The following is a 71,169-nucleotide window of genomic DNA, read 5'->3' on the forward strand; positions in this document are numbered from 1 at the left end:
ACTTGTGAGGCAGAGGCAAGTAGATTTCTTGAATTGCAGGACTGCGTAAGACCCTATATTTAAAAAGAAAAATCTCAGCCGGGTGGTGGTGGCACACGCCTTTAATCCCAGTATTCAGAGGCAGAGACAGGTGGACCTCTATAAATTCGACGTCAGCCTGGTCTATAAAGCGAGTTTCAGGCCAGTCAAGGCTGCACAGAGATACCCTGTGCAGAGTTGTTTTTTTTTTATTAACCTAAATATGCTAGTTTATCAGAGAAATAGTTCAGTCTTAAACATTATAATCACTCTTTAAATCATTTTTAAAAACCAGGAAAAGTGGAACCTAAGGCCAGAGGGGCGAGTCTTTTTTTCCCCCTTGGTTTTTCGAGACAGGGTTTCTCAGTAGCTATGGAGCCAGTTCTGGAACTCACTCTGTAGATCAGGCTGGCCTCGCACTCAGAGATCCGCTTGCCTCTGCCTCCCGAGTGCTGCTGGGCTTAAAGGCGTGCACCTCCACCGCTTGGCTAGAGGGGCGGGTCTTAACCCAGAACGGAAGTTCCTGAGCCTACAGACTCGTGGGGACACAAGTCAGGAACGGACCAAGATGGCGGCTCCCAGTGAGGGGCAGCTGTTTGCCGCTGGTATTGAAAAGACTTGGGGTGCAGTTGTTCGTTCCCCTGAAGGGACACCCCAGAAAGTTCGGCAGCTGATAGATGAGGGAATCGTCCCGGAAGATGGAAGCACAGAAGCGTGAGTTCCCCAAGCTGTGGTTTGGGCGCTTAATTTTCGAGGGGCTTTGGGAACGGGGGCCTGGAGCAGGGGCGGGAGCGCGGCGTACGGTAACTTCTATCGGTGACTTGGTGGCTGGGGTTGAATTCTTTATAGGATCTGAAAGCGCCCCTGATTGCTTGGCTTCAGTAGCTTCTGGATGTACCTGACGCCGCATCACTAGCGAAATTTTGTTACAATCCATTTTTGAGGGAGAAGAATGTTAGCTGAATAAGATGAATACTAACCAAGGTTCATGCGGTGGATTCTCATAGTCTGGGGAAGTTTAGGAACCCCTTTTCCGAAGAACACTCTTAAATGCATAAAGCAGATGTACACAGGATCATAAATGAAACCAATTACACGGTTACAGTAGTTATCAAGATAGTAAAGGGAAGTTGTGTGGTGACTTTTCTCCCCCCCCCCCGTCCTTTTTTCCTTAATTAAACAGTTAATGTTGGGACGGGAATATAGCTAGCCTAGTGTGCACTAAGCCAAGGATTTGATCCTAGTACTACATTAAACCAGTAGTGGTGGCACACAACTCTAAGCGCTTGGGGGAGGTGGAGGCAGAGGTTCTGAAGTTTCAGGCCAACCTGAGGCCCCATCAGAGAAAGAGGTATGGGGAGGAGGAAGTGAGAAAAGAGAGAGTTAAAGTGAGTAAATTTAAATTTTTTTCTATTGGAGACAAATTCACAGATACTACTTAGACTACAATGAGTTTGGCTTTTTTTTTTGTTTTTTGTTTTTTTTTTTTTTTGGTTTTTCGAGACAGGGTTTCTCTGTGGCTTTGGAGCCTGTCCTGGAACTAGCTCTGTAGACCAGGCTGGTCTCGAACTCACAGAGATCCGCCTGCCTCTGCCTCCCAAGTGCTGGGATTAAAGGCGTGCGCCACCACCGCCCGGCTGTTTTGTTTTTTGAAACAGGGTTTCTCTGTAACTTTGGAGCCTGTCCTGGAACTCATTCTGTAGACCAGGTGGCCTCGAACTCACAGACATCTGCCTGTCTCTGCCTTCTGAGTGCTGGGTATTAAAGGCGTGTGCCACCACCACTGGCTGGAATAATTTTTTTTCTTTCAAGTCATAGTTATTGGTGTTTTCTTATTTCTAAAGAGGATTTTAGCTGAGCATAGTGGCTTACACTTGTAATACCAGTGACTGAAAGTCTGAAGCAAGAGTATTGATGTAAATTCTGGGTCAGCGCCGGGCGGTGGTGGCGCACGCCTTTCATCCCAGCACTTGGGAGGCAGAGGCAGGCGGATCTCTGTGAGTTCGAGGCCAGCCTGGTCTACAAGAGCTAGTTCCAGGACAGGCTCCAAAACCACAGAGAAACCCTGTCTCGAAAAACCAAAAAAAAAAAAAAAAAAAAAAATTCTGGGTCAGCTTGTTAGGTAGTGAGTTCCAGGACCAGCATATATTACAAAATGAGACCCTGTTTCTTTAAAAACAAACAAACAAACAAAAAACCAAGCCAGGTGGTGGTGGCTTACACCTTTAATCCCAGCCCTCAGGAGACGGAGGCCAGCAATCTCTGAGTTTGAGGCCAGTCTGGTCTACAGAGCGAGTTCCAGAACAGCTAGGGCTGATACATAGAGAAACCCTATCTTGAAAAACCAAGCCCTATCTCCCCAAAAACCAAACAAACAAAAACAGAGACAGTCAAGATGTCTCAGTAGATAAAGCACTTGACCTCCATACATGTGCTCAGCAACATTCACTCACATATATCACACACACAGACACACACACGTGTGTCTGTGTGTGTGTATATACACAGTAGTAATATCAACACTTGAGAGGCTGAAGCAGGGGGATTGCTGTGAATTCCAGGCCAGCCTGGGTTATAGAGTGAGACTCTGTCTCCAAACAAGAAAAAGAAATTCCTTTTAAGTTTTATTATTTAATACCTGAATCCTTGAAGGCCTTATTTTGTATTTACTAAAATTATTCAGAATATTATTGGAGAACTGTGAATGACCTAGGAGCGTGATTGAACTATAAAGAGTTGTGACTGTCAGATGGAAGACTTTAGAGTCCATTTCATAAGTATGAGGAAGGTAAAGGATTTATGAAGCAGAGGAATAGCTTGACTGGAACAGTGACTGTTGAAATGAGTTTCAGAGACTTAAAATCTCATTTGGGTTGGATACATGTAGAGTAGCTAGGCTTGGAAGATTTCAGCAGAGCAATACAGAGAAAAGATCACTAACTCTCCTGCTCCTTGTTTCAGTAAGGACACATCCGCCACATTGCAGCCAGTCAGTGGATCGCCTCAGGCAGAGCAGTCCCCACTGGAATCTACAAGCAAAGAAGCCTTTTTCCACAGAGTGGAGACCTTTTCTATATCCTTTTTCAGTTCACGTAAGGGGTAGCCTGCTGCAGAATTGTCACTCTAGAGTCCTATACCGCGTACTCTGATCTTCAGCTTTTACTTTATGTGTGTGAGTGTGTTGCCTGTATGTGAACCACATGTGTGCAGTGTCCACAGAATCCAAAAGAGGGCTTCACATCCCCTGGAATGGAGTTGCAGATGGTTGTCACCCTCGATATGGGTGCTAGGAATTGAGCTGGAGTCCTCTGGAAGAGCTGCCAGTGCTCTTACCTCCTGAGCCATCCATCCAGCCTGTTATTCTGATCTTTTAAACCAAAGAATCAGTGTTGGTAAGAACTTTTCAAGGGAAATTAGACCTTAGTATGTTATCCCTAAGGATCAATTGAGGGACAGATCAGATCTTTTGGTTTGTTTGTTTTGAGCAGGGTCTGTAACCTGTATCTCAAGATCAGCTTCATAGTTCTTCTGCCTTGGTCCCAATGCTGGGATGGTAAATGGGAGCCACCATACCCAGCTAAGCTTTTGTCTTTACAGAAAATAAACCAAAACGAGTCGTGAGAGAAGGAATAGTTACTGGTGCTTCTGTGTAGTAGATTTTCACATGCGTTCTCACCTTTGATCTTTAACTCATTCCTGTGAAAATAAGTTACCTTTACTGCCATCCTGGTTTTTGTTTGTTTTTTGGTGGAAGGCAGTGCTGGGAATCAGACTAGTCCTCATGTATGCCAGGCAAACACTTTCCCACTGAGCTGTATTCCCAGTCCTGTTATACTCATTTTACAGATGACAGCAAAAGAACAAACAGCAACAACAAAAGCCAGAAGAACACGGATTTTAATCCCAGCACTCGGTAGACAGAGGCACTTACACTGAGAAATGCTGTCTCGAAAAACCGGGAAAAAAAAAGCCAGAAGAGTAGTCGTGAGAGTAGGTGGTTACCTGACTAACAAGACATCCTGCTAGCAAGTAGAAGAGCCAGGACTGGGATCTCATTGAAAGTGCACTGCTGTCTTAACAGTTTCTAGTTCCCTTTTGTATGAGTCACTGTTGCATGACAAACTCTCCAATGCTTATTATCCCAACAGCTATTCCACAAACTCTGTGGACTGTGAATTCAGACATAGAGTTGTTTTAGTTTTATTTGTTTTTCTTTGTTTGCTTGTTTTTAAATTTATGTATCTGCTCATGTATGCAAGTGTGTGTGTGTGTGTGTGTGTGTGTGTGTGTGTGTGTGTGTGTGTGTGAAGGAGGGGGGATGTTTCAGATCTCGAGCAGGAGTTGCAGACAGTCGTGAACACCTGATATATGTGCTGAGATATAACTTGCGTCTCCTGGCAGAACAGCTGCAGGTGTTCTTAGCCACTGAGTCAGCTCTCTAGCCCAGTTTGCTTTTTTCTAGGCAGGGTCTTAACTATATGGCCCAGGTGGACAGGGAACTAGTTACATAGCCCTGGCTGGCTTTGAACACATGATCTTCCTGGTGTGGGGGTTACAAATGTGTGCCACTATACTCAGTAGTGTAGCAGAGGTTCAGGTTCCCTTAGAGGGAGTCATGAAGGGCATCCAGTGCATAGACAGGAGGCTCCTGCTCCAAACTCTCTTGTATGATTATTTGTTCCCAGCCACCCAGACTCACTCAGAAACTATACTAATTAAAACTAATTAAAATGTTTGGCCAATAGCTTAAGCGTATTGCTAGCTAGCTCTTACATCTAGAATTAACCCATTTCCATTAATTTATATTTTACCATGAGGTTTGTGGCCTACCAGCAAGGTTCCAACTGATGGCTTGCGTCTTTCTCTGGCGGCTCCATAGTGTCTCTGGCGCCGCCTACTCTCTGTATGTATCTTTTCAAGCCTGGCTATATTCTGTTTAGCCATTGGCCGAAAGCAGCTTCTTTATTCATTAACCAATAAAAGCAACACATATACAGAAGGACTTTGCACATTAATTATTAGCAGCAAGTTCACTTTTTTCTTTTCTTTTTTAAAGATTTATTTAAATACAGTGTTCTGCCTGCATACATGTCTGCAGGCCAGAAGAGGGCCACTATGTGGTTGCTGGGAATTGAACTCAAGATCTTTGGAAGAGCAGACAGTGCTCTTAGCCACTGAACCATCTCTCTAGCCTGTGGGTTCATTTTCTTGTTACTATCCCACTGAGGGCTTCAGGTCTGTGATATCGAATGGTCAGAACCTCCCTTGGTTCCTTGTTACATGGGAACATACTTGTCACTATGTAGCTCCAGCTGTCCTGGAACTCACTTTGTAGACCAGGCTGACCTTGAACTCATGGAGATCACTTGCCTCCTGAGTGCTGGGATTAAAAGCATGAGACACCATCACCTGGCTAAACGTTCTTTTTAAAATTAACTTTTGACTATGTGTACTTATTTAGTGTGTGTAGGCATGTCTGTATGTATGTGAGTGTATATGTGCATGGTGTACATGTGGAGGTCAGGAGACAGCTGTGGGAGTCTCTTCTCTCCTTCCATCACGTGGATCCCGGAGACAAGGCTTAGCACTTTTATCCACTGAGCCATCTCTCTGGTCCCAGACTCATTCTTGTAACCTAATCTCAGAAGACATTTCATCACTTACTTTTACCATGTTCTGATTATTATGACAAGTTACCAGGCCAGCTGAGACTCAGGACAGGATCACCCAAGGGGTGAGTACCAGAAAGCAGGGACTAGAGCTGCCTTAAAGTTGCCTACTCTGCTCTTGCAGAAGTCTTTAGTAACTCTAGCTTGCTTTTTGTTGTTGTTTTCGTTTTTTGTATTTTTGAGACAGGGTTTCTCCGTAGCTTTGGAGCCTGTCCTGGAACTAGCTCTTGTAGACCAGGCTGGCCTTGAACTCACAGAGATCCGCCTGCCTCTGCCTCCCGAGTGCTGGGATTAAAGGTGTGCGCCACCAGTGCCTAGGTTTTTTTGTTGGTGGTGGTTTTTGTTGTTGTTGTTTTAAATTTTGCATATCTCTGTGTGTGTTTGGGTATGTACACATGAGTGTGAGTGTCTGGAGCTGGAGTTACAGTCTGTTGTGAGCTGCCATGTGGTTGTTGGGAATCAGACTCTAGACCTCTGTAAGAGGAGCACACTCTTAACTGCTGAGTTCTCTCTTCAACCCCTAAAATAAAGCCCCCCTTTCTTTTTGTGGTTTTTCAAGACAGGGTTTCTCCATGTAGCTCTGACTGTCCTGGAACCTGTTTTGTAGGTCAGGCTGGCCTCATACTTAGAAATTCACCCACCTCTGCCTTCAGAGAGGTGGTGTGCACCACCACGCCCAGAAAAATAAAATATCTTTTTTTAAAATATTTATTTATTTATTTATTTATTTATTTATTTATTTATTTATTACGTATACAGTATTCTGTCTGTGTGTATGCCTGTAGGCCAGAAGAGGACACCAGACCCCATTACAGATGGTTGTGAGCCACCATGTGGTTGCTGGGAATTGAACTCAGAACCTTTGGAAAAGCAGGCAGTGCTCTTAATCACTGAGCCATCTCTCCAGCCCCCAAAATAAAATCTCTTGGGGTAAAATACAAGCAATGAGATTTTTACTATTCAGAATCAATAAATGCTTCAGGACACTTTCCCAGATACATAATTAAAGATGCTGTCTGCTGCCAGGTGGTGGTGGGACATTAGGATAATACAGGCAAATGATGGCAGAACTATTCCGGCCTTCCTGACCTTTAGGATCCCTTCTGCTTAGGTCCATCGTTGCTAGGGCTTTTGGCAGCACTCGCAGGCCCCAGGGCTTCAGATAAAATGAAGCAGTCAGTATCTGTATTCTGCCCCCAGGCAGTAAGAAAGACAGTTTTGTGTTGTGTATTTTAAAGATGGATTCTCAGAGGCTGAACAGATACAGCGAGATGGAGAATTGGCTCTCAGTGGTTGAATACTTGCCACTCGTGCAGCTCAGCTGCCTGTAACTCCAACGCCAGGGATTCACCCCAATTCGTCTGACCTCCAAGGCACTAGCACTCTTGTATATACAAACCCATATAGTAACCCACACAAACACATAATTAAAAAAACTAAATAAATATTTTGTTTGTTTATTTGAAATAGGGTCTCTATTATGTAGCCCCAATTATCCTGGATCTTCTTTTATAGATCAGGCTGACCTCAAACTCAGAGATCTTCCTGCCTCTGCCTTCCAGGGGAGGGATTAAGGGTGTGCACCACCATGCTCAGCTTTAAAACACACATACACTCTATTGTTTTCTTTATTTTTTCTTTCTCATTTCAGACAGGGTTTCTCTGTAGCCCTGGTTGTCCTGGAACTCCTTCTGTATACCAGGCTAGTCTTGAGCTCAGATATACCTGCTTCTGCCTCCCCAGTGCTGGGAATTGTATAGGCCATTTTCTTTACTGTCTACTTTTTTGTTTGTTTTTCAAGGCAGGGTTTCTCTGTGTAGCTTTGGAGCCTGTCCTGGAACTCCCTCTGTAGACCAGGCTGGCCTCGAACTCACAGAGATCCACCTGCCTCTGCCTCCCAAGTGCTAGGCTTAAAAAGGTCTGTGCCACCATCACCCAGCTTTTACTGTCTACTTTTAATGAGTGTATACATTTAAAGTAAATTTATTAAAAATGTGTTCAAGTTTAATTGTGCGTGGTTTTCATATACATGGTTTTTCTTAACGCGAGTACTCTTTGAAGTGGGCAGGGAAGCCCCCTGAGCTGTCCCCACTCATCTGCGCCAGATATGGCTGGGTCACAGTGGAATGCGATATGCTCAAGTGCTCCAGCTGCCAGGCCTTCCTCTGTGCCAGCCTACAGCCAGCCTTTGACTTCAGCCGATGTAAGTGCAATGTTCAGATCTTTCTCTCCACATTCTGACACACGCTGGTGGTAGGGCACTAACTTAGCGTGTACGAGGTGCTGGACCGGCATCTATCTGAGTGAAGAATGTGCCATATCGCAAATGACAAGGTGAAGCTGCCATGGCCTTCACCCTGTTAGCCTCAGTTGTTCTACTGTGGAGTAGCCTTGTTTTTGTGCTTTCTGGACAAACAGCAGTTTGTTTACCTTTTAATCCCAGTTTAGCCTTTCAGAGCAAGGAGCCTTCCCTACCAAGTTACGCAACATACATTCTTTGTACCAACAAAGGAACTTTTTTTGTGATAAGTTTTAAGAGGATATACTTGCCTTTTTTAAAAATAACTTTAAAGGTATCGTAAGTTATTTAAATGTATGTGTTGTTAGGTTTTTTTTCTAAAAGACTCTTGGCTCTTCAGATTTTGATCTGTATAGTGTATAATAATTGCTACCTCTTGTGACTTTCAGACAAGGAACGATGTGCTGAACTCAGGAAATCCTTGTGCAGTGCCCATGAGAAGTTCTGCTTTTGGCCAGATAGCCCCTGCCCAGGTACACATTTAAAGGAGCCCCGTTACCATTTCTCCTAGGTCGTCAGTCTCTAACAGTGCCCAGTTTCTTGTGCAAACCTGCTCTTGGAAGTTGCTTTTTTTCTTCTGTTTATGCTTTTCAAGACCTTGCATTTATTTATTTTTTTAAAATATTTATTTATTTATTTATTTATTTATTTATTTATTTATTATACAATATTCTGTCTGTGTGTATGTCTGAAGGCCAGAAGAGGGCACCAGACCTCATTACAAAGGTGGTTGCTGAGAATTGAACTCAGGACCTTTGGAAGAACAGGCAATGCTCTTAACCTCTGAGCCATCTCTCCAGCCCCAAGACCTTGCATTTATTTATCACTTAACCTTCCCAGATTATCCTACCAGCCGTGTGTGTGTGTGTGTGTGTGTGTGTGTGTGTGTGTGTGTGTGTATGTGTAGCCTTTTGAATCTTCACAAGGGGTCCTTCAAGGTAGGTAATAAGAACTCAATTGGGCTGGAGAGATGGCTCAGTGGTTAAGAGTATTGCCTGCTCTTCCAAAGGTCCTGAGTTCAATTCCCAGCAACCACATGGTGGCTCACAACCATCTATAATGAAGTCTGGTGCCCTCTTCTGGCCTGCAGGCATACATGCAGACAGAATATTGTATACATATTTAAAAAATACATATTTAAAAAAATAAGAACTCAATTGTTTTAGGCAAGAGATTTAAGAATTAGATCAGGAGGCAGAGGCAGGTAGATTTCTGTAAGTTGGAGTCCAGCCTGGTCTACATACATAGTGAGTTCCAGAGGTCATAACATGAATTAGACTATGATTAACTATTAACTATGATTTACCTGATTCCAAACTCTGCTTTTCCACTGTATTAAGCAGCCCCATGTTCTGCCTTGGCTTCCATTGGAAGGTGTTGTAGGTGGAGTTTTCTGTGTCCCGGTAGTTGCTCCCAAGTAACCGCACAGAGGCTCATTACAAGCTATAAATGCTTATAAATGTTTGGCTGATAGCTTGTTTTTAGCTAGCTCTTATAACTTTTTGTTCTGTTTTGTTTTTCGAGACAGGGTTTCTCTGTGTAGTCCTGACTGCCCTGGAACTCCAGCTCCACTCACAACTGGACTCTCATTGAAGAACTCCTAATTCCTATCTAGAGCTCTTTGATCTTGACTCATTTTCAGCCTCCTCATTAACGTTTCTGCTTAATAGTATAGGTACCTGGCACTCGGCGGTGCAAAGCTGGAAGAGTCCAGTTCCTAAAAGTTTGCCCCGACCTTCCCATCCAGTTTTTGTGCCAGAAATCTGAAAGTCCATTTTATTATATGCTTTTAAAAAAAAAAATACTTATTTGCACATATGGTTGTTTTGTTTACATGTTTGTCTATACATTCTCTACTCAGAGGCCAGAGGAGGGTGTTGGATCTTCTGGGACTAGAGTTACAGACAATTGTTCAATGCCTTATGAATGCTAAGATTCAAACCCGGGGCCTCTGGAAGAGCAGCCATTGCTCTTAACCAGTAAGCCATCTCTCCAGCCCCTCTTTTTGTATGTTTGTTTTGTTTCAGACAGGGTCTCACTGTGTCCCCCTACATGGGCTGAAACTTAATGTGTAGACCAAGCTGGCCTTGAACTCAGTGATCTATCTTGATCTGCCTCTCCCTCTGCCTCCCAAGACCTGTAATCAAAAGTGTGTGCCAGGGCTGGAGAGATGGCTCAGTGGTTAAGAGCACTTGATGCTCTTACAGAGGACCTGAGTTCGACTCCTGGCACCCACGTGGTGGCTCACAACCATCTGTAACTCCAATTCCAGGAGGTCTTTCATTCTCTTCTGGCGCCAGTCATGAACATGGAGAACATAACAGACTTGTGGGCAAAACACCCATATACATAAAAATAAAACACATCAAACTAAAAAAATGCTTTTTTGTTTTGTTTTTTTCAAGACAGGGTTTCTCTGTAGCTTTGGAGCCTGTCCTGGAAATAGCTCTTTTTTTTTGTTTTGTTTTTGTTTTTTAGGTTTTTTTTTTTTTTTTAAAATATTTATTTATTTATTTATTTATTATGTGTACAATATTCTGTCTGTGTGTATGTCTGCAGGCCAGAAGAGGGCACCAGACCTCATTCCAGATGGTTGTGAGCCACCATGTGGTTGCTGGGAATTGAACTCAGGACCTTTGGAAGAGCAGGCAATGCTCTTAACCGCTGAGCCATCTCTCCAGCCCTGTTTTTTTAGTTTTTTGTTTTGTTTTGTTTTGTTTTTGTTTTTTAGGTTTTTTTTTTTTGTTTTGTTTTGTTTTTGTTTTTGTTTTTGTTTTTGTTTTTCGAGACAGGGTTTCTCTGTGGCTTTGGAGCCTGTCCTGGAACTTGCTCTGTAGACCAGGCTGGTCTCGAACTCACAGAGATCCACCTGCCTCTGCCTCCGAGTGCTGGGATTAAAGGCGTGCGCCACCATCACCCGGCTGTTTTTTAGTTTTTTAAGACACAGTTATTCTATGTCGTTTGGAGCCCGTCCTCCAACTCACAGAGATCCACTTTCTCTGCCTCCCCAGTGCCTGCTGCACCCTGCTTTTTAATTAACCTGCTTAGGCCCGTTTCTTTCTTCATCTCTCCTATGTAATCTCTCACTTTCTAAGATTTTCCCAGCACTTGGAAGCACAAGAGAATTGTTGTACGTTTGGGGCCACTCTGAGCTCTACAGTATGAAAACCTACTTCAAAACAATACTACATATGTTTTTCTGTGTTTTGTTTTTGTTTTGAAGAATAACTTATTGAATTCCCTATAAGGGAACAGGGCTCTGGGAAGTAACTAAAATGCTTCCTGCTCATTTTGGGTTTTTTTTTTTTTTTTTGGTTTTTCGAGACAGGGTTTCTCTGTGGTTTTGGAGCCTGTCCTGGAACTAGCTCTTGTAGACCAGGCTGGTCTCGAACTCACAGAGATCCGCCTGCCTCTGCCTCCCAAGTGCTGGGATTAAAGGCGTGCGCCACCACCGCCCGGCTCATTTTGGGTTTTTTAGAGACAGTCTTGACAGGTAGTTCTAGATGGTTGGCCTAGACCTTACTGTGTGGACCAGGCTGTCTTCTTGAACTTGCCACAGTGCAAGTTTGGGGATTGCAGGTATGCATCCCTCTGCCCTGCTGTATTTTCATTCTTTTTGTTTTTAAGAAAGTCTTATGTAGCTCAGACTGTCTTTAAACTTGAGCAGTCCTCCTGCCTCAGCCTAAGCACAAAAAGTACAAGTGCACCACCCTGCCAGGCTTGTACTGTTCTTTTCTTTCTTAATTTTTTTTAATTAATTAAGTTTTGAAATTTTATGTGTGTGGGTGTTTCGTCTGCATGCATGTCTGTGTATCATGTGTTTGCCTGGTGCCTGAAGAGGCCAAAAGAGGGCATTGGCTCCTCTGGAACTGGAGTTAGAGACAGTTATGAGCCTCCATGTGGCTCCTGTAAGTACAGGTGCTCTTTACTCTCAAGCCATCTCTCCAGCCCCCATGCCCGGATACCAGACATCCAAGTTCAGGCCCTCATGCTGTCACAGCAGGCCTCTTACTAGCTGAGGTGTCTTCGTAGTCCACAGTGTTGTGACATTTGCTCCTTTCCCACGTACCCGTCTTGCCACCTCTCAATAAGAATTTACCTTCTACTTCAACTCATGGTGAAATATCTGCAATTTGATAATTGTTATAAAATATTGTTTCTTTAATTTCTGTCTGGTGAATCCTACCTTCTACCTCAGTAACTGTTTTGATTCTTCCTTGACTTCCTAAAGGTAACAATTTCATGCATACACAGGAATACAGAGAATACTTCATAATTAAATGCTTTTCTCCTGCCACCAACTTCATCAATTATCAATTTTTAGCCCATTTTTTTTTTTCTGGTAGTGCTTGAAATGGAACCCAGATCCTTGCCCATAGGTGGCTCCGAGGCCAGTGCTCTGCCACTGAGCCGCACGCTGAACTCTACTTCTAGACAATCTTGATTCTTTGGTGTTCCTCACAGCCTCAACACTCTCTGCATTATTTAGAAGTCCAGTCCTGAGGGCTGAAAAGATGGCTCAGTGGTTAAGAGCGCTGGCTGCTTTTACAGAGGTCCTGAGTTCAATTCCCCTCAATCTCATGGTGGCTCACAATCATCTATAGTGGGATCTGATGCTTTCTTTTGGCATAAGGTTGTACACACAGATAGAGCACGCATATACATAAAAATAAATTTAAAAGAAAGTTCAGTCCTACTTATAGGACTTTGAATATTTTTCTCTCGCCCCGCCCTTTTCTCTCCAGGCAGGTATCAATTGCAGATAGCTTTTTGGTTAGGGTGGGACTTTGTGTCCACTTTTAATGCTGGGATTTTGTCTGGTTTGAACCTGTGCAGGTCTCTGTGGGCTCACGTGTAAAACAGTAGTTTAATATCATCAACTATCCATTTTACATTTCTTTATTTCCACTCCCATCTAATCTCCCAGTTTACTTTGCCCACAGATAGATTTGGGATGTTGCCATTGGGTGAGCCTGCTGTTCTTGCCAATGAATTCCTGGACCGGTTCCAAAGCCTTTGCCATTTAGAGCTCCAGCTTCCTTCCCTGAGGCCAGAGGACTTGAAAACTATGGTGAGTTTTTCTTGGCTCGTGTACAGTGGTTACCAGTTGCTTTATTTGACTGACAAGAGGATGGAATATTGTGAAGAGGATCCAGTTTCTGCTGGAAATGCAGTAACTGAGGGTGTGAGCAGACAGTTAGATAGGGATCTTGAAATGACTGCCGTAGGACTCAGAGATCCACCAACCTCCGCTCTACCTCCGGAGTGCTGGGTTCAAAGGCCTGTGCCCCACATCCAGCCCTGCAAATTCAACTTTGTCTTGATTGACTTAAACTACTTACTGCATACTGTTTTCTGACGCTATAGGACAAGATTCCCTTCTTATATGTTGCAGCTAGAACTGTAGCAGCACTCTCTCTATGCTGCGTTTATCCTGCCCTTGTCTGCTGTGAAGACACGCTATATTGTAGGCAGTAAAAACTGGTCATTTGCTCAAGTTGACCCTCTGTTAGGGCTTCTAGCACTAAGTAGTTAACCTCTGTTTGCTTTTAGAAACATCAGCCTGAGCTGGGTTGTGGTGACGAATACCTTTAATGCCAGCACTCTGGAGGCAGAGGCAGGTGGATCTCTGTGAGTCAAAGGCCAGCCTGGTCCACAAGAGCTAGTTCCAGGACAGCTAGGGCTGTTAGAGAAATCCTGTCTCAAACAAACAAACAAACAAACAAAGTCAGCCTGATTTTCACTAAGGCAGCCCCACCCCATCATAGTGCCTTATTATGCACAGGCCAAAAATCAAGGCTGTCAAAAGTAAATTCAGTGGTAGGTCAAGACATAAATGATTTTATTATTTGGATTTGAAGTCACAAGTTCTAGATAAAATCTACAGTTGGTAAGTTGAGAACCATTTAGTGCTTAGAAGAAAAGCTGCGGGCTGGAGAGATGGCTCAGAGGTTAAGAGCACTGCCTGCTCTTCCAAAGGTCCTGAGTTCAATTCCCAGCAACCACATGGTGGCTCACAACCATCTGTAATGGGGTCTGGTGCCCTCTTCTGACCTGCAGGCATACACACAGACAGAATATTGTATACATAATAAATAAATAAATATTTAGAAAAAAAAGGAAGGAAGGAAGGAAGGAAGGAAGGAAGGAAGAAAGAAAGAAAGAAAGAAAGAAAGAAAGAAAGAAAGAAAGAAAGAAAGAAAGAAAGAAAGAAAGAAAAGCTGCAATTTAGGAAGCTAAACTCTGTGACAGCGCAGTCCTGCCCTAGAGTGTGTCTCCTGTGAAGATCTGTCTCCAAGTCATGGCGTTTCCCAGACCATGTGTGTTGTTGTGAGTGTTTTTTTTTTCCTCTTGAGTTGCTTTTTAACCCTGGTTCTTTTGCAGTGCTTGACAGAAGACAAGATCAGTGTGCTGCTGCACCTGCTGGAGGATGAGCTTGATTACCAAACTGACGACAGGAAAACTCCAAGCAAATTGGGCTCAGACATGCAAGTCCATGTCACTGCCTGTGTTCTTTCTCTGTGTGGCTGGGCGTGTAGGTTAGTGAGTGTTACCTGGGAACACGAGCTATGACAGCAGTCACTGTTACTATTTAGAAACCACATGTTTCCTATGAGAGAACACAAAGAGAAATCAGGGGGCTAGAGAGATGGCTCAGCAGGTAAGAGCACTTGAGTTCTCTTCCAGAGGTTCTGAGTTCAATTCCGAGCAACCACATGGTGGCTCACAACCATCTGTAGTGAGATCTGGTGCCTTCTTCTGATGTGCATGAAGACAGAACACTCATATACATAAAAATACCATGAATAAGCAAATCTTTAAAAGGAGAGAGAGAAATTAAAATGGAGGAGGGATAGAGGAGTGGGTAAGAATCAGCAACTAAGCCGGGCGGTGGTGGCGCACGCCTTTAATCCCAGCACTTGGGAGGCAGAGGCAGGCGGATCTCTGTGAGTTCGAGACTAGCCTGGTCTACAAGAGCTAGTTCCAGGACAGGCTCCAAAACCACAGAGAAACCCTGTCTCGAAAAACCAAAAAAAAAAAAAAAAAAAAAAAAGAATCAGCAACTAAAACAGAATAAATGCTAAGGCATTCTTGGGGTTCACACCTGAATCTTTCCTTGTGCAGCCTCCTCATAGCTGGGAACTTATGCTCCCATAAACAGTACAGCTCTTTTTTTTTTTTTTTTAATATTTATTTATTATGTATACAATATTCTGTCTGTGTGTATGCCCAAAGGCCAGAAGAGGGCACCAGACCTCATTACAGATGGTTGTGAGCCACCATGTGGTTGCTGGGAATTGAACTCAGGACCTTTGGAAGAGCAGGCAATGTTCTTAACCTCTGAGCCATCTCTCCAGCCCCCAGTACAGCTCTTTGTAAAAGGAACATAGTGTCCTATTTTTAGAAGGGAAGACAATCAAGTTTAATTGACAAAAATTACCAGAGGAGACGCCATCTGGAGCCCCGAGCCCCACACTGGCATTTCCACTCCAGCTTAGTTTGGTGTTGACTCCTTCAGAAAGAAGAGTGCCAGAGCCAGTGCTTTACTTGGACATTTGCTTTCTACAGTTATTTTGTGTGTGCGTGGAGTGGCCATTACCGTGCGTGGCCGTGGCACGAGTGGGAGGTCAGAGGAGAACTAGACGAGTCAGTTCTCTACCTGCCACAGGGGTTCTGGGGACTGAACTCGTGTTACCAGGCTTGGTGGCAAGCAGCACAAAGGCAGATCTCTGAGTTCGAGGCCAGCCTGTTCTACAGAGCTAGTTCTAGGACAGTCAAGGGTACACAGAGAACAGAGAAACCCTGTCTCAAAAAACCAAAAAGAACAAAAAACGTATTTTTATTTATGAATATGTATCTGTGTTTGTGTGAAGTACATGCCATACGTGTGCACGTGCCCTCAAAGACCAGAAGAGGGCCTCGGTGTTACAGGTGGTTTTGAGCAGCCCAGTGTGGCTACTGGATTCCAAATTTGTGTTCTTTGGAAGAGCATCAAGTGACCTTGCCCCACCACTACCACCATTTACTTACTGAGTTTGGGAGTGGTGGTGGGTGTGTGCCTGTGATCACAGTGCTTGGATAAGTAAATAACTCTGCGTGTTTTTTTTGTTTTGTTTTGTTTTGTTTTTTTGGTAGATTAAGGGAAGTGTTTTAAGAGGACAGGAGTTGATAAAACATACTTCACAATATTTTTGCCAACTAGAACATACCAAGACCCTAAGACCCTTTGAGAAGGTAATGTAGGAGTTAGTGAATGTCAGGTCCTCAGATCAGGGTTCTTAAGAGTTCGTGGTTCTTAGTCCACTAGCCCACTGTAGAGACTGTTTGCTGAGATAAAACAGAAATCAAATACATAGTCTCATGGAAGTAACACCTTTAGAAACACCCCTTTCTCTCCCATTCCTTCCTAGTTCTTTGGAACCCACACAGCTCTCCCTGATATCATGTTCCCAGTGTATGAGGAAGGTCGGTCTCTGGGGCTTCCAGCAGATTGAATCATCCCTGACAGATCTGGAGGCTTCCTGTGGTTTGACTAGCTCCCCCATTCCAGGTGTGGAGGGTCGGCCTGAGCACTTCCCTCTGGTGCCTGAGTCTCCTAGGCGGATGATGACCCGAAGCCAAGACTCTACCGTTTCTCCCGGCTCCGAGCAGGTATTAGCTTCTTCAGGGTGCAGCTGTCACAGCGGGCTGGAACTTGGTGGTAGGCTTCGCTTTAACCCTGTGTAAGCCTGTGTATCGCACTTCACAGATGGAGAAGCTAAATTTGTTATAGAATCTAACTAAGTACAGAAATACAATAGTCTCGGAGGAATTTAGTTATGTAGGCAATTGAAATTTATATAGCAAATTCTAAAATACTGTGTTTCACATGCTTCTAGGAGTACGCAGGCTAAAGCTATTACATCATTCATATACTTCCATTGCCTTTCTTTTTTCTTCAGTCTGAAAAGAGTCCAGGTCCCATTGTCTCCCGAACCCGGAGCTGGGACTCTTCCAGTCCTGTTGACCGGCCTGAGCCAGAGGCAGCCAGCCCCACCACTAGAAGCCGGCCAGTGACCCGAAGCATGGGAACCGGAGATTCTGCTGGCTTGGAAGTTCCCTCGAGCCCTCTCCGGAAAGCCAAGCGGGCTCGCCTCTGCTCTTCTGGCAGCTCAGTGAGTCCATCTCTGTAGATAGCCATGAGAGCACATGCAGAAGACAGTGCCTTTATATGCATCGGGGAGAAGCAGACACGAGCCCTCCCTGGATTCTGACCAAAAGTACATTTAGTGAGTTTAAAGATGGGACAGTTCATAACCTGTAATCCCAGCCCTTGAGAGGGGGAGACGGGACCCACAGTGCAGAGGCCATCCTCTGCTTCTGAGTTCAAGAGCAGTTTGTGCTGCACGGGCCTTGTCTCAGACAAAACACAGGCTGGTGAGAACCCAGAGGGTAAGGATGCTTGCTGCCAAGCCTGACATGCATCCCCCCCCACCACACACACAAAATGAACATTTGGGGGAGGGGGACAGTTGGTTGATCGAAGGTTTGGAATGGACATAGAGAGTCACACACACTTAGACTAACAAGACAGCTGTATAGTAGGGCAGCAGACCTGATGAAGGAGACTTTGGGATTCTCCCTCCCTACCCGCTCTCACACGGTAACTCAGGCTGCCCTAGAACTCACTAGGGACCTGGCCTTGGACGTAGGCTGGCCTTGGATTTATGTCAGTCCTCTTGCCACAGTGCTGGGGTTATAAACCTGAGCCACCACACCTGTAGGTAGTTTTTTGTTCGTTTGTTTGTTTTGCTGTTTAGTTTGTTTTTATTTTTTGAGGCAGGGTGGCCTCAAACTTGCAGATATCCACCTGCCTCTGTCTCCCAAGTGCTGGGATTAAAGGCATATACCTCCCCTACCCCTGACTTTTTATTTTTCGAGACAAGGTTTCTCCATAGCTTTTTGGTTCCTGTCCTGGAACTAGCTCTGGTAGACCAGGCTGGCCTTGAACTCACAGAGATCCGCCTGTCTCTGCCTCCCGAGTGCTGGGATTAAAGGCGTGCACCACCACCGCCTGGCTACCCCTGACTTTTTTGCAGTTCTTTATATATTCTAGGTAAACCTTCTGAAGTCTTTATATATTCTAGGTATGCTCTCTGAAGTCTTTATGTGTTCTAGGTATACCCTGTCTGAAGTCTATGTGTTCTAGGTATACCCTGTCTGAAGTCTATGTGTTCTAGGTATACCCTGTCTGAAATCTATGTATTCTAGGTATACCCTGTCTGAAGTCTATGTATTCTAGGTATACCCTGTCTGAATTGTCACTGGCACAGACTCTCCTGTTCTTAGACTTTCTCCCCTCTGATATTTTGCTTTGTTCTACAGAAACTTTTTAATACCATGGAATTCTTTTAGTTCTTGGGGTTATTTCCTGGGCTGTCACAGTGATTTTCCAAATGTTCTTATCTATGCTTAAGAAGGTTCAGTAGTCTAGTGTGGTCACACCTGTAATCCCAGAACTCCAGAGGCTGAGGATGGAGGCAAATTGAAAGCCATCCTGGGCTACACACTGACAGCAACCTCATCTCAACAGAAAAGGGCCAGGGCTAGAGATCTAAAGAATGAGAGGGAATTGAAACAACAGTTTACAGAGCATACGTGGGAGGCTAGGGCGGTACAGTGACCAGCTCACCTATGTAGCCTGCATTTTATCTCAAAATGACAAAGGTGAGATAGTAATCAAGAAGAAACAGAAATGTGGGCAGTTGTGTGATTCTGAATTTAAGTGGCTACAGCTCCTCCTTGACCAGAACTATCATCTATTCTAATAAGACTGTGCCTCTTCTTTCTCCCCCAGGATACCTCTCCCCGAAGCTTCTTTGATCCCACTTCTCAGCATAGAGATTGGTGCCCTTGGGTGAATATCACACTTGCCAAGGAAACCAAAGAGAATGGGACAGCGGAGGTGGATGCCAGCACCCCAGCGGAGCCAGGCTGGAAGGCAGTGCTGGCCATCCTGCTGGCCCACAAGCATTCTAACCAGCCACCTGAGATAGACCCCATGGTAAGATGCCGTTGCCCAGCGTGTGTGTAGCGCTGTTGTTTGTGGGATGAGCAGAAGAGGCTGGCCCCGTAGTTAGTACCTGCCTGCTTTCAGCTCTCCGAAGTCAGCTTAGGTTCCTTCTGGCGTCAGGAGCAAAGCCCAGAAGTGGTTCCATGTTTCTCATTTGCTTAGCATATGGCATTCCATGACTTCATGGTAAAGTCTTTGTTCCTGCAGCTGCAATGACTCCCGGTAGGAAAGGGGTACAGCAGCAAAGTAGACGGATGGCAGCCGCCCAGCCTGGCACCGCGGCACCGCTGCCTGGCCTGGTGCTGCCCGGCCTCACGCTCGGCATGGCTGCTCGCTGCCGGTCGCCGTGGCTTGCATTTGGAGTCTGGCCAGTTAACTGTTTGGAGCTCTGGATCTGGGTACCAAACCATGGTTTACTCTCCCATTTCAGCATCTTACTTTGCTCTCCACAGCTGGGCACTTGCTCTGGACCAGCGTTAGCTCTCACAGCCAGGACTGCTGCCGCTGCAGACCTGAGAACAGGCAGAGCTGAAGAGTGAAAGGGAGAGTCCAGGGAACTGGTTTTGGGTTCTTTCCAGGCCCAGTTCTAAATTTGCCTCATAGCCTGGCATAAATGTAACCATTTCTGACTTTATGCCTTAAAAAATACTTGCCTGTCATGGTTCCCAATTTCATGGTAGTCTCAAAGGATTTCCACCAGAGGGAACTATAATTATACCAAAGTCCAACAAAGTATATCATTAGTCCCTCAATAAGTAAGTAGAGGAAGGGTTTCCAAAATCTGTCTGTCCTTTTTTGAATTTAAAAATACTTAGGTCAAGCCGGGCGGTGGTGGCGCACGCCTTTAATCCCAGCACTTGGGAGGCAGAGGCAGGTGGATCTCTGTGAGTTCGAGACCAGCCTGGTCTACAAGAGCTAGTTCCAGGAAAGGCTCCAAAACCACAGAGAAACCCTGTCTCGAAAAAAAACCAAAAAAAAAAAAAAAAAAATACTTAGGTCAGGCCGGGCGATGGTGGCGCACGCCTTTAATCCCAGCACTCGGGAGGCAGAGGCAGGCGGATCTCTGTGAGTTCGAGACCAGCCTGGTCTACAAGAGCTAGTTCCAGGACAGGCTCCAAAGCCACAGAGAAACCCTGTCTCGAAAAACCAAAAAAAAAAAAAAAAAAAAAAAAAAAACTTAGGTCAGGGGCCTAGCAAAATGGCTCAGTAAGGGAACTTGCTGCTAAGCCTGAAGACCTAAGTTCAGTATTCAGAACCCATGCAGTAAAAAGAGAGAACTCTAGGAAGTTCTCCTCCACGTGGTCTATCGTGGTATGCTTGCACATGCATGTGCACACACTCAATAAATAAATGCATATATGCATAAATGTAATAAAAATGTTTTATGTTTAGGTCAGACATGTCAGTACACACCAGTAATGCCCACACTCAGTAGGCTTAGAGAGATCACATGCTGGAAGCCAGCCTGATCTATAGGAGACCTGATTCCAAAATACTACAATAGAAACGGGGATTTGGGAATATGAAAGTATAGAAAGATAGCTATTTGACCCACCACTCAAACTGGAGATGCTAAATCTGTTTCTGTCCTCAGATTCAAGAAATAATATTTTGGCTGGTTTTTGTTTTGTTTTTAAAGATATTTCTCCAGTGCCAGTCATGGTAGCATGAACCTTTGATCCCAGCACTCGGGAGGCAGAGGCAGGCGGATCTCTGTGAGTCGGAGGCCAGCCTGGTCTACAGTGTGAGTTCCAGCACAGCTGGGGTGACATTGTGAGAGCTGTCGCAAACAACAGCAGAAGCTTTCTGTCTGTCACCGTCACACTAAAGTACTACAAAGAAACCTCCTGTGGGTTCAGTGTGTAGAGTTAACGCATAATTGGCCCTGGCTTGGGCTTTTCAATTCCTCTTAGGCAGTTTGTCTGTTAGTCATGGCTGCTGTGACTGGATAGCAGAGGGCTTAGTGGGGCTGTGGAAGGGACGGAGAGCTTACACTGGTTCTCAGCTTAGTTCAGCTTTGTCAGTAAAGTCAGTAAACCCTCCGTCCTCTGAGTCCCAGGAAGAACTCCTTCTGGAACTGTACTTTATTGAAGTGCTCCCACTCCTGAAAAAAAAAGATACTTTTTTTTTTGATTATGTGTTTGTTTTAAGATTTATTTAATCTGAGCATGAGCACACCTGTAATTCTAGAACTTGGGAGGCAGAGGCAAGCAGATCTCTGAGTTCAAGGCTAGTCTGATCTATTGAGTAGTTTCCATACAGCCAGGGCTACACAGAGAAATCCTGTCTCAAAAAAGATTTATGTGTATAAATATGTACCATGTGAATATCTGAGAATTATACCAGTGAGCCACCGTGTGGATGCTGGGAATTGAATTCAGGTCCTTTGCAGGAGGAGCAAGTGATCTTAACCATTGTCTCAGTTCTCCAGCCCCATTTTTTTGTTTCATTTTAAAGATTTATTTTTATTACATATAGGGTTCTCTGTGTGTGTGTGTGTGCACATTGCTGAATTTGAGGTTACACATGGTTGTTAGTCACCTGGTATGTGTGCTGGGAACCAAGCTTGGGTCCTGGAAGTGTAGATAAGTGCTCTTAACTACTGAGTCATCTCTCCAGCTTCTGTTTTCTTTTGCTTTTTTTAGAAAAAGGTAAGAAATTTTTTTTTTTTTTTTTTTTTTGGTTTTTCGAGACAGGGTTTCTCTGTAGCTTTAGTGCCTTGTCCCAGAACTAGCTCTTGTAGACCAGGCTGGCCTCGAACTCCCAGAAATCTGCCTGCGCCTGTCTCTGCCTCCCGAGTGCTGGGATTAAAGGCATGCACCACCACCGCCCGGCTTGTTTTGTTTTTTAAGACTGGTAAAGACACTTAACCACCAAACCTGATGACCAGAGTTTGATCCCAGCACCCACATGGTAGAAGGAGAGAACCAACTTCTGTAAGTTATTCTGTGATTTCCACACACACTGTGGCATGTACATGCTTACACATACAAAGAAATAAGTAAATGTTTCTTTAAAAAATTTAAGGAGGGGGACTGGAGAGATGGCTCAGTAGTTAAGAGCTTTGCCTGCTCTTCCAAAGGTCTTGAGTTCAATTCCCAGCAACCACATGGTGGCTCACAACCATCTGTAATGAGGTCTGGTGCCCTCTTCTGGCCTGCAGACATACACACAGACAAAATATTGTATACATAATAAATAAATAAATAAATACTTTTTAAAAAAAAAGAAAAGAAAAAAGGAAAAAAAATTTAAGGAGGAGGGGCTGGAGAGATGGCTCAGAGGTTAGGAGCACTGACTGTTCTTCCAGAGGTCCTGAGTTCAATTCCCAGCAACCACATGGTGGCTCACAGCCATCTGTAATGAGATCTGGTGCCCTCTTCTGGCATGCAAGCATACAGGAAAGGAATGTTGTATACATAATAAATAAATAAATAAATCTAAAAAAAAAACTTAAGGAGGAGCCAGGCATGGTGGCACACAATACTTGGGAGGCAGAAACTGGTGAATATCTGTGAGTTCAAGGCCAGCCTGGTCTACATAGTGAATTTCAGGACAGCCAGAGCTACATAGTGAGACCCTTTCTTGAAAAACCAATAAATAGATAAATTTAAGGAGGGTAAGGAGACAATGGAAATGGCATGTTTCATAAAGTGAGGGATAGCTTGCTAATGCCCTTTGCATTGTCACTGGGACCCTTGCCAGGCAGAATATCTGCTCTTTTTCTTTTTTTTTTTTTTTTTTTTTTTTTTTTTTTGGTTTTTCGAGACAGGGTTTCTCTGTGGCTTTGGAGCCTGTCCTGGAACTAGCTCTTGTAGACCAGGCTGGTCTCGAACTCACAGAGATTCACCTGCCTCTGCCTCCCAAGTGCTGGGATTAAAGGCGTGCGCCACCACCGCCCGGCTGAATATCTGCTCTTATTGCCCCTCACAGGCAGGTGGAACCAAGTGTTGTGACTGAGAACTTTTCAGTGAGTTGCTTTGTCTCCCTGTAACCGCTTCTCAGAAAATCTCAGGACGTTTCCTAGTATGATCGAGACGCAGTGAGAGGGCCGTGCTAGTTTAGTTCTGTTGACTAAAACATGAAGCTGAGAAAGCCAAGGTTGAGTTTAAACTCTTTGGGGGTCATTAAGTTTTACTTCTCAAACTTTGATGATACAGTTAACCCCAGCTGGGTGCCACACAAATCATTGTTCTTGGAAATAGCTAGGTCCGTCCAATTAAACGACCTGGATAAAAGCCAGTGCAGGATGTGTGCTGCACTCAGGGTGGGTCAGGAGTGCCATCGTCACAAACGAGGATGAGGACAGGTGTCGATGCACAGAGGGTTAGCAGTGGGCTGACGGTAGAACACAGGCTTCTGCATTATGTATATCACATAACATAAAATGAGTTTTTATTCAATCTTACATATGCCTTGATCATATCTAAGAAGAAATTTACCAAGACAACCCTAATGCTATGCCTATCTTTTGTCTCTATGACGGGGTGTAAATTCTGATAATAAGCTTTTTTTTTAAATCTACAGAGTCTCTCTGAAAAATCAAGGAGAGTGTTCCGGATATTCCGGCAGTGGGAGTCTGTATGCTCTTCATGAAAATGTTCCAGACAGAGCTGATGAAGGTGACTTTAAAAAAAAAAGCCTGACTTCTCTTTTTGGTTAACTGATGTTGCTTTTCTTCATTCTGGTTAATCGCAAGTACAGACTTGCCATCTACATGAAGAGGAGACCCATGCCATGCGGGATGAGGACAGGGTAAGAAACAGCGTTCCAAAACCAGCCTCAAGACCGAGGGCGAGAGCTCCGCATCGGTGGCTCGGCTGCGGGCACAGTGTTCTGAGAGTCTCGCCCGGCAATGTGGCGACGGTGTGTGTTAATAAAGCACTGGCTAAGATTTCTGCCGCTGGAGAATTGTTTTCTCCCTCCCTGGCTCCGGGGGTTGGGGGGGGGTCGTTCATAGAATTTAACTTTGGTTTACATTGAGACCTTAGAACCAGTGTAGATATTGCTGAGTTGCACCCCAAGGAGAAAATTATTTTCATTTTATTTGCATTGGTGTTTTGTCTGCATGTATGTATGAGGGTGTGAGATCTTGGAGTTACAGACAGTTGTTAGCTGCCATGTGGATACTGGTCCTGCTTTTTTGTTTGTTTGCTTGCTTTTTCTGGGTTTTCACCAGTTCTGTATATGGGTGCTTTGTGTCTATGTCTAGGTACCATATGCATGCAGTACGTGTGTAGGCCAGAACAGGGCACCTGAGACCCTGCAACTGAGCTGCAGTGTGAGTGGTAGGAACAACTGAGCCATCCCTCCAGGTCCTCTGTCCCTGTTTTTTTGTTGTTTTGTTTACTTGAAATTGAGCCTCATATAGCCTAGGCTGGTTTCACTATGGATGTGAGGATGACCTTCACTTCAGCATCCCAAGTGCTAGGATTACATGTACCACCACACCTGGCTGATTTGATTTTTTTAAATAGTTTTTGGGTATGTATGTGCCCACACATATATATGTAGAGGACATAGGACAACCCTGGCTGTTACCTTCAGGAACTCAGTCCGCTTCTCCTTTGATCCTGGGTCTAGGTACTCACTAAGGCTAGACTAGCTGCTAGCCAGCTCCAGGGATCCTCTGCCCACCTCCCCAGGACTAGGATTACAGACACACACCCTGTACCCAGCAGTGGACTGGGAATCAAGTTCAAGTCCTTATGCTGATCACATACACACTTTGCCTCTGACTCAGACCCTTTCACTTTTTTTGAGAACAGGCTCTTGCTCTTGTAACCTTAACTTCAAGATCTGCCTCGCTGGGCTGGGTAGTGGTGGCACACATCTTTAGTCTCAGCACTCGGGTGGCAGAGTCAGGTGGCTCTCTTGAGTTTGAGGTCAGTCTGGTCTACAGATCAGTCACCACGTGGCAGGAGGAAAAAACTGATTTATTCACGTTGTTCTCTGTCCACCACACACGCACCGAGGTATATACACACCCACAGGCGTGTACACAAAATAAAATAATTTTTAACAAAAAAAAGGAAAGCAAAACAAGAAAGTTACATTTTTGGGGATCGCTCCTGCTGCCTCTCACTGACACATGATGTCATCTCCAGATGCCCAGGCTCACCTGCTCTGAGCCCCCAGAACCATGAGCTCTAAATCCTCCTGTTAAGTACCCAGTCTTGGGTATTTTGTTACAGCAACACAAAACAGACTAATTATTAACCACAGAAGTAGCATTACAAGTTGGGCAGTGGTGGCACACACCTTTAATCCCAGCACTTGAGTGGCAGGGGCAGGTAGATCTCTTAAATTCAAAGCCAGCTTGGTCTATAGAGTGAGTTCCAGGACAGTCAGGGATGCACAAGGAAACCTTGTCTCAAAAAACCAAAGATACAAATAAAAATAGCATAAGATTCCCACTTTGTTAACTATACTGGGTAATTTTATGATCTGCTGCCTAGCCTCTGTCTGCTTTCTCCTTGGAAACAGCCCTTGACACCCTCCTCCCAGCCTCCCAGGTGTACCCCTTCTCCCAAAGTCCACAGTCCTAGCGATCAGGACGGTTGAGAGCCGTGGTTATCCAGTCCCTTCTGTTTGCTCATTCCCCCCACCTGCAGCTGTCCTGTCATGACTTGTCACTGGGACATCCTCTGTTTGACAGAGGTTGGATTTCTCATGGGAGTTGGTTTGCTTTTACAGGAGGAAGACTGAAGCTCAAAGATATTCTCTAAGTAGCTCTGTCCTAGCTGGATGTGGCGGAGTGAAACCTCGCTCCGCCCTCCCAGCCTTCTCTTCTTTCCATTGCGATGCAGCTGGGAATTGCAGGCCTCATGATTCTGTGATTTTCCTTTCCCAAGCCCTAAACCAAGCTCTGCCTCTCGTGCTAGAAAGGAAGATCATGTTGCAACCGTTCATAGAATACCATTTTCCTAGCTCTTTTTACACTTTAGCCTACTTTTAAAGACTCACCAAGTGGGAGATTGTTTTGGGGGGCCTTCTACATTTGCTCATTGCACCCACAGACAGTTGTAAGCCCGTCCTAACTGACTCTTGAATTTTTTCCACCCAGTTCCGTCTTAGCAACAAAAGCAGCTGCTTGTGCAGCTTGACCACCACCAAGAGCGCAGGCGCTTCCTCCTCCTCAAGTTTTCCTGCCTATTTTTAGTTCTCTGCCTATTCTGGGTTTTCTTTGGCTTTATATAGCCATCCTCTGGATCGGCTGACCCACGCCCTCAGGAGAGAAGGCCACACTCGAGCCCTTCAGGAGACCGTTCTTTCCATCTTTGACCCTCTTCTCTTTCCAGTGCCTCCCTGGGGTAAATCGATGCACATGGCTAAAGCCAACAGAGGACAGAGCATGCACAGCCTGCTCTGTAGGGCGGTTAGGTCGTAGAGCTGGAGAGTCAGAGCAGTCTACTGCCTCCTGTGGTGGGCAGCAGTAGCCAGGGACCCCAAAATAGAATACCTAGAAGGAACTCAAGATTCATCTCCACGGAAGGTCTTCAACTGTGCTCACGAAGAAGCCAAGATGAGACAAAAGTCTCCTTTTCATACTGTGTGCGCTTCCAGGCCAGTCCTGTCCAGCCCAATAAGAGCCAATAGAAAGGACGGGTGCATTGCGGTCCCCACTACTGTAAGGCTTGTCTAGAGCCATTTTGAGTGATGACAGGGCAAAGGTCGTGGCTGGAGTCTCCCCTCTCATGCGGTATGAGGGACATGGGCAGGAAGAACTCTGAAAACTGACCTTACCACACTTTTTCAGACACTTACCTAAACACTAGTCTTATTTTCCATTATTTAAGCCCTACCACAGTCCTGTGAGTACAGTCACTGCCCCTCTTTTACAAATGAGGATGCTAAACCTAAGTTAGTACTTTGCTCAGGGTCACTAGGCAGTAAATGAGGGCCAGCTTTCAAGTTTGTTTCCCAAGCCTACCAACTGTCTGCTTCCCAACCAAGGTTCAGCTGAAGAAAAGACATATGCATGACAATGTTTAATATATTGCTGCCTTCCAGGACAGTCAAAACCGTTACACAGAAAAACCTTGTCTCAAAAACTGTAGGCCCATATTTCTATATGGTGTGGCGGCCAGGCACTAAAGCCACAGGCCCCATCCGAGGTGGTCACGTAGCCCTGCAGACAGGCTGTCTCTGCCTAACAAAGGGTCAGGATGTTGCTCCTTTCTCTGTAATTTGGAGGATGCCTTATAGAGATGCTGATTCAAGCCTACGTGACAGCTAGCATACACAGCAGACAGGTAGATGTGGACGTGACAAAACACCATTCACCTGGTTACCTAGGAGACAGGTCTGGTGTATTTTCCCGCTCAGTTTATGTGTTGGTATAAAAGCTGTTTGGATAATAAACGTGGAGAGATCTTCAGGAGAGAAGAAACCTTAGATGCCCTTCCGTGATGACCGTGTAAGCCATGTCTAGTTATTCATTGCACCTCCGTACCAGTCCAGTTAGGGAAAACAGTTATCTATGTTGGCGCCCACGGGCTCTAACAAAAAACCAAAACAAATATACATATATACATACATATATATGTGTATGTATGTATATAATTACTTGAAATAAGTTGAAAAAAACCTTAAACATTTAGTAATTGATTTCAGAGTATAACTTGGTAAACTATACTATTAAAGTGATTATTGTAAGACCTGGAGAAATGGTTCAGTGGTTAAGAGCATTTTTTGATCTCAAGACCGACCCAAGTTTAGTTTCCAGCACCCACATGGTCCTTAACCCCAGTTCTAAAGGAACTGACCCTTTCTTCTGACCTCACATCAGGCATGCACATGGAACATAAACATACATGAGGAGAAACACTCATACACAGAAAATTAAAAGAAATAAGACGGACGGTGGTAGCGCACGCCTTTAATCCCAGCACTTGGGAGGCAGAGGCAGGCGGATCTCAGTGATCTCAGTGAGTTTGAGGCCAGCCTGGTCTACAGAGTGAGTTCCAGGACTGGCTCCAAAGCTACAGGGAAACCCTGTCTCGAAATAATAAAATAATAATAATAGCACATGAATTTAATCTCAACACTCAGGAGGTGGAGTCAGGTAGAGCTGTGCTGTGGGACAATGGTCTTTTACCCTGTTACTTGTGTTATTTTTAGTAAAATGCTGATTGGCTGGTAGCTAGGCAGGAAGTATAGGTGGGTAACCAGGCAAGAAGTAGAGGTGGGGCAACGAGAATTCTGGGAAGAGAGAAGTTTAAATCTGTAGTCATGACCCAGCCTCAGAGGAAGTAAGATGTGACTGCCCTGCTGAAAAAGGTACCAAGCCACGTGGCTAACTCAGACAAGAATTATGGGCTAATGTAAGTTATAAGAATTAATTAATAAGAAGCCTGAGCTAATGGGCCAATCAGTTTATAACTAATGTAACATCTGTGTGATTTCTTTGGGACTTAACGACTTCAGAAACCGGGCAGGACAGAAACCTCCAACAACAGAGCTATATGTGTTGAAGCCAGTGTGATCGACACAGTGAGTTCCAGGCTGGCCGTGGCTCCATCATTACATCCTGTCACAAAAAAACTAAAGGATTATTTTATGTAGTATACTCAGATGGTGAAATAATATCTGGCCTTAGGAGGAAATCTGGTTGTAGCCTATAGCATGGATGAGTCTTGAGAATGTGCTGCTTAGTGGGATAAGCCAGTCGGTCATAGCCTGCATGAGGAGATAGTTCCTGTGTGTGCAGTTTAGTTTTGAAAGATGAACTCTGGAGAGTTTTAGAGATCTGTTACACATTTATATGTGTGTGGATAACCCTACTGTAAAAGTGACTAAGATGGAAATTTTTGTTATTTGTCTTTGCTGCTGGGTGGTGGTGGCCCATATCCTTAATCCCAGCACTCAGGAGGCAGAGGCAGGTGGATCTCTGAGTTTGAGGTCAGCCAGGTCTACAGAATGAGTTCCAGGACAGCCAGGGCTACACAGAGAAACCCCTGAAAAAAAACAAAACAAAAAAATTTAAAAAAAGAAACATGGAGCCGGGCGGTGGTGGCGCACGCCTTTAATCCCAGCACTTGGGAGGCAGAGGCAGGCGGATCTCTGTGAGTTCGAGACCAGCCTGGTCTACAAGAGCTAGTTCCAGGACAGGCTCCAAAACCACAGAGAAACCCTGTCTCAAAAAACCAAAAAAAAAAAAAAGAAGAAACATGGAACAAAACAAAAGAGAAACAAGAGAAAAATCCGATAGTCATTTCTATTGACTCCAGTTTTTGTACTGTTGCTGTTGTTTTGAGACATGCTCTCACTGTGTGGCCCTGGCTGGCCTGGAACTCATAGAAATCCACCTGCCTCTGCCTCTCAAGTGCTGGAATTAAAGGTGTGTGCCACCACACATGGTCCTCAACTTTTTTTTTTTCACATAGGGTTTCTCTGTGTAACAGGCTGGCACAACCCCTCAACTTTTTTTTTTTTTTTTTGGTTTTTCGAGACAGGGTTTCTCTGTGGTTTTGGAGCCTGCCCTGGAACTAGCTCTTGTAGACCAGGCTGGTCTCGAACTCACAGAGATCCACCTGCCTCTGCCTCCCAAGTGCTGGGATTAAAGGCGTGCGCCACCACCGCCCGGCTCAACCCCTCAACTTTTTTTTTTTTTTTTTTTGGTTTTTCGAGACAGGGTTTCTCTGTGGTTTTGGAGCCTGTCCTGGAACTAGCTCTTGTAGACCAGGCTGGTCTCGAACTCACAGAGATCCGCCTGCCTCTGCCTCCCGAGTGCTGGGATTAAAGGCGTGCGCCACCACCGCCCGGCAATATTTTAACTTTTTATTTTATGTACATTGGTGTAAAGGTGTCAGCTTCCAGGGAGCTGAAGCTACAGGCAGTTGTGAGCTGCCATGTGCTGGGAATTGAACCCAGGTCCTCCGGAAGAGCAGTCAGTACTCTTAACCGTTGAGCCATCTCTCCAGGCCCCTCAACTTTTTAATATACAAGATCACTACTTGAAGCCAGGCAGCAGTGACGTAGCTCTTTAATACTGACAATACCCAGTAGAGCCACTAGGTGCCACCAAAGCATAATGGACTCTCTCAGCGTGACTTTCAAACAAAGCACACGCGCGCATGCGCACACCCACACACTAGCCTTCTACCAGTCCCTGGCAGACAGGTCCTGGGTCCCACTCCCTTTTCCAATGGCTCACCCTCATTTCTGTTTTGTTTTGTTTTTTGTTTGTTTGTTTGTTTTTGTTTTTTCAAGACAAAGTTTCTCTATCTTTGGAGTCTGTTCTGGAACTCACTTGGCAGACCAGGCTAACCTGCCCCTCGAGTGCTGGGATTAAAGGCATGATTAAAGGCATGCGCCACTACCGCCCAGCTCGCCACCTCCGCCCGACCAGCCACCACCGCCCGGCTTACCCTCATTTCTGTATCATTCTTTTGGTTTTGGTTTTTGTTTTGAGACAGCGTCTCACTGTGTAGTCTTGACTGGTCTGGAACAATGTCAGTCGTTCGCAGCTTCCCTACCGCTGCGACCCTTTAGTACAGTTCCTCATGTTCCGGTGACCCCAACCATAAAGTTATTTCATTGCTCCTTCATAACTGTAATTTTGCTACTGTTATGAATCGTAAATATCTGTGAAAGGGTCATTCTGCCCCGAAGGGGGTTAGCCTCGACTCACAGGATCCCCCTCCGTATGTCTCCCCAACGCTGGTCTGGAAGGCAGGCACCACCTCACCAGCCTCTCAGCGTCATTCTGACTTTGTCTTTCCGAGTTCAATGCATCCTCCTGGAAGCTGTCAGAGAGAAGGAGAGAGAGACCTCATTTAATGAAGAGCCAGAGAAGTGGAGGATCCTTAGCACTAACTAACCCCTTGCATCCGGCATTAGAGACATCAAGAGAAGGATAAAAACCAGTTTGACTGGGAAGCCTGAAGAAGAAAACCCAAGAGGAAATAAGTCATTGGCACACGGCAGCACCGAAGCCAATCCTCCCAAGGTGTCATCAACACTTGGGCTGAGTCACCCCAAGGCCAACCCGCAAAGTTAAACCAGTAACAAAACCTGGAGGACATGGGCACGGGCCGGAGCAGTGCGTCACCGCCACCCCTGTGAGGCTCCGGGCCGGCAGATGACCCTTTGCTTGTGAGAATTCCAGAACTCGTGACGAATGCTCATTAACTCTGATTCACGGCTGCCCTGAACTCAAAGAGGTCGTTACTGCCCCTTGATGGAGTCGGGGGAAGCTGAGGAATGGAGTGGGGAAGCAGCTTTGCCCCATTAGTCAGCCGTACTGGGTTGCGAGTTCATTGGCACCGGTCGGATGCCTCTTAAACTGCTCCCGACCATCAGAAGTAAACAAGGCTGTCCAGGGGCGGAGAAGGGGGGCGGGGAACCTCCATGAAGCACCGGCTCCGTACCTGTAGAGCCAGGGAACTAGAGAAAGAGTTGCAAAGGCTATGGCCTAATTCCCCGGCATTCCATGCTGAGAAACTCGAGGGCCAGAGTGGGAAGTGACAGCCAAGATCACACAGAGGTTGTGGCCAAGCCAGCCTGGAGTCATTCTAGATCTGGCCATCTGGACTCAAAACCTGGATGTACTTGTCATGAGTCTGTGCTTCTGAGCCGGCTCCTCAGAGCCTCTGTTTCTTTATATGTAAAAGGACAAAGTAGTTAGTGGCGAATTCAGGGAGCTAATGTGTGTTACGGGTTGCTAAGCAATCCTTATCTAAACACCTGGCCACCAAGTTGGCTGAGGTCAGTCACCTCCCCAGTCAAATGTCTCCAGTCTGTCCGTCCAGGCTTCCGGTTCTGCCGAGAAAAGGGATGGGTGTTGGGCTCAGGAAAAGCATCCCACAATTTCCTCCTTGTTCATCCTTGCTCTCCGCTGAGTCCTTTTAGCCCAGCAGCGCTCCACCGTCAGCACAGGTGCCAGTGGTTCAGCTCCGTGCCCAGCTATAGAAGCCTCAGGAAGCACCTTGGGCAACAAAGCACAAACTGAGATAAGCACATTCTTGCCAGCCTCCTCCAGGCCTGGCTCGGGGCCCAGCAAGGGGGGCCACCCTTAGGAGACGGTGGTTTGACAACAAGAGGACTAATTATAGGCTCATCCCGCTGAGCTCTGGGTACTGCTTGTTTGACCAGCACAGCTTACCTGAGTCATCTATCCTGAGGCCACCTGAGCCTGGAGCTGGACCAGCAGGCCACAGGGAGTCTCGAGCACCTTTCTGGGGGTGTTCAGCCTGCTTGGTGGCAGCACTTCCTGCCTGTTTACCCCTCAGAAAGTCAGTGGAGGCAGATTAGCAGTGCAGATGAAGCGTCCAACATAGCAAAGAGCCTGACAGGGGGCCTGATGAGAGGCTAAAAGGCCCAGGGCCCACCGTGAGATCCTTACAGGAGCTCAGGGCCCATAGCCTATGGGAAATCACTTCACAGAGCAAACTGAAAGGCAGAGAATGAACAAGGCAATGCTTCTTCCTCCTACCACGCCCTCCACACACCACCCATCTACTCCCTGAACCCCACTGGCCCTCCAGGGGCCCAGGCTCTCTTGCCAAACTCTGTCTGGTCAGCTGTGATCTGGGCTCAGTTCCTGTAAGCTTAGCCCAGGGGTTTTCCAAAGTAAAACAAGGACAGATATGGGTACTGTTTCAAAAATCAGCCTTAAAATCACAATAGGGATAGAAAATACTTTTTCAAAAGGCATTAAATCTGAGAATGAGCTGGGCAGTGGTGGCGCACGCCTTTAATCCCAGCACTCAGGAGGCCAAGGCAGGAGGATCTCTGTGAGTTCAAGGCCAGCCTGGTCTACAGAGCAAGTTCCAGAACAGGCTCCAAAGCTGCAAAGAAACTCTGTCTTGACAAACAAACAAACAAACAAGCAAAGAATGATGGAGGCATCCTCTGTGAGTCTGGAAGGACAATGTTTAAACCTGAGGGGACATCCATGACAGCACCATCTGCATGCTCTTGGCAAGGGAAACCTTGGAAAACCAAAATGGGAAGCTGTAACCCCTGACTTCTAGAGGCGGAAGCTGGGAGATCAGGAGTTCAAGGTCAGCTTTGGCAAAATGGTGAGTTTAAGGCAGGCATGGGTTCCATGAGATTCTGCTTAGAAAATAAGCCAGCCGGTTGTGGTGGCACACGCCGGTAGGATTTGCTGAAGGAGGCAGAGGCTGAAGGATCACGAGTTCGAGGCCAGCCTGGGCTACACATTTAAAAATAATAATAACAACAATAATAATTATAGTAAGCCAAAAGGAGTCCATGAGTCGGATAGGACAAGACACATGGGAGACAATGTGGTTGTTGTTTGTTTTCTTTCTGTTTTTATTTCTAAGGTGTGTGTGTTCCATATGTGGGTACCTGAGGAAGCCATGGGTCTCCTGGAGCAGAAGTCACAGGCAGAGTTGTTTGGCATGGGGGCTGGGAATTGAACTCAGGTCTTCTGGAAGAGTTATACTTGTTCTTAACTACTAAGTCATCTTCCAGCTCCTGATTTTTAATTTAAAAAACAAACTTGTATGTCTTTTTAGTGTATGTGTTGGAGGGGTCTATCGTAGTATAAGTGTGGGGATCAGAGAACAGCTTTGGGTTGACTCTGTCCACTTAGGTGGGTCCCCAGATTCAGATTCGGGTTTGCAGGCTTTCATGGCAGGAGCTGTCTGACCAACACTGTTTCTGTTTTTCTTTTTTTTTTTTTTTTTTTCCCCTTTGGCTTTTCGAGACGGGCTTTCTCTGTAGCTTTGAAGCCTGTCCTGGAACTAGCTCTTGGGGACTAGGCTGGCCTCGAACTCACAGAGATCCGCCTGTTCTTCTCTTCCATCGCCTTGTTCTGTTCTTCTTAGTCTTCTCAGTCTTCTTCGCGCGAAAGAAGGGAAAGGAGGACGCAAGACACAACAAAACTCGGCGCAGCCTTTGCGTGGAACGCTAGGGGCTCCTGGGAAATGTAGTTCCCCAGGCGAGCCACGCTCAGGGGCCTTCTGGGGAATAACACCGCCTGCCTCTGCCTCCCGAGTATTGGGATTAAAGGCATACGCCACCACCACCGGACTCAACCCTGGTTTGTTTGTTTGTTTTGTTTTTTATTTGTTTTTTGTTTTGTTTTTGTTTTTTGTTTTTTTCCGAGACAGGGTTTCTCTGTGGTTTTGGAGCCTGTCCTGGAACTAGCTCTTGTAGACCAGGCTGGTCTCGAACTCACAGAGATCCGCCTGCCTCTGCCTCCCAAGTGCTGGGATTAAAGGCGTGTGCCACCACCGCTCGGCTATTTGTTTGTTTTTGATTTTGTTTTTGTGGGGGTCTCACTATGTAACTTTGGCTGGCCTGCAACTTGCTGCGTAGACCAGGCTAGACTCAAACTCACAGAGATTCCGCCTGCTGCACCTCCCAAGTGCTGGGGTTAGGCCTGGGCCACCACATCCTGCTTTGCGTTTTTTAATTTTTGAGACAGGTTCTCTTGTAGCTCAGGATGGTTTTAAACTCTCGATCCTCCTGCCTCTACCTTGCAAGTGCTGAGACTACAGGTGTGTTCCATTGTGCTGGACGGAAGCAGTGTTTTAAGGGAGCCATCTTGCAGAACTAAGAATGAGCTCGCTGCTCCCCAGGAGAGTGGAGAGCCAAGAGCCAGTGCTGAAGTGAACACTGCCTTCCCTGGTATCCTTCTCTCCCTGTGGCTCCCACGTCACTAAAGGAGGTGGTGACAGCCGGGCGATGGCGCAAGTCTTTAATCCCAGCACTCGGGAGGCAGAGGCAGGCGGATCTCTGTGAGTTCGAGAGGCCAGCCTGGTCTACAAGAGCTAGTTCCAGGACAGGAACCAAAGCCACAGAGAAACCCTGACTCGAAAATCAAAAAAAAAAAAAAAAAAAAAGAAAGAAAGAAAGAAAGAAAGGAGGTGGTGACAGCCTCTGCCATCCAAGCCCAGCACTCCCGTTGCCGCCCACAGACCCCCGTGCTTTCTACTTGGTCCTAAAGTGAGCCTGACTACCGACTGTCCCCTGCGGGGAGGGAGAGGCCGAGGGTAGAGGGAGACCTAGCTCTGGCCTTGCTGACTGAAAAGGTGACCTCAGAGTCATAATGACTGGCTTTCCGGCTACGCTGCCAACCTGGGGTGCCTCCCAACCCTGGCCTCTCAGATGGCTTCACACAGGATGTTGTAATGATTGGCAGGCAGCAGCTAGACTCCTGTAGCAGGTGCCTGTCAAGAGAGGTGCCAGCCTCAGTAGACGCCACAGGGCAGGGCTCCTGGTGGAACTCCCCAGGACAGAACCTGGAACCTGTACCTCAAGGAGACTTTTATCACTATACAACCTGACAAGAAAATCAGGGCACTGAGTACAAGCGTGACTGTGTACATGAAAACAATATGGCAATTTAAACCTGGGACTGGAGGCCGGGCGGCGGTGGCGCACGCCTTTAATCCCAGCACTCGGGAGGCAGAGGCAGGTGGATCTCTGTGAGTTCGAGACCAGCCTGGTCTACAAGAGCTAGTTCCAGGACAGGAACCAAAACCACAGGGAAACCCTGTCTCGAAAAACCAAAAAAAAAAAAAAAAAAAAAAACTGGGACTGGCAGGGTGTGGTGGTCCACACTTGCAATCCCAGCACTCAGGAACAATGTGAACAAAACGTGATCAGGAGTTCTGTTCAATCCCTGAAACACAATAAGGGTCGCAGAACACCGTCTTTCGCCTAGTTCCTTTTGATCTAGTCTTCTATGATGAACCATTCTGACTGAAAGCAACTTGGGGGAGGAAAGGGTTTATTTCCTCTTACAACTCCATCACTGAGGGAAATCAGGCAGGAGCTCGGGACAGGAGCAAAGAAGACTGTGGAGGAACACTGCTGACTGGCTTGCCCTCCCTGGCTTGCTCGGCTGCTTTTATTGTACAACCTAATCCCACCTGCCGGGGATGGCACCATTCACAGTGGGCTGGGCCCTCCATCAATTAGCTAATAAGAAAATCCCTCCACAGATGCGCCCGCAGGCAAGTCCGACCGAGTCACTTCCTCAGTTGAGAGTTCTTCCTCCCAGATGTGTCAAGCTGACGAGCAAGATTAGCCACCACGCTGTCCTCGCAAAACCACAAGCTAAATGAAAGACCAGGTCAAGGGCGGAAGACCAAGAGTGGGTGTGGGAAAATAAAGACCCCAGGAAGAAAGCTCCGAGAAGCCGGGCGGTGGTGGCGCACGCCTTCAATCCCAGCACTCAGGAGGCAGGGGCAGGCGGATCTCTGTGAGTTCGAGACCAGCCTGGTCTACAGGGTGAGTTCCAGGACAGCCAGGGCCACACAGAGAAACCCTGCCTTGAAAAAAAAATAGAGAAAAAGTCCCCAGAAATCAGGCTGAGAAGCAAGCCGTGGACCAGGAGGTGATGCAGGCAGATGTCCTTTTCACTCGGATCAGGGACTCCAATCTCCTGGGACTGTGCCCCATCTTTGGACCCCTGAACTAGCAGCAAGCAGAAGAGACTGCTGATTGTCACAAATGTCAGAACTGTCAATAACTCTGCTGAACAGTAATCAATCCAAGGCAAGAAAGACAAGCCTTTGAGAAATCCACCCAAGCAGGAATTTAGTGCCATTAGAGGTGAGGGTGGGAATGGCCTACAATTGTTTGTCGAGACAAGGTTTCACTATGTAGCCCAGGTTGGTTTCAAACTCCTGATCCTCCTCCTCAGCATTGGAAGTGCTGAGGTTACAGTAAGAGCCACCAGCCCTTGAATACTGTGAACAATCCCAAATGTTTTCCTTGTGTTCTCAGATAGACCAGTCTGTCAGGGCCCGTCATCATGGAGCAACTTATACCGGCCTCCCTTGCTCTTCTTTTAGTTCCTACCGGCTGACCTTGCACACCCCTAGCCACTGGAGGGAAGTCGAGGCTGAAGTGTTTCCAGAGGATCCAAGAAGCAATGCTTCCTGTCTGTATGGGGATAACTCCCTCTGCAATTTAGTGCCAAGCTTGTCCATTGCCTCAAATCCACTATGAGCAATTGGGTTAGCTTTTTGTTTGTTTGGTTTTTTGCCGGGTGATGGTGGCGCACGCCTTTAATCCCAGCACTCGGGAGGCAGAGGCAGGCGGATCTCTGTGAGTTCGAGACCAGCCTGGTCTACAGAGCTAGTTCCAGGACAGGCTCCAAAGCCATAGAGAAACCCTGTCTCGAAAAAACAAACAAAAAACAAAACAAAAACAAAAAACTATGAGCAATTGGGTTAGCTTTTTGTTTGTTTGGTTTTTTGAGACAAGGTTTGTCTGTGTAATAGCCCTGACTATCCTGGAACTCACTCTATAGACCAGGCTGGACTTGAACTCACAGAGTGCTGGGATTAAAGGCCTGCACCACCACTGCCCGGCTAGTTGGGCTAGCTTCTGACGCTTACACTACAAGACACGTCCAATCCACAGCCAAGGGTCTCAAGTACTGCAGGATAGCTATGAATGAGACCCAACAGAGAATCATAAAATTATGTAAAACATTAAGAGATTTTTAAAAATTGCAACTCAACTTTCTGATTCATGAACATGAACTTTGTAGATGGCATTGTCATATCATAATGTCAAAACACTGGAATATCTGTCCACTGAACTGAGACCAAGGATCTGGAGAGGAAGGAGACACCTACCCAGTCAGTTTTCTGCTCCTTCATGTTTGCTCATCAGCAACATCAATTTTAGTTTTTTTTTTTTTTTTTTTTTTTTTCTTTTTTTGGTTTTTCGAGACAGGGTTTCTCTGTAGCTTTGGAGCCTGACCTGGCCTGGAACTAGCTCTTGTAGACCAGGCTGGCCTCAAACTCCCAGATATCCGCCTGCCTCTGCCTCCCGAGTGCTGGGATTAAAGGTGTGCGCCACCACCACCCGGCTCAATTTTATTTATTTATTTATTTATTTATTTATTTATTTATTTATTTATTTATTTTGTTTTTTTCGAGACAGGGTTTCTCTGTGGTTTTGGAGCCTGTCCTGGAACTAGTTCTTGTAGACCAGGCTCGTCTCGAACTCACAGAGATCCGCCTGCCTCTGCCTCCCAAGTGCTGGGATTAAAGGCGTGCGCCACCACCGCCCAGCTTCGGCTCAATTTCAGTATTTTTGCCTTGGAACAAAGGAACTTGGCTTCCCAGAGGTAAATGACAGTTTATACCAGAACAGGAGTCTGATGAGATCTTTTGTTTGTTTTGTTTTCTTGAGACAGGGTTTCTCTGTGTATCTCTGGCTGTCCTGGAACTTGCTCTGTACGTCAGGCTGATTTTGGACTCACAGAGATTCTCCTGCCTCTGCCTCCCTGAGTGCTGGGTGCTGTGATTAAAGGCCTGCACTGCCACCACCTGGCTCTGGTTGTTTTGAAGAATGTCCCCAGTTTGGATACGTATGGTGTTTTCTGATTATTATATTCTAATTATATTATATTCTAATTTTATTTTAATTGTTTATGTATATGGGTGTGTATGCTCACCTAGATTTGGGTACCCAAGGAGGCCTGAAGAAGGGATCAGATCTCCTGGAGCTAGAGCTCCAGGCAGTCGGGAGCTGTTGAACGTGGGTGCTGTGGGTGCTGAGAACAGAACTCAGGGCCTAACCCTGAGCTCACTCCTTACTTACCCTCACTTCCCAAGTGCTGGGGTTACAGGCGCATAATCTCTGGCTCATTCTTGTTGTTGTTATTGTTTTTATCAATTAAAAAATTCTTTCTAAACTGGGTGGTAGCGCCGCACACCTTTAATCCCAGCACTTGGGAGGCAGAGGCAGGTGGATCTGTGAGTTCAAAAACAGCCTGGTCTACAAAGCAAGTTCCAGGACAGCCAGGACTGTTACACAGAGAAACCCTGTCTTGAAAAAAACAAACAAAATTCTTTCTGTGTGCACGCCACTGTGTGCGTGTGAAGATCTGGAGCAGTTTACAAGAGTTGGTCCTCTCCTTCCTTCTTCTATGTGAGTTCCAGGAATGGAACTTAGGTTGTCAGGCTGGGCCCCAAGCCCCTTTACCCACTGAGCCAGCCCACTGGTGCTTTTGTTTGGTTTTGGTTTTGAGACAGGGTGTTGCTGTACAGCCCTTTCTAGCCAGGAACCTACCTGCCTCTGCCTCTCTCGTTGGGATTACAGGTGTGAACCCCATGCCCAGTTAGATTTCATTGTTTGACTGGACTACTCAAGAAGTGACAACGTATCCTTCATGTGCTGGGACTAAAGATGTGTGCCACTACCGCCTGGCCTATGGCAACTCCTCTATAGGAAAACATTTAATTGTGGTGGCTCACAGCCCAGAGGCTTAGTCCATTATCGTTATGATGGGAAGCAAGGCACCATGCAGGCAGACATGATGCTGGGGAAGGAGCTGAGAGTTCTTACATCCGGACTCACAGGCAACAGGAAGTGATCTGTCTCACTGGGTGTAGCTTGAGTACTTTGTTGGCCTTAAAGCCCTACCACAGTGACACACCTACTCCAACAAGGCCACACCTCCTAATAGTGCCACTCCCTTTGGGGGCCATTTTCTTTCAAATCACTAAAAGGACACGGTATTTGTAGATGAGTTACTTTGGTCTGTTACCACGTTACCCTGTTCACACCCAATCCGGTCTGACCTTGGAAGTAAGCAATGGTATACCTTGTTTAGTGCTTAGATGGGCGTTTTGCTAACTCAGTTAAAATGCCAAATCCCAGCTGTGCATGGTGGCACATGCCTGCCTTTAATTCCAGTACTCTGGAGGTAGAGGCTGGTGAATCTCTGTGAGTTCAAGGCCAGCCTGGTCTACAGAGTAAGTTCTGGGGCAGCCAGGGCTACACCTGTCCCAAAAACAACAACAAAAGATGCCTAATCTCTTCTCTCTGTTATCTGTCCTGCCGTGATTAATGACTAACTAATAGAACAGATTGAGACTACGTGAGCCCCATTTCTCCTCAATGCCCCCTCCCTGACTCAGCATCACGGGCCTGGATCAATTTCTACTAAGATGGGTCTTTGTTGCTTCTGTCAGCTGTGACCCAAAACTTTTATACCAGTATCCCTTATAAAATGTTCAGTATGAGGGCTGGAGAGATGGCTCAGTGGTTAAGAGCACTGACTGCTCTTCCAGAGGTCCTGAGTTCAATTCCCAGCAACCACATGGTGGCTCACAGTCATCTATAGTGAGACCTGGTGTCCCCTTCTGGCATGCAGGCACATATGAAATAATTCTATCTACATAATAAATAAATGAATCGCCGGGCGGTGGTGGCGCACGCCTTTAATCCCAGCACTCGGGAGGCAGAGGCAGGCGGATCTCTGTGAGTTCGAGACCAGCCTGGTCTACAAGAGCTAGTTCCAGGACAGGCTCCAAAACCACAGAGAAACCCTGTCTCGAAAAACCAAAATAAAAAAAACCAAAAAATAAATAAATAAATAAATAAATAAATAAATCTTAAAAAAATGTTCGGTATGAAAAATATGCAGCCTGGTCCTTTTAAAGCAGAGCCTAAAGGATGTTTTTGCTTCTTAAGTCTGGCCCTCAGGGGGTTGGACCTCCACCTGGGTGGCAGCCTTAGCTGTCGGTTTCTTGCTGGCTGAGGGCCCAGGACGTGCTGACCCACAGGACCAGAACGCACTGGATCTTCCCAGTGTGGGTGGGGATTCTGGGGACCCTGCCACCCTCTAACAAGCTATTCTTTGTTTTCTTCCAAAGAAGTCTATCCATTGCCCTTTGACCAGTCCAGACCTGTCTAGCTCACCACCCTTTCTCACAGATTCCTGGATGTCTCCACCTGGATGTCCCGTCCTCACCTCAAACTTAGCAGAAGTCACAGCCCATTTTTGGTCAACATTGTCACAGTTAATCCAGACACAAAGGTCGGAAGCCTCGGGGACAACTCTGTTCCGCAGGGAGCCTTCTCTTGAACCCTCTTCATTCCTTCAGCAGGCTCTCCCTGTGTGGGTGTGCCCGGCCATAAACTCTCAATTCTCCTGCCTCAGCGTTCTCTAGCCCTGAGATTACCTGTCTGGTTTGCACGGCTTTTGTGAGACGACAAATCTGCATCTGGTCTCCCCAAAGCGACCACGCTCAGTAGACCCTCTACCCAGTGCCTTTAAACGCCTCCGTGAACCGGGCAGTGGTGGCGCACGCCTTTAATCCCAGCACTCGGGAGGCAGAGGCAGGCGAATCTCTGTGAGTTCGAGGCCAGCCTGGTCTACAAGAGCTAGTTCCAGGACAGGCACCAAAGCTACAGAGAAACCCTGTCTCGAAAAACCAAAAAAAAAAAAAAAAAAAAAAAAAAAAAAAACGCCTCCGTGTGTCCTATTCCCTACCTCACTCAAGTCCCTCCCTCAGGACTCTCCTCCACTCCCGACTGCAAACCAGCTCACAGCCGTGAACGCCATAGAATTTACTGTCAATGACACATACACAATTATTTTTTCCTCACCTCATCGTCTGACTACTTGGTTCTACCACAATGGTCAAAAAATGTGGGCTCTGGGGCTGGGCAATATAGTGTGTGTCTATGATCCCAGTACTCGGGAGGCTGAGTCAAGAGAATTGCCATGAGTTTAGGGCCAGCCTGAGCTACATAGTAAGTATCAGGCTAGCCAAGACCTTTCCTTTAAAAAAAAAATTAAAATGTGGGCTCTGAAGCCAGAGTCCCTGACATGAAATTTTGGCTTTGCTATTTGTTACTTTGTGACCTTCAGAGAATTACTAAAATTTTCTGTACTTCATCCATAAAAATGAGGATTAATACTGTTCATCTTTTAGAATTTGATGTGATGATTAAATGATTCAAAAACCAAGGTATTGCTGGGCAGTGGTGGTGTATGCCTTTAATCCCAGCACTCGGGCTATCTATAAGCTTACAACACCTACCATGACCCAGAAATTCTGTTTCCAAGTATGTGCCCAAAAGAATTAAACATAGGACTGGGGGTGATGGCATGTGCCTGTAGTCCTAGTTCTTGAAGGAGGCTGAGTCCAGATGGTCGCTAGAAGTTTTAGGACAACCTGACTGGCATAGAGAGTTCTAGGCCAGCCTACTCTACAGAAAGAGACCTTGTGTCTTAGGAACACTCCAAGCATGGTGGCACACTTCGACAACTCTCAGAACTCAGGAAGTTGAGGCAAGAGGAGTCCAAGATCATCTTCAGCTATACAGCAAGTTAGAGACCATCCTGTGTTCTCTGTGTTCTGAGAGAACCTGCTCAAAACCACCCAGTAAGAAATGAAACAAAGAACAAAATGGAAGTCTGATGCAGACCTGGAAAACATACCATACAAAATAAGCCGTGTGTGTGTGTCTCACTGTGGCTACCCCTCAAACCAAGAGGGATCAGCTTGTCTCTGGCTTCCGAGTACTAGAATTAAAGGTATGAGACACCATGGGCAGTCCCCAACAAATGTTAAGATGTATGACTATGATTCATGATTCCACTGATCAGGCAGAAAGAGAGAACAAAGAGAGAGGGGAAGAGAGAGCAAGAACGAAAGAGAGAGAGACTGGAAACTCCTGGAGTGCAAGGGAAGAGGAAGCAAAGAAAGTGAATAAGGGGTTTCTGTCAGGGATGAAACTTCTAGAAATGGACAATGATGATGGCAGTGGTTGAACGACACTGTGTAGACCTTAACATTTACCTGCAAGTAAAATGGCTAAGTTGGCAAGATTTACTTATGCATATTCTACTACAATTTAGCAGTCCCTTCCCCCAAGAAAGAAGTGGCTCAGCAGTGTGAGAGAGGACAAGTCAGCAAGGACCACACGACCACTTGGGACACTGTTGTCGTGGCCCAAGCTTGGTTGATGACACATGGAATCAAGGCCTAGACCTCCAGATCCAGAGGCATGAGCCTGTGTGAGCAGCTTCGGGGACCAGTCCCACGGGAAGTGACTCATACAAGCCCAATTCCCTCGGTGGTCAGCCAGTTCTCCAGATGTTCATTCTTGGAAAGCTTCATGGAAAAACAACTGTGGTCTAAAGAGTGGCAGAGGGCAGGCATAAGGGAACTCTGGCCACTGGTAGGGCTGAGCTGGAACTCTGGGTTCCCTTGCCCTCTGTAAGAATGCAGGAGTGTGCACTGTTCAGGGCCCCAACCCTACAGATCTAACCCTGGAATCCATATTGGCTAGCATTGGCTTTCCACATTGCAGGATAGATCTTCTCAAACCCTTATCTATTTAAGCATTTCCAGTCCTGGGAATCAAACCCTGGTACATATGCTAGCCCAAAGTGCTCTACCCCTGATCTGTAATCCCTGGTCTCCCACCCTTAGGCCTTTATCCTTGTGTGCTGTGGGACAATAGCCTTGTACCCTGTCACTTGTATTATTTTTAATAAAACACTGATTGGCCAGTATCCAGGTAGGAAGTAGAGGTGGGGGCAACGAGAACAGGAGAATTCTGGGAAGAAGAAATGTCAGTCTGCAGTCCTCACCCAGTCACAGAGGAAGCAAGATGAGAATCCCTCGCTGACAAAGGTATCAAGCTACATAGCTAACACAGACAAAAATAATGGGTTAATGTAAGATGTAAGAATTAGTTAATAAGAAGCCTGAGCTAATAGGCCAACCAGTTTATAATTGATGTAGGCCTCTTGTGTGTTTCTTTGGGACTGAACAACTGTGGGACGAGGCAGGGCAGAAACCTCAGTCAACACTTCATTCATTTGTTCTGAATTTTTGCTGTTTTGTTTTTTGAGACAGGGTCTCATTTGTAGCCCGGGCTAGCATAGAACTCAGAATCTTCCTGCCTCAGCTTCCGAAGTCCTGGGGTTACAGGCATTCACCAACAAGCTTTGCTAGGACATTACTTAACCAAATCCTAAAACTACTATTCAGTTCTAAGCCCTCTCTAGTCTAGATCTAGCTAGCTCTCCTCCTTGGAATCCCAAAAGATTTTCCAAGTCTTCGGCAGTACAATGATTGGCTGATTTCAGGGGTGAATCTATGCCCACAGGCCTTAACTTTCTCTATCTAGGTAGGTAACCATGTCTGAGTTGTGAGGAGCCCTACAGCTCAGTGCTGGCTACAGTGTCCCCTTACCGCTTACCAATCCTAATATCACTTATTGTGTCCTGTCCTTCATTCATTCAACAAGCCTTAGTTCAGCTGCTACTCTGGACTAATCATGTGTTAAGGATCCGGCAGAGGACCAGGCAGATCTTCTGTCTTCAGAGCGTAGTGTATAACTGAGTGGACAAGATGGCTAGAAGGAGAACTCAACACTGCAGGGTGGCAGCTGTCATCCAGCTGGTAGACTGCCTACCTGGTAGTAGGTTCCAAATCCTGGACAAACAGCTGAGGTTTGTTGTGGGAGGCCGCTTGTTTGTTCTGGGCGGCTCAGCCCCGAAATAACCACACAGAAACTGTACTAATTAAATCACTGCTTGGCCTATTAGCTCTAGCTTCTTATTGGCTAGCTCTTACATCTTTGTTTAACCCATTTCTATTAATCTGTGTATTGCCACATGGCTGTGGCTTGCTGGCAAGGTTCGGGATCCTCTGTCCCTGGCAGTGGCCTCAAGGCTAATCTGCCTTCTTTCTCCAAGCATTCAGTTCAGTTTTCCTCACCTAGCTCTGTTCTGCCCTGCTAGAGGCTCAAAGCAGTTCCTTTATTCATTAACCAATAAAAGCAACACATAGACAGAAGGATTTCCCACACCAGGGGTACCTACTTAACACGTCAAAGTAGACCTGGCTGCCAGACTCTACTCATCCCTCAGACCCTACTTGTTAGAGTGTCCTCCTGGCTGGCATACCCTGACCCCTACCCTAAACTTCTCCAGCCTAGGGGATGGGCTGTCCTTCCCTATATAAACTGAACCATTTTCGTCACCTGGTCTTTTCTTTTCTTTTTTTTTTTTTTTTTTTTTTGGTTTTTCGAGACAGGGTTTCTCTGGTTTTGGAGCCTGTCCTGGAACTAGCTCTTGTAGACCAGGCTGGACTTGAACTCACAGAGATTCGCCTGCCTCTGCCTCCCGAGTGCTGGGATTAAAGGCGTGCGCCACCACCGCCCGGCTTCACCTGGTCTTTTCATCTTTTCTCTTTGGGCCTCTTGGTTGCTGCGCCTGGTTTCTCTTTCTCCCCTTATTCCCCTCCACTCTTCTTTCTTACCCCCTCTTCCCTCCCCTCCCGATCTCTCAGTCTGGTCCTGTCTGCTTTGGACTCTCCTAGATGTTCCTGTCCCTCTCTCTGGTTATGCTCTCTCACATACCTTTTTTAAAAATTGTTTTTAATGTGCTATACATTTTTTCTCCCCTCCCTTCCTCCCCTCCCCCTCTACCCTTTCCTGTGACCTCCCACACTCCCAATTTACTCAGTTGATTTTCTTGTCTTTCTCTCCCACAATATCTATCATTGTAACGATGTAAATGAATGCAGACAGATTATAAAAATATATACAGCTTTAATGGGGAAATAGACTTACAGGACCACAGGTTCCTGCGGAGAACAGGAAAGCAGAAAAAGGGGCTGCTGGGATCACGCCCAGCCCGGCAGATTTATCAGTAAACATTAGCCCGAGGCGAACACGCCCCCCCAATGGGCGGGGCTTATCCCTACATATAATAAACTTTCTCCTCCACAGTACCTAGGAGCAGTCATGTCCTTTCCTTTTTTGTTTCTTTCCTTTATTCAGTGAAAGGCCTGAGTCCAGAACCCCAGCGAGCTATAAAGAGGTGTGCTTGTATGTACGTGCCTGTAATCCCAGCAATTGGAAGAAGGAGGCAGGAGGACCAGAAACTTCAAGTGTGAGGCCAGTCCTGGCTACGTGAGATTCTGTCTTTATTAATATTACAGGAGGACTGGAAGAGGTGAACACAGTGCTTCAAATGAGTTTGATCCTTGGCCCCTACGTAAAAGTGCTGGGTAGAGTGGCCCACATTTACAGCCCACATTTACAGCACTGGAGAAGTGGAGGCAGGAGGATCTCTGCGCTCACTAGCTGGCCAGCCTTGCCTACTAGTTGAGCTCTAGGCCAAAAAAGAGATTCCGTCTGAGAAAACAAGATGGGCAACTCCTGAGAAATGACACCTGGGTTGACCTTTGACCTTCATGCTCATACACATGCACCTGCCGACAGACATGTTCCTCCCCACAGAACACAGACACAAACACATACAAAAAAAGTTACGTGAGCCGGGCGGTGGTGGCGCACGCCTTTAATCCCAGCACTTGGGAGGCAGAGGCAGGCGGATCTCTGTGGGTTCGAGACCAGCCTGGTCTACAAGAGCTAGTTCCAGGACAGGCTCCAAAACCACAGAGAAACCCTGTCTCGAAAAACAAACAAGTAAAAAAAAAAAAAAAAAAGTTACGTGAGCTAAAACCTGTCCCACCCCCTAAGAAGACTCCCTCTGCTCAGAAGGCTTTATTTGCTTTTATAGCCCTCCCTGACCTGAAATAGCTTCAAGAGCCTTTTGAGTGTCCTGAGAGGTGGCAAAACTGACTGATTGACTTCAGCTCTGACCTGCAGACATAGCCAAAAGGTCTGGTAAACAATCTGTGTGAGAAAGCTGGACAATAGCACTGTGGGGAATGAATAATAAATACGCACCCCTCTCTGGGGGCTGCTTATTGTCTTGTGCAAAACCTGTTTGTGGAGGCGATGGCCACTCTGGAGCGTCGAGAACTGTCGAGAGCCTTTGGGGGCACACCAGCATGCTGTGCAGCTAGCCAGAGTGGGGAAGAGAAGCACTGAGGGCATGGGAGGCATAGCTGACTGGTCGTGGGCCGCAGCCAGGGACTTCCTTTAAACTTGAGAGCATGTGATCCTATTTTTGTCTACAAAACAATCTCATCCTTTGGAGCTAGGAACTCCCAGGAGGAGAAAAGAGCCCCTGGCTGCAAATTCTTGGCTGCATGTGCAAACCACATTTAAGGATGGCGTGGGGCCAGGTGTCAGTCAGCCCAGTTTTGGGTGCCCACGTCTGGATCCAGATCTAACTTCTGTCCCTCAGTAGCCAACCAAATACTGGTGACTTAGTCTCTTTGCATGCAGGTTTATGGAATTTGCTTGTGACTGGAGGTCAGAGTTCAACCTTGGGTGCTGTTTGTAGTGATGATATTTTGTTTGTGCTGTAACCAATAAAGCTTGTCTGAAGATCAGAGTGCGGGGCTAGCCACACTTGTTAGCCATAGAGGACAGGCAGTAGTGGCGCACACCTTTAATCCCGGCACTCAGGAGACAGAGGCAGATGGATCTCTGTGAGTTCAATCTCTGGGCTGCAAGAGATTGAATCAGTCTGAAAAAGAAACAGAGCCAAGCAGTGGTGGCTCACATTGTTAATCTCAGTACTAGGGAGGTGGAGATGGGCGGGAAGGGATATGGCCGGGCTGAGAGAGGAATTTAAGGCAGGGGGAGACAGGAGCTCTCTCCTGAGAGGTTTCATAGAAACGGCTCAATCTGAAGGCTAGTAGAGACAGGTTATCTGTGCAGTCTGAGAATTTTGTAGAGGTAAGAACTAGTGGCTGGCTGCTCTGCTTCTCTGATCTCTCAGCTTTCACCTCTATATCTGACTCTGGGATTTTATTATGAAGACCAATTAGAATCCCAGCTGCAGCTGTTCTTCTGGTACTATCTTGTTTTATAATTATTGTTAATGCTATTGTTTTTCTTATTGTGCGTTATTTGTGTGTGGGTGCACACGTGTCAGGCTTGTATGGGAAGCACCTTTACCTATTGAGCCATAGTCCTGGCTGAGGTAGGGGACAACATAGTGAGTTCAAGGCCAGTCTGGGCTACATAGCAAGAATGTCTTTTTTTTTTTTTTTTTTTTTTTCTGGTTTTTCGAGACAGGATTTCACTGTGGTTTTGGTTCCTTCCTGGAACTAGCTCTTGTAGACCAGGCTGGTCTCGAACTCACAGAGATCTGCCTGCCTCTGCCTCCCAAGTGCTGGGATTAAAGGCGTGCGCCACCACCGCCCAGCTAAGAATGTCTTTTAAAACACACAAAAAGATTCATTCTTGAATAAAGCCATATGTTGGAAGTCTCTCTCTCTGTGTCCCTCTCTCTCTCTCTCTCTGTCCCCCCCCCGCCTCTCTCTCTCTCTCACACACACACACACACACACACACACACGTTAAGTAGACAATAGTTCTTCCCTGTGGGTACACTCCCTGTAATAATGTCCGCCCTTTTGCCTTGGTTCCTCACAGCTCTGAGACTCAGAAGTTCTCTGCTCCCTGGCACGGAGACAGCAGGGGGTGTGGGCAGCAGGGTGAGGGGTGGGGTGAGTGCAGAACACAGAGGGCCCTCTATTTTAAGCACTTGCTTCAGCTGTTCCTTTAAGACTGTACACTAGGGATTTAAAATAGATAGAACCTTCTGGTGACCAGGGCAAGCTAGCAAACCCAATGGGGCCTGAATGACCAAACCCTGAGTGGTGTAAGGGCAGCAGTGGCCTTGTTGTGGGGTCACAGTAGGGGCTGTCTGAGGGTAGGAACTCTGATGGTGGTCTTCAGAAGGACTGCGGTTCCCTGAGGGTGGTAGTACCTCAGAGGTCTCTCCATCACTGGCAAGAGCCTCCACACCCTGAGCAGCTAGCTTTTTGCTGGCTTGGGCCTATTTTTAGGCCATGTGGTAGACTGACTTGTTTCTGTCCTCAACATACCCCCAAGTGGCCAGGAAGACTTTCAGTGATACAGCCGTGTCTGCCTCCTCCTCAGAACCGCTGGGAGAGCAGAAAACAAGGCACGATAAAGGTTAGGGACCCAGCCCCAGCTGTTTCTCCAAAGAGCAAATCTTGACCTGGGCAGATAGCTCAGCTGGTGAGTATCTGCTGAGTGAGCACTAGAACTTGAGTTCTGCTCTCTAAGGTCCACACAAAAGCGAGGGGAGGCCGGGCAGTGGTGGCGCACGCCTTTAATCCCAGCACTCGGGAGGCGGAGGCAGGCGAATCTCTGTGAGTTTGAGACCAGCCTGGTCTACAAGAGCTAGTTCCAGGACAGGCTCCAAAACCACAGAGAAACCCTGTCTCGAAAAACAAAAACAAAAAAACAAAACAAAACAAAACAAAACAAAAAAAAAGCGAGGGGAGCATTACTCATCTGTCACGTGGCGGCATGGGCGCGGGGGGGGGGGGGGGGAGGCGCAGGCGCCCTTGCGCACACACTCCGTGTGCCCAGCAATGCCTGAAGCAAGTGGGAGAGCTGGTCCTGAGGTCATAAGAGCAGGAGAGCTGTCCCCGCCCCTCATCAGCTGCAACTCAGGAGAGCGGCCCCTACTTCTTGCCTGGACAACACAGTAGAGCTGGCCCTGAAGATGTAGGTGTGGGAGGAACGAACCTGGGGATGTGAAAGCCCTTGCTCGTGGCTACAAGGGGTGAACTTGCCAGGGCAGTGCTGGAGAGCTCACCTGGAAGCAAAGACAGGGGAGAGCTGGCGGACTGCCAACCCTGCAAGTACCCAGGCCTAGAACCAGGGTTATGTGTGAGCCCACCCCAACATCCACCCCATCTGTGATCGGCTGGACTCAGGGATGCAGGATCTCCAGGACACAGGGCAGCAGTAGAATGTCCAGGAAGAGTCCTGTGAAGGCCCAGCGCCAATGGTGCAGTAGAGACCAGGGGCCTCGGGCCAGACCTATGAAATTTCATGATAAATGCTTGCATGTAAAGATGTATGGATAAAGGGGTTTGCTGCATGACTCACTGTGTGTCACTGCAGCTTCCATGACGAGATTGTCCCCATTCCTTTTTTTTTCTTTTCTTTGTCTTAACTTTTGTTTTATTGGGGAGGTGGGATTAGGAGGCACGATGTGAAAAGCACAAAGAATAAACAAAAAATTTAAATAAACAAAGAAACATATTTAAACAAAAATAAAGAAAAAGCGAGGGGAACCCTGGGCAGTGGTGGTGCACACCTTTAATCCCAGCACTGAGAAGCAGGGGTGAGCAGATATATTTGAGTTCGAGGCTAGCCTGATCTACAGAACAAGTTCCAAGACAACCAGGGCTATGTAGAGAAACCATGTCTCAAGGGAAAAAAAAAAGTACCCACACAAAACAAACAAAAAACAAAACAGGGGACTGGAGAGATGGCTTAGCAGTTAAAAGCACTGGTATCTCCTTCAAAGGGCCAGGATTCGATCCTGATCTCCCATATGCTGGCTCACAACCATATTTGACTCCACACCAGGTAATCCAACATCCTCTTCTGGCCTGGTGCATAGACATACATTCAGGAAAAACACAGCAGATATAAAAATAATAATAATAAAAAAAATTATGTAACTGCTTAGTGTGTAATCCCTGTGTCAGGGGAGGTGGGAGGGCCAAGGCGGTGGATCCTTGGAGCTTCCTGACCTGCCAACCTAGCAGAATAGATGAACCTCCTGTCTCCAAAAATGAGATGTCCGAGGAAGACATGACATCAACTTCTGGCTTCTACAAGTGTATACTCCCATGCACACAAACCCACTGCAGCAGGCACATGTACCACACATGCCATTCACTCACTACACATAGTACAAATATACCAGATACTTCACATATACTATGCACACTATGTACACACCACACACACACACACACACACACACACATAACCCCAAAACAGCTCTCATCCCATCCTGAGCCAACAACCTACCATGATCTGGCAGTCTGGTCCCAAGAGCCCCACAGTGAAGCTCTGCCCACACAGAGGGGATCACCGTCTGCCCACACAGGAGCAACAACACCATCCTTCCCACCCTCATCCTTCCTCAGGTTCGACTCTTCCTCCAGCAGGTCCTGGTGGCTTTCAGAACCACCTGGTGACTTGTTAAAATCAAAAGAGCCTGGGCCCGTTCCATTAGAGTCTGTGGGGTGGAACCAGGCATCTGAACTTTTTAAACAGGGTTCTAGGTGATTCTGATTCACTCCAAACTCTAGAGTCCTGTCCTAATCAGTGGTGTTCTCTTTGGTTCTCACTTCCTTGTTTGATTGAAACCGGAAACCCCAGAGGCTCAGGCTGGGGCCAACATTATGTGTGCCTCTCTATAAAACAGATTCTAGAACACACATACACACACATACACACACATACACACACTGGCCTCTAGAGCTTCAAAATGAAGAACTGGCTTCTCATTTATCCAGGGACTAGAAATTCTTGTCTTATCAGATTCTGCTTTTTAAATATAAATTATGATCAATATCAGCAAGAGTGGGAGGGGTCAGAGGCAGCCTGCTGGCATTGTTGCTTATGGAAGGGTCTATTTTTAGGCACGGACCAGACTGTTCCTGCCCTCATGAGGTTGATGTCTTGATGAGAGATAGAGTTAGGAAGTGAATATATAAGTAAATAAACGCCTTTCGGCCAGGAACTGAACTGATGAACTCATGTTGTTTATCACAAGTAACAGAAAATAACAAGTGGACTGACTGAAGGTAAGGGCAATTTTTCTACCCTTTTGTAAAGTGATCATGTGCCTTCGATATTCATATGCTGAAATTCTTAGCCGGGCGGTGGTGGTGCACACCTTTAATCCCAGCACTCAGGCTGCAGAGGCAGACGGATCTCTGAGTTCGAGGCCAGCCTGGTCTACAAGAGCTAGTTCCAGGACAGGCTCCAAAGCTACAGAGAAACCCTGTCTCAGAAAAAAAAAAAAAAAAAAATCTAACCCCTAGAACCTAAGACACAGCTATACTTGGAGTAGGGCTGCTGACCCCTAGGAGCTAAGACATAGCTATACTTGGAGTAGGGCTGCTTACTTAGCATCCATGAAGCTCTGAACTCAACCCCCAGCACAGCATAAACCAAGTGTGGTGAAACACACCTGTGATCCCAGCGCTTGCAAGTTAGAAGCAGGAAAATCAGCTCAAGGTCACTGCTAATCCTCAGCTACACTTTAAGTTTAAGGTCATTGTGGGCTACACAAGCACAGAAAGCGAGGGGAGGTGTGGGGGAGGAAGGGGAGGGGAGGGGAGGGGAGGTGTGGGGGAGGAAAAGAAGGGAAGGGGAGGGAGGGGCAGGGAAAGAAGGCAGTCTGGGGTGATGGCTCAGCAGATAAAAATGCTTGACACATAAGCCTGCCACCTGAATTTGGATCCCCAGAGCCCATATAAAAGCCAGGAGACGTGGCTTGTGTGTGTCGGCCTGGCGTTCCTAAGCAAGATGCAGACAGCGGCAGGAGAAGCACAACAAAGCTCAGGCCAGCTAGGCTGCAGTTTGGAGTGAAGGGGCAAACAAACAAAAAAAAGACCTCAAACAAGATGAATGTGAGGGTCTGGTGTGTCCTCTGACCTTCGCACACACGCCAAGGCATGTATATGCCCTTACACACACACACACACACCTTTGGCGTCCAACGTCGGGCTATTTTGCCCCCGCCCCGGCACAGAGGGGGCGCAAGCTCCATCTTTCCCAGCCTTTGCGAGCAAGTTAGTTACCGGAGCTCAGGAAGTGTAAAAGCCTGTTAGCTTTCCCTTCCCCCACTCCAGGCCACGATACAGTCGCAGAGCAGCGACCCCTACATGGTATATGCCCCTACACGCACACGCCACGGCACGTATATGCCCTTTCACACAAACACACCAGGAAGTGAACATTTTAAAGGCAAGAAGGGGCCGGGCGGTGGTGGTGCACGCCTTTAATCCCAGCACTCGGGAGGCAGAGGCAGGCGGATCTCTGTGAGTTCGAGACCAGCCTGGTCTACAAGAGCTAGTTCCAGGACAGGCTCCAAAACCACAGAGAAACCCTGTCTCGAAAAACCAAAAAAAAAAAAAAAAAAAAAAAAGGCAAGAAGGGCGTCCTGCTCTGTATTTCCTTTTCAGAAAAAAAAAAAAAATCTCCCAACAGAGTCAGCTCACATGTTGTTCAGAGTAATTCTCATATATGCTCAACCACTAACACCAGTCAGGATTTATTCCCAGGCTGAGTGGGACTGGGAAGAGTAACCCAAACAAACTCGGAGTTGTATGGGCTGGAGGAAGGGGAAGTGGCTGCCGGGAAGGCAGCCAACAGCGTGTGCTACATAGTGCCCTGCGAGAACCAAAACAGACGGATGTGACAACATGGGGGGGGGGGGTGACACTAAGGGGCCGCTGTTAGAGAGGTGAGGAAAGCCTCTGGGAAAATGAAGTTGGGGCTGCTACCCAACTGAAGTCGAAGAGTCAGCAGGCAAAACTGAGGTGCAGGCCGGGTGGTGGTGGTGCACGCCTTTAATCCCAGCACTCAGGAGGCAGAGGCAGGCGGATCTCTGTGAGTTCAAGACCAGCCTGGTCTACAAGAGCTAGTTCCAGGACAGGCTCCAAAACCACAGAGAAACCCTGTCTTGAAAAACCAAAAAAAAAAAAAAAAAAAACTGAGGTGCAAAGCACTCCAGATACAGAGATCCTGAAGTAGCAACAAGCATAGGGATGTCAGCCTCAGAAGGGAGTAAGCAGCTCTGAGCACTCTGTCACCAACGATTCCTGTCCCTCCTTCTCTGCCTCAGTCTGCCCACCTGAAAAATGGGGGAATTATGTCTCTCCTAGTACCTGAGTCATACCAAGGGTGATGCCACTCTGTCTGCTATTACAAGCGTGCCAACAAGTCTAGGAACCTCTGGGACAGTGGGGCAGGCCTTCTGCTCCCTGAACAATGGGGAAACCCCAGATGAAGCCTGTCCAGGTATCCTAGTGAGCAAGCACCAAAAGCATCGGGCTTTCCAACGAGAGACAACCCACAGAGCTTGAAGAAGAAAGCCAAGTCTCAAACCCAGGACAAACTGGCTAACTGAAGTGCCTATTAACACACCAGTGTGGATGCTGGCTGCCAGGTTCTGCCAGCTTCCCTCAGTCCCCACCTACTACAGGGTCCTCCTGGCTGGCACACCCTGCCCTCTGAACTCTCCAGCCCAGAAGCTGGGATGTCCCTCCCCCAACTGCTCTTCCATATAATCCGACTATTTTGGCTACACAGGCCCCTTTTGGATCTTTGGGCCTCTTGGCTGCTGCTCCGGGTTCCTCTCTCCCATCTCCCCTTACCACGGGTGACCTGGCTCAAGGTCATGCTCACTCAGCTCTCCCAGGTGTCTCTGCCTCTGTCTGTTTTCTCCCTTACATCTATAATAAAAACCTCAACCCCTTAGGAGCTGTCATGGTCTCCTTTTATTTATTTTCTTCTCCTTCATCTGGCGCCGAAAATGCTCCAGAGACCCACAATCCAGGAACTCAGAGAAGCACGTATCTGGGCCCTCTAGGAAGGGCCACTGAGCGTGCAGGCTGTCCACCCCTTCTTCTCCTGGACAATGAGAAAGGGATGTAGTGGAAGCCGATACCAGTCTCTTGGTACAACTGAGGGCACCAGAGAAGAGATGAGTTGGTGGCAATCAGCTGTGTACTTCCTTTCTTTCTCCCCTTCCTTAGCTTCATCCCTCCTTGCTTTCTTTCACTGAATGGTGGGCAGTACTGGTTAGGATTGAACCCAAGGGCTTCACGCTAGGCTAACGTCACCACTCAGCTTAAATCAGCAGCCCTATTTATATTTATTATTGGAAAATAGCTCTTTAGCCCCGCCTATAATTCCAGCACCCAGGAAGCCAAGGCAAGGGAATCCCAAATTCAAAGCCAGACTGGGTTGTACGGCAAGATCCTGGGAGGTGGGGAGGTCTCAAACCAGAGGTGATGACATATGCCTGTAATTCCTGCACTTGGAAGACTGAAGCAGGAGGCTCCATGCCAGTCTTGGCTTACATAAGCGAGCTGTAGGACATCCAGGACTGTGCAGTGAAAACCTGGTTCATATTAACTAACTACATAAACAAAAACTAAGATGGCTGGAGATGTAGCTCAGCGGTAGAGCACTTCCCTAGCAGGCACAAGGTTCTGGAGTCAATCTCCAGCGTCACACATATGAATATATCCAAATGCATGCATATGTCGGAAGTATAAAGAAAGTCTATGGAGCCAAGGGTGGTGGTACATGCTTGTAGCCCAGCACTTCGGGAAGGTGGAAACTGCCATAAATTTGAAGTCAGTCTGAGGTAAATAGGAGGCCCTTTCTCACCAAAAAGAGAGAGAAAAGAAAGTAAGAAAGAAGAGAAAGTGGAGGGAAGACATTCCCACAGAGTCACAAGGTTGAGGAAAAAAGAATGCCTGGATTAAGGAGCACCCAGGAATGCCAAACGGTACTGGGGCTGTCTGGGTGCGGTGGTACAGGCATTTAATGCAGAGATAGGCAGATCTCTGTGACCTTGAGGTCAGGCTTCTACAAAAGAGTTCCAAGCCCTGGCTCAAAAATACAAAGTTTTTGGGGCTGGAGAGATGGCTCAGAGGGTAAGAGCACTGGTTGCTCTTCCAGAGGTCCCGAGTTCGATTCCCAGCAACCACGTGGTGGCTCACAACCATCTGTAATGACATCTGGTGCCTTCCTTGCCAGCAGTACATTGTATGCTTAATAAATAAATCTTTAAAAAAAAAAAATACAAAGTTTTGTATTGTGTTCTCTCTCAGGGTAGAGGGTACACAGGTAATTGTTTTGATCCACTCTGCTGCAAAAACAAACCCTCCAGCACCGGGTACTTCTTTCTCAAGGTCCTGGAAGCTGGGAAGTCCAAGGTCAGGGTGCTGGCTCTGGTGTCCACTTCAGGCCTTCAGCTGTTTCTTCAAGCAGTGGGAGGCAGGACAAGAGGGACAAAACATTACACCCTCAGGTACCAGCGGAGCAAAGGACAGCTAGCTCACCAGCCTTGTCAGGGAGGCATTGATACACCTAGGAGGGCAGAACCCTCATCACTTAACCACTTCTCAGTAGGACCCCAGGCAGCACCACTCAGGGGAATCCAGTCGCAGCAGGAATTTCAGAAGGAAGAAAACCATTTAAACTAGAGCTAGCATACACACCTCCCTCCTGACAACACAAGCTAAAGACCCTGGGCATTCTTTATAAAAACAAAACTAAGATTTGAAAGGTAGGAAACAGAAAACCAGTCAGTTAGGGACCCCGGGTCCCAAAGAATAACACAGTGGTATAGTCCGTGCATTTTCTTCTTCCTTATCTATTCCTGGGGTGGCCCGGAGCAAACCATCAGGCAGGAAATGTGAGGGGGTCTGGGGGAACTTATTCAGTCTCCTTGTGGCAAGGCACAGAGAGTCCTTGAGAGAAGGAAAAGTGAATCTCTTAGAAGAGAAACCAGCCGAGCATCAATAAGGTAGAAACCAAGGAGGCTTTCTCTTTCTTTAGCTTTGTTTGTTTTGGAGACAGTTTTCTGTGTAGCCCTGGCTATCCTGTAGACCAGGTTAACCTTGAACTCAGAGATTTGTTGGGTTTTTTTGCTTGTTTTTTTTGTTTGTTTTTGTTTTTTGTTTTTCGGGGTTTTTTGTTTGTTTGTTTGTTTGTTTGTTTGTTTTTGGTTTTTCGAGACAGGGTTTCTCTGTAGCTTTGGACCCTGTCCTGGAACTAGCTCTTGTAGACCAGGATGGCCTCAAACTCACGGAAATCCTCCTGCCTCTGCCTCCTGAGTGCTGGGATTAAAGGCGTGTGACACCTCCACCTGGATGAACTCAGAGATTTGTAAGTGGAGGTTGCGTTTCATTTCTCAACTGACCAGACCCAAATAATCATACAGAAACTGTATTAATTACAATACTTCTTGACCAATGACTCAGGCATATTTCTAGCTAGCTCTTACATCTTAAATTAACCCATTTCTATTAATCTGTGTATCGCCATGAGGCTGTGGCTTACTGGAAAGGTTCTGGTGGCAACATCTTTCTCCTTCAGCAGCTACATAGTGCCTTCATGACTCTGCCTACTCTCTCTCTCTCTGTTCTGATTTCCTGCCTGGCTTTATTCTGCTAAGCCATTGGCCCAAACAGGTTTTTTTTTTTTTTTTCAAGACAGAGTTTCTCTGTAGTTTTGGTGCCCGTCCCGGAACTAGCTCTTGTAGACCAGGCTGGCCTCGAACTCCCAGAGATCCACCTGCCTCTGCCTCCCAGGTGCTGGGATTAAAGGTGTGCGCCACCACCGCCCGGCTGGCCCAAACAGTTTTATTCATCAACCAATAAAAGCAACACATACACAGAGGGATCTCCCACATCACTTCCCTTTTCTGTCTAAATAAAAAAGAAAGCTTTAACTTTAACACAGTAAAATTACTTATACAAAACAGTTATAAAACAAGAATTATAATATTTAGTCCATTTATATATGGCAAATTAATCTATCATCTATCCAATCTTTGTGAATCTAAAGTTTTATATCTAATTTATCTTTTATCATAACTAAGGAAAACTATAACTGTAACTAACTGTCTGGTCTTTAACTCCATCAAAGACCCAAGAAGGATATAACCTAAGTACACAGGGAGTACATTGTAATCAACTTCCAAAACTCTAGAATTGGCAGAAACATCTTGCTGCCTGGACAGTCACCCAAAGTTCTTCTGCAACATTGGGGCATCTGTCTTTAGTCTACAGGCCCATAGTATCTTCTGTGTCCTGCAGGATGTCTGGCAGACTCTTTCATGAAGCAGGAACCCTGAAGGACTGTCTCACCTTCCTTGCATGCAGTATCTGCATGTTTCTACATCTGTTTTTATAGTACCCAAGATCACACCCAAAGTGGTCCAGCATCTCAAAGACCATTGGCTGAAGGAGTTCCCACAGCATAAAAATAGCTGCAGATCCTCTGGAACTGTGTTACTTGTGGCGGTGAGTCACCAGATGGATGCTGGGAACTGAACCCAGGTCCTCTGGAAGAGCTCGCTCTTAGCCCCTGAGTCATCTCTCCAGCCCGTTTTTAATTATTTATTGTTTATTTACTTATTTTGAGGCAGGGTCTTTCAACTCAATGTGTAGCTAAGGGTGATCTTGAAATCCTGATCCTCCTGCCTCCACCACATCTATTGGCCTCACTCTCCTTATTTTTATTTGGCTTTTTTGAGACAGATCTTACACTATAGAACTCAATCATTTAGCCTCATAGCCTCTCACTCTGGGATTGAAGACATGTACTGCCAGGGTTGGCTCAAACGGCAACTCTTTTATTGATATTTTTGTTGTCATTTGTTGTCAAGACAGGGTTTCTCTGTGTAGCCCTGGCTGTCCGAGAACTCCCTCTGTAGACCAGGCTGGCCTCACAGAGATCCACCTTCCTTTGCCTTGAGTGCACCACCACCAGTTTTTTTTTGTTTTTTTTTTGAGACTGGGGTAGTTTGGTTCAGGGTGGTTTCAAACTTGCTATGTGGCTGAGACTAGTATTGCACACCTGTTCTCTGCCCTCAATTTGTTTATGTGCTGGGATTACAGGTGTGCCCTATCATGCCCAGCTATTCGAATTCCTGAGTCAATCTTTCAGTTTCTGCTCCCCGCTGCTAATTGGCTCCATCCCTCAGTTTTCCAGTTTCACATTCCCAGCAGAGAAGTCGGACTGGCTCTTTGGCGTCTGTTGCTGTGACAAAACACTGAACAAAACCAACTTGGTGGGGGCGGATTTCCTCAGCTTGCAGGTTCTAGTTCCTTGTCAAGGGAGCCAGAGGAACTCAGGGCAGAAACCTGAAGCAGAGACTGTGGCTTGCTCCCACTTTTATGTTCTGCTGCCTTTGTGGTACAGCCTAGGACCACCTGCCTGTGGGTGGTACTACCCACAGTAGGCTGGACCCCCCTCTATCAATCAACAATCAAGAAAATACCCCTCTAGAGATGCCCGCAGGCCAGTCTGATAGAGGCAGGCCTTTAGCTGCCGTTCCCTCTTCTCAGGTGTGTCAAACTGACAACCCAGATTAGCTGTCACATTCTGTTTATCTTGGTGTCAAACAGGTAGCTTGGCAGCTGTCTGTGGATGGCTGAATGAGTTCACTGTCCAGCTCTGGCCCAGCCACTTATGGGCAGAATAGGGTCTTTTTCTTCAATGCAAGAGAACGGGTGTTTTCCTCAGAGGAGACAGGAAAGGGGCTGGTCCCTGAAATATACCAAATAGAGAGAGGAAAAAGGCAAGCATATAAATTATAGCAGAAGCCGGGCGGTGGTGGCGCACGCCTTTAATCCCAGCACTTGGGAGGCAGAGGCAGGCGGATCTCTGTGAGTTTGAGACCAGCCTGGTCTACAAGAGCTAGTTCCAGGACAGGCTCCAAAACCACAGAGAAACCTTGTCTCGAAAAACCAATAAATAAATAAATAAATAAATAAATAAATAAATAAATAAATAAATAAATTATAGCAGAATATAGTTAATACCAGACAATAATTCTAACCCTGGAGGACTTAGGAATGTCCAAGGGAAGGCAGCCTTAAGGAGAACAGTTGTTTGCTGGGAACTATGGGTAGGAGGGCAGTTCAGGAGGAGAAATGTGGGAACAGATGACCGTAACGCAACAGGTCACGGTCAGTTCAGAACAGAGAAGTTCAAGGATCCTGGAGCCGGAGAACAGGGGCGGTGGAGAGGGGTGGAAGATAAGGTGAGCTCAGATTGCAAATGGCCATGTTGTCTGAGGAGTTAGGGTTTTATCCCACGGGCAATGAGGGACCAGTTTGCATTTATTAAAGAGCATGATCTGATGATTTCTGGAGCCAGGAGGTATAGTGTACATAGAATCACACTTCCTACCTTGGCAGGGCAGGGTAGGATATCCCCGCTATTGTGCTGTGCTTTAATCTGTTTCCATTTTATTTTATGTGCATGAATGTATGTCTGTGCACCGTGTGCATGCAGAGTCCAAGGAGACCAGAAGAAGGCAGGCATCTGATCCCTTGGTACTGTATGTGTTAGGAATCAAACTCCAGTCCTCTAGATGAGCAGCTAGGGTTCTTAACTACAGAGCCATCGCTCCAGCCCGTGTGCTCAGCTTTTTATCCCCATTAGAGAATGATCACTTGCTGGGCAGTGGTGGTGCATGCCTTTAATCCCAGCACTCGGGGAGGCAGGCGAATCTCCTTGAGTTCAAGGCCAACCTAGTCTACAAGAGCCAGTTCCAGGACAGGCTCCAAAGCTACAGAGAAACCCTGTCTCTCAAAAAAAACAAAAAAAGAGAATGATCTCTCTTTTTGTACATGGGGACCTTTTGTTCCCATTTTAAGCCCACCATAAATATTTACACATCTCCAGCTGCAGATGCACCATACCCAGGGGTTTTGAGCTGAGAGATGGGTACTCCAGGTCTAGGAAGGCAGGAAGATTGGTAGCTGTATGAATGTTAAATTGGAAGAGGCCTTGGAAGGAAGGGTCAGCTAGGCAGTTCCTAGAGAGATGAGATGTGAGCCAGTGATAAAGAGAACCTTGACCAGACTATCAAGAGCAAGGGGTAAGAGATTTTCTTCAGGGTTACCTATGGTACTCGAGAAGTGATTTGGATGAAGGCAAGGCAGAAGCTTGTAACCCAAGTGAGTCAAAGCATGCAGAAGGCCTCAGGAGCAGGAGCAGGCCTGGCAGGAAGACGTAGGCTGGAGACTTTGTTTTTTTTTTCTCATTGTCACGTGTGTAGTGTGTGTGTGTATGTAGGCTTGTGTTTGTGTAGGTGCATACGCCTACGCATGTGGACACCTGAAGGGGTTGTCTGGAACTGTCTTTGATAGCTCTTCCTCTTTCTTCACTGAGGCAGTGTTAATCAAACCCAGAACTCACTGATGTAGCTACTCTTACCAGCCAGCTTGCTCTGTAGACCTTGTCTCTGCCTTCCAAGGCTGGAATTACACCCACTGGGCAGGTAAGATGGAGGATCAAAACTCCCTCCTCAGGTTTGCACGGCCAGTGTTTTAACTACTGATCCATCTCTCCCCAACCCCTGGACTAGAGGTTTTAGTGTTTAGAGTTTGGACATTTCTAACAGGGACTTGGAACTCAGCAAAACCCTTTACTCTGACCCTGCTGTCCCTCAACCATTCAGGTTCTTCTTCTAGGTCACCAGAGCTGCCAGAACACTTTTGTTCTTTACACGTAATCATGGTTGGCCACCTCGGCTCTTCACAGGGGCTGACTGCGCTTCCCGTGTGTACTCCAGCTGGGGCGCACTGTCTGTCCAGGTGCTTGGCTACCTTCGTTTTTGTTTGGAGACAATGCTTCACTATGTCATTCCAGGCTGATTTGGGATTTCTTGGACAGTCCCAGCTGGTCTTGAACTCTCAATCTCTTGCCTCTGTCTCCTAAGCACTGGGATTACAGGCATACACACAATTCCCAACAAATTCTGTATGCATCTTTTTAACAGGCACCTCCATTTTCAAGTCTCTTCCGTGCAATCGACTCGTAATATTCACAGCACCCCAAATTACCTACGGGACTCCCATTTCTGTGGCCTATCATATAGATTTATGTAGTAATGTTTCTTTTTCCTTTCTTTACCCCTTTTTTTTTTCTGAGACGGGGTTTCTCTGTGTAACCCTGGGTGTCCTAGAACTTGCTCTGTAGACCAGGCTGGCCTCCAACTCGCAGAGATCCACCTGCCTCCACCTGTCTCAAGTGCTAGGATTAAAGGCACATGCCACCACCACCCAGCAGGCATTTTCCTTTCGGCCTAAATGAAAAAATAAGGAAAAGCAGCACTTCCTCCTGGCTGACCTTGAAACCTGTGCTAGGCTCTCCTCGTCCTCTGACCTCCAGATTTGGGGGCAGGAGTGCAGAAGCTAGCTCTGCCGCCTCTCTGTCCTGAGGAGTTCTCTTTCCTGAGCTCCAGGAGTTACTTGGGATGTGGAAGGCGGTTCCGCAGTCCTTAAACCACATTCTCCAGCTAACTTGGAGAGGAGGACATGGGCAGTATTCCTAGCCCTGCCCAGGCTAGCTGCTAATCTCTGAGCATGTTATCCCTAGTTCCTCATGAGAGATGTAGCCCCTGGGATCTCATGACTTCTCAAAGCTTTTTGCCCATAAAACGATTCCACAGAGACTCTAACCCTGGGTTGATCTTGGGAGGATAGTGAGGATAGAAACACTGGTTTAGATATATCTATCATTGTCCCTCTCTATTTCAGAACTTAATGTTAGCATCTTTATGTGTTTCTAAAATCATTTAATATGTGGGGGCCCATATCTGTAATTTCTGCCTATATTTGAAGAGTCTGAGGCAGAAAAACCATCATTAGTTTGAGGTAAGCCTGGGCTATGGACCTTGTCTCACAAATTTAAATAAATAAACAAATAAATAAAACCATTTATTGACCTGATTTTGTTTTTCTCTTACTAAACTGAAAATTCCTGCTGAGCAGTGGTGCTGTATGCTTTCAAAACAAGGGGGGGAAAATCTTCATTTTCTTCATTGGTTAGTGATCCAGTGCACTGCCAGTTTGTGTGTGTGTGTGTGCACGTGTGACAGTGTGTGTGTGTGTGTGACAGAAAGAGAGTGTGTGTGTGTGTGTGGGTGTGTGATCGAGAGAGAAAGAGAGAGAGAGAGAGAGAGAGAGACTAATTTCCCAACAGTTACCAAACATACCAAAGAAGGCTGCATTCCCATCACTCAGGAGACTGAGGCAGGAGGATTATTATGAATTCAGTGCCAGCCTGGGCTATAAGCTGGTGCCAGCCCAATCTGAGTTATATGGCAAAACCACATTCTTTTTTTTTTTTTTTTTTTTGGTTTTTCGAGACAGGGTTTCTCTGTGGTTTTGGAGCCTGTCCTTGAACTAGCTCTTGTAGACCAGGCTGGTCTCGAACTCACAGAGATCCGCCTGCCTCTGCCTCCCAAGTGCTGGGATTAAAGGCGTGCGCCACCACCGCCCGGCTTTTTTTTTTTTTTTTTTTTTTTTTTTTTTTTTTGGCAAAACCACATTCTTAGGAGTCTTCTACCCCTCAAAAAGAATGTACCATGCTAGAGAGATGACTCAGCAGTTAAGAGCACTTGTCCATGTTACAGCAGACCCAGGTTCAGTTCCCAGGACCCAAACAGCGGCTCCATAACTCCAGTTCCAGGAGATTCAAGTCCCTTTTTTAATCCCATTAGGCACTAAGAATGCCTATGATGCAAAGACATACATGTGGGTAAAAACACTTATACACCTAAGTCAAATCTAAAAAAAAAAAAAAATGCCCTCTAAAAGAACAGAAGCCAAGTGGTGGTGGCGCACGCCTTTAATCCCAGCACTCAGGAGACAGAGGCAGGCGGATCTCTGTGAGTTTGAGGCCAGCCTAGTCTACAAGAACTAGTTCCAGGACAGGCTCCAAAACCACAGAGAAACCCTGTCTTGAAAAAACAAACAAACAAACAAACAACAATAACAACAAAAAAAGAGCACACCATATATCTATGCAAAGATGACATATATTGCACAAACCATACAGCAGAGCATGCGTGAAGAAGTCCCATGTCAGCACTCTGGGCACAGTTAGACCTTTAAGTCATCTTAGCCTAGGTACAGGCGTGCAGAAGATGATTCTGGCTGTTTGTTCACAGCTAGTGTCAGTCTTTCTGTCTGAGTCCCCAGACATTGTGTAGCAGAAACAAGCCATTCTCACTAAGGTCTGTGTGAACTTTTGACCCCCAGACTCTATGCTCATAACACAGTGTTAGAAAGATAGCAATCCCTTCCATAGACGAGTATGGAGCCTGGAAAAGAGGCAGGGTTAGAGACATAAAGTTGAAGCTGTTTCAATAGCCAGGTTCATAACCCAAGTACTAGGCAACTGAAGGTAGGAAGAAATCACCAACTGGAAGCCAGGTTGGGCTTTGTCATAAAACCCTGACTAAAAGAAAGAGAGGAAGGGAGGGAAGAGGGAAGGAGAAAGCCCAGGGAGTAAAAACATTTGGGGGGCTTTGAGTCTCCAAATGTGGGGTTAAACAGCAACGGTGTCCATGGTAAAGATGAGAGGGATGTGGGAGACAGTAGGAGAACCACTGTTCTGTCTGGACAGTGGAGATAACCCACTGAAATGGACAGCTAGTGCTGCCCAATACTGTCTGCATGATGTGATCTGGGAACACCTTAACAACAACCTTCTGGATACACGCGAGGGATTATTTAACCTCTGGGCATGCCTGTGAGGAATGATGGTGAGGTGGCTAATTGCTGGCTGGAAAACCTATACTAAAAGAATCCTCCCTGAACGTGGGTCCTGAACTGCATGAAGAGGAGACAGCTAACTGGCCTCAAGCAGTCAAGTTCTCTTATTTGTGCTTCCTATTTGTGGGTGTCCAGTGACCAGCTTTGGTGTGGGAGGTCCCTCTGTATATGTGTTGCTTTTATTGGTTAATGAATAAAGAAGATGCTTTTTGCCAATGACTTAACAGAATATAGCCAGGGTGGAAAAGATATATATAGAGAGAGTAGGCAGAGTCAGGGAGAAGCCATGGAATTGTCAGAGGAGAAAGATGCAAGTTGTTAGTTGGGACCTTGCCGGTAGGCTACAAATCTTATGGTAAAATATAAAATAATAGAAATGGGTTAATTTAAGATGTAAGAGCTAGCTAGAAATATGCTTAAGTGATTGACCAAGCAGTAATTTTTTTTTTTTTTTTTTTTTTTTTTATGGTTTTTCGAGACAGGGTTTCGCTGTGGCTTTGGAGCCTGTCCTGGAATTAGCTCTTGTAGACCAGACTGGTCTTAAACTCACAGAGATCCACCTGTCTCTGCCTCCCGAGTGCTGGGATTAAAGGCATGCGCCACCATCACCTGGCCCAAGCAGTAATTTAAATAATATAGTTTCTGTGTGATTATTTCGAGTCAGGACAGTCGGGAAATGAACTAACAGCCTCCATCAACAAATTGGCATGACAATGTGTGCTAGTTAAATCCATATAAAACCCGAGAGAGCCTGGAAAGGAATTCTAGACACAAAAGCATGGCTTCTTGGTAGCTGGCAATTTTTTGTTTTGGATGGACTCTGCTGGCGGTGAGTTTAAGAGAGGTCTTCCTGACTCAGCAATAGCAGCAAAAACCATGCAGCTCCTTTAAGAGGGCTTCCTAATTCCTGCTAGTTACACAAACAGCTTTGGATCTTTCAGGAGACAGAACACTTAAATGGGGTTTGTGAGCAGCATGTTACAAATTGCTTGATGGCATGACATAGACCTGCTGCATACTTAGAGTTGGGGCAGTGTGCATGCCTCTGCTATGTTGGACTGGGGGGAGTCAAAAGACAAATCAGCCCTAGTCCTAGCCACACCTGCTTAGCATAAAAAAAAGGCTCTCCTGTTCAGTTATAGATATGCAATATAGACAGATTCAGATTTTTAAAAAATGACCTCTAAATGGATCACAGTGTTGGATAAATGTACATAGGCTTGAGAGAGAGGGAGAGAAGAAAAAGAATACAGACCATTCTAAAAAAGTAAATGGTTTTAAAAAAGAAAGATAAGGGTTTTGTTTTGGTTTGGTTTTTTGAGATGAGGTTTCTCTGTGGAACAGTCCTTGCTGTCCTAGAACTAGCTCTTGTAGACCAGGCTAGCCTTGAACTCATGGAGCTCTACCAGCCTCTGCCTCCTTAGTGCTGGAATTAAAGGTGTGGGACACCATCACCCAGCATGGTAAAGTCTTTAAAAAGACAGAGTACAGAAAGTCATAGATTAAAGGAGTACAGACAAATAAGCCATGTAAAGATGGAAAATACACAGAGAGTCTGAATTATGTATATTATTGTGTTTTCTTTGAATTTTTTGACTGTGAAGGAGCTAAGTACAGAGAGACATTTCATTGTACATGCTGCTAAGCTAAGCGAACACATATATTTTAAAGGTATCTTGACTTCAAAATTTGAGTCAAAGGATTTGCTGTTTAGGAAAAAACATTCTTCTTTTGTTTCCACAGAGGATGAGAATCTGTAGATTCCTTCCAGACTAATGTGGTTTGATGGACCAAGACCCCCTGAAGATCACCGTAAACATCCCCAAAATTACTTTGCCCAACAAAAAGCAGGAAGCTGTTGCGGGAGGTCCTTCCGCTCCTCCAGTCAATAGCCGCTGAGATACCAGCCCATTGGGATGTGGTCTCTTTCCCTTTAAAAAAGCGGCTACTTCCCTCCTCGCTCACTTTACTTCCTGCTCCAGTTACGGCGACTAGACTTCTTCCTAATTGCGCAGAGGGCTGTTGTCTGGGACGGTGATCTGTAAGTTTTTTCCCCTTTAAATAAATACCACCCTATTAATCATAATTCCAGACTGGTGTGGGATTGTTTATGACTTACGCCTTCAGGAAGCAGTTTGGAAAGAACTATGTCCAAATTCCCAAATATTGTTTGTAGTGGGAGCTGCGGGCTGCGTTCCTGCCAGTCAGCTCCTGGTCGCCTGGCTAGCTTATACCCCAAAATAGCATCACACAAAACTGTATTCTTTTAAACACTACTTGGCCCATGAGCTCTAGCCCTTACTGGCTAATTCTCATATCCCGATCAACCCATCTCAAATAATCTGTGTAGCACCAGTCTTACCGGGAAAGATTCAGCATGTCTGACCTGGCGGCTGGCTGCATTGTGTCTGCCTCTGAGAGGAGCTGCCCTGCATCTGAGCTCACTTCCTCTTCCTCCCAGCTTTCTGTTCTGTTTACTCCACCCACCTATGTTCTAACCTATGAGGGCCAAGCAGTTTTCTTTATTAGCCAATGACCTTCCTCCATCATTTCCCCTTTTTCTGTTTAAACAAAAAGGAAAGGCTTTCACTTTAACATAGCAAAATTACATATAACAAAACAGTTATCGGCCAGGCGGTGGTGGCGCACGACTTTAATCCCAGCACTCGCGAGGCAGAGGCAGGCGGATCTCTGTGAGTTCAAGACCAGCCTGGTCTACAAGAGCTAGTTCCAGGACAGGCTCCAAAACCACAGAGAAACCCTGTCTCGAAAAACCAAAAAAAAAACAAACAAACAAACAAACAAAAAAAAACAGTTATCAAGTAAAAATTACAATATTTACATCTATTTTATCTTTATCATAACTAAGGAAAACTATGACTATAACTAACTATTCTTCAACTCCATCAATGACAGAGACATCTTGCTGCCTGGACAGTCACCCAAGTTTCTCTGTACCATTGGGACTTCCATCTTCGGCCTACAGGCCCACAGTTTCCAGCAGACATTTCCATGAAACAGGAAATTTCAAAGGCAGTCAGTCACTATCTGCTGTGTCCTGCAGAATGTCTCGCAGACTCTTTCATGAATCAGGAACCCCGAAAGATCATCTCACCTTTAGGCAAGTTCAGCAGTCCTTTCTCTGCGGGTTCTCTGTGTCCAGTTTATGCAATAGTCCAGGCAAGAGCAGTTTCTTGCCCAAATGGCTATCAAACTCCATAAGGTGCCTCTTCGATGCCCATCTTCTTTCTTCTTGAAGTAGATTGGTGCTGCCAGGAGCAGAGTGTCTCATTGTCATGAAAAACCCTAAGTTATTAAAACATTAATGCCATATTCTGCAGTCTTTGAAAGATATGAAGAATGCCTATCTGAAATATATCTATGCACATCTAGAAAATCTAACTAACATGACTACAAACTTGACTATTATGATTATCTATTAACAACCTATATACGTTACATTTTTAAATGAACTACACAATCACAATACCTTAATCAAGATCAGAAATACATACATATAACAAAAGTGACCTTAAATTAATATCAGTAAACCAAGATTCATATCAATGCAAATTATTCACATCTATATCATCTCCCCCTTTAAATGTAAAAGAACATTTACAAACAATATATGGGAACATGGGTACAGTTATTTCTCTCCAAACTGCTTCCTGCTGAATGGGGGTGCTGTTATTTAGGTCTTTTATGGTTTAACCTGTTGCTAGGTTCATCTCAGTCGGCAGTTGAGCAAAGTAAGTTTTTGAGGGTGTTCACAGCAACCTTTCAGGAGGGCGTGGTCTATCATACAATATTGGGATAAAAGCAATCCACAGTGTCTCATCCTCTGTGAAAACAAAAGAAGAAACTCTTTTCCAAAGTATCATATCCTTAGATCCAAGTTCTGAAGTCAAGGTATTTTGAAAATATCTATCTTGGATTAGTTCAGCAGCATTTATAAACAAATATCTTTTAGCATCTGTTGCTCCTTCCTCAGCATTCAAACAATTCAAACAGAGCATAATAACATATACTATCAAGATTCTCTATGTGTTTTCCATCTTTGTGTGCTTTATTTTAACCTCTATTTTGTTTATTTTTACTTTTATTTTTTGCTTTTTGAGACAGGTTCTCTGTATCTTTGACCTGGAATAACTCTGTAGACCAGGCTGTCCTTGAACTCTCAGAGATCCACATGTCTCTGCCTCCCAGGCACTGGGATTAAAGCTTTATGCTACTACACCTTGAACTCACAGAGATCTGTTTGTCTCTGCCTTTTAGGCACTGGGATTAAAGGCGTGTGCTACCACACCTTGAAGTCACAGAGGTCAATTTACCTCTGCCTCCCAAGTGTTAGGATTAAAGGTGTGTACTACCACACCCAACTACTTTCTTCTTTTTTTTTACTTTTAAGAACTTTAACTTTTAGCTTGCATATATTTTTATTTTTTTTTTTTATTTATTTATTTATTTTTTTTTTTTTTTTGGTTTTTTCGAGACAGAGTTTCTCTGTGGCTTTGGAGCCTGTCCTGGAACTAGCTCTGCAGACCAGGCTGGTCTTGAACTCACAGAGATCTGCCTGCCTCTGCCTCCCGAGTGCTGGGATTAAAGGCGTGCGCCACCATCGCCCGGCTCCACTTGCATATATTTTTAAACACACTGTAAATCATTTAAAGGTTTTCTTTGTCTTTGAATCTCTCTTTACTGTATATCTCTCTTTTTCTGACCACACAAGCCTTTAAATTACTGAGCAATATGGGTAGGATTAAAGCCATGGCTTTGCCAGCTAGATCCAGCCCATTCCTTAGCTTTCCAGCCATTCCAGCCTTCTGGCTGAAGTACCCGCCAGAGCACTGTTCATCACCACAACTCTACAATGTTTCAAGGTCCTTGCCAGCAAGCAAGCTGCAACAGTACTAAGCAACACTCAAAAGCTCCCTAGTCAGGACCACCTGCTTGAAAGTCAGAGTTTGCCCTGGCTGGACGGCCCAGAAAACTGGCATTTTTAAATGGTGCAGCTTTTTTCCTGCTACGGCTGAAAACAAACAAGCATGCAGTCAGCTTTTATCAATACCATTTAAGTGTTTCGTGGCAAGACCTCTTAATGAGCTGCAGGGTTTTGAAGCTGAAGCTGAGTCAGGAAGCCTCTCTTAGATGAGAGCGCTTGCTTGCCTCTAGCAGGCAGAGCAGACCCGAGAAATTGCTGCTACCAAGAAAACATGCTTTACTCTATTCTTTCCCAAGCTTTCTCAGGCTTTCTGTAGATTCAGTGCCCCATGTCTGGGAGCCATTCTGTAGTGGGAGCTGCTGGCTGCGTTCCTGCCACTCAGCTCCCGGTTGCCTGCCTAGCTCAGTCGGTAGAGCATGAGACTCTTAATCTCAGGGTCGTGGGTTCGAGCCCCACGTTGGGCGCCATTCTGTAGTGGAAGCTGCGGGCTGTGTTCCTGCCACTCAGTTCCCGGTCGCCTGGCTAGCTTATACCCCGAAATAACAACACACAAAACTGTATTCTTTTAAACACTGCTTGGCCCATTAACTCTAGCCCTTACTGGCTAATTCTCATATCCCGATCAATCCATCTCAAATAATCTGTGTAGCACCAGTCTTACCGAGAAAGATTCAGCATGTCTGCCCTGGCGGCTGGCTGCATCCCATCTGCCTCTGAGAGGAGCTGCCCTACATCTGAGCTCACTTCCTCTTCCTCCCAGCTTTCTGTTCTGTTTACTCCACCCACCTATGTTCTAACCTATGAGGGCCAAGCAGTTTTCTTTATTAGCCAATGACCTTCCTCCATCAATTGTTCATGAAAGTTTCTTTACATTTAAAGGGGGATATGCTATAGAGATGGATACTTTGCATTGGTATGGATCTTGGTTTATTGATACAAATTTAATATCAATTTGTTATATATATATAATGCTCTTGATTAAGGTATTGTGTTTGTGCAGCTCATTTAAAATGTAATGTATAATTAAGAAATATGTTAGTAGATAATCATCTATAAAAGTCAAGCTTATAGTCATGTTTGTTAGGTTATACATATTACATATATATAATATATATATTCAATTAGATAGGTATTCTTCAAATCTTTCAGAGACATCCAGAATATGGCATTTAAAATGTTTTAGAATTTAGGACTTTTTTTGCCTTTTTAAATTTTTTTCATGATATTTATTTGAGCTCTACATTTTTCTCTGCTCCCCTCCCTGCCTCTTCTCTCCCCCCTTCAAACCTCCCCCAAGGTCCCCATGCTCCCAATTTACTCAGGAGATCTTGTCTGAATTTAGGACTTTCATAACAGTGAGGCACATCTGCTCCTGGCAGCACCAATGTACTTCAAGAGGATGATGGGCATCAAAAAGGCTCTTTATGGAGTTTGCTAGCCATTTGGGAAAGAAACTGCTCTTGCCTGGACTGCTTGATGTTGTGCTGTATGAACTGGACATGCAGGACCCACATAAAAATGACTGCTGAACTTGCCTAAAGGTGAGATGGTCCTTCAGGGTTCCTACTGCATGAGAGTCTGCCAGACATTCTGAAGGACACAGAAGAAAGCAGCTGATGGACTTTGCCATTACAAGGCAGAACAGATCTTCAAATTTTCTGCTTCATGGAAAAGTCTGTTGGATACTATGGGCCTGTAGGCTGAAGATGAATGCTTCAATGATACAGAAGAACTTTGGGTGACTGTTCAGGCAGCAAGATGTCTCTGTCAATTCTAGAGTTTTAGAAGTTGCTTATAATGCACTTCCTGTTAGCTTAGGTAATATTATATCCTTCTGTTGTCTTTGATGGAGTTGAAGAATAGCTAGTTATAGTTTTCCTTAGTTGTGATAAAAATAAAGCAGATAGCCGGGCGGTGGTGGCGCACGCCTTTAATCCCAGCACTCAGGAGGCAGAGGCAGGTGGATCTCTGTGAGTTCGAGACCAGCCTGGTCTACAAGAGCTAGTTCCAGGACAGGCTCCAAAACCACAGAGAAACCCTGTCTCGAAAAAACCAAAAAAAAAAAAAAAAAAAGCAGATATATTGTAACTGTAATTCTTGCTTGATACCTCTTTTGTTATGTGTAATTTTACTATGTTAAAGTCAAAACCTTCCTTTTTAGTTAAACAGAAAAGGGGAAATGGTGTGGGAAGTCCTTCTGTATATGTGTTGCTTTTATTGGTTAATGAATAAAGAAGCTACCTTTGGCCAAGGACTTAACAGAATATAGCCAGGCTGAAAAAAATAGAGAGAGAGAGTGAGTAGGCGGAGTCAGGGAGAAGCCATGTAGCTACCAGAGGAGAAAGACACAAGCTGCCAGCCAGAACCTTGCCAGTAGGTCATGAACCTTGTGGTAAAAT

General features: G+C 46.0%; 1 protein-coding gene and 1 non-coding gene across 2 annotated transcripts; both read left to right on the top strand.

Annotated features, from left to right (window-relative positions):
- Window positions 1–586: 586 nt before the first annotated feature.
- Window positions 587–23,927, top strand: Zc3hc1 (zinc finger C3HC-type containing 1). The gene is made up of 10 exons (XM_057773267.1): window positions 587–732; window positions 2,980–3,091; window positions 7,740–7,890; window positions 8,376–8,459; window positions 12,930–13,057; window positions 14,371–14,525; window positions 16,398–16,638; window positions 16,929–17,141; window positions 18,824–19,030; window positions 23,567–23,927. The coding sequence occupies exons 1-10, from the start codon at window positions 587–589 to the stop codon at window positions 23,633–23,635; spliced, it is 1,506 nt and encodes a 501-aa protein (XP_057629250.1). The 3' UTR covers window positions 23,636–23,927.
- A 45,234-nt stretch (window positions 23,928–69,161) lies between these two features.
- On the top strand, window positions 69,162–69,234 carry Trnak-cuu (transfer RNA lysine (anticodon CUU)). Its single transcript has one exon. It is a non-coding gene; the product is annotated as a tRNA-Lys (tRNA).
- Window positions 69,235–71,169: the final 1,935 nt, after the last annotated feature.

This window comes from Chionomys nivalis, chromosome 1 (genome assembly GCF_950005125.1).
Source record: "Chionomys nivalis chromosome 1, mChiNiv1.1, whole genome shotgun sequence".
Taxonomy (NCBI): domain Eukaryota; kingdom Metazoa; phylum Chordata; class Mammalia; order Rodentia; family Cricetidae; genus Chionomys; species Chionomys nivalis.

Excerpts from the sequence above, each read along its gene's own strand:
- Zc3hc1 (XM_057773267.1), top strand. The coding sequence starts at position 587 with ATGGCGGCTCCCAGTGAGGGGCAGCTGTTTGCCGCTGGTATTGAAAAG. Across the intron at positions 7,891-8,375 it reads AGCCTTTGACTTCAGCCGAT|ACAAGGAACGATGTGCTGAA; the intron begins GTAAGTGCAATG and ends TGTGACTTTCAG. Across the intron at positions 16,639-16,928 it reads TTTCTCCCGGCTCCGAGCAG|TCTGAAAAGAGTCCAGGTCC; the intron begins GTATTAGCTTCT and ends TTTTTTCTTCAG.